Genomic DNA, 72,089 nt, shown 5'->3' on the forward strand with positions numbered 1-72,089 from the left:
AACTGCAGGAGACCAGATCTCACAGATCCACCTCAAGTGAGTTATAGGTTAATGGTAGCTAGTCCAAGTGGTCAAAATAGCTTTGATCCTTCACTTATACATGATGAATTTGTGGATAAAAAAAAAAAAAGCAAGACATTTTTTTTCAATATTATTATTTTTTTATGTTTAATTTAATGGAAAAAAAAGAGAGGAAATACTGCACCTGCCTCAACTCATGTCAGTATTATTACATATATTGACTTATTGACCTAATGTTGATATAAATACATAAGTTCCTTTTTTAAATTAAGTCCCATAGGAACCCGGGTGGTCTAGTTTCAGGATCCAATATGCTTCACGTAGGAGGATTTTATGCATGTAATCACCACCTCTAGGTAGTATAGACACTTTTTGAAAAGCATAGGTACGGAAACTATCCGTCCTCCTATTGTGCTTATTAATAAAATGATTCGCCGCATTAGAAACACCCGTAGCATGGGGGTTGGTAATATAATTCAATTGCTCACGAAGTCTAGCTTTAAATTTCCTGCTCGTACTGCCAACATACATAATATCAAGTGATGCATTTGATTACATAAACCATCCCCTCCATATTACAGTTAATATAAGTTTTAATAGAAAAACTTTCTGTGTGCATAGCATTATCAAAAACCTTAGTTGGTTGAGCAAAGTTACATGTCTTATAGGAATGCGTCCCACATCTGGTGAAACCCTGGTATTTTATCCAGGTATCAGACCTAGGGGTGTGGGTACGGGAAAACACTGAGGGGGACAACCTATTTCCTAGTGTGCTCGATCTCCTAGATACAATCCTGCATCCATTCCTGAGTAGCTCATTTAAAATACTGTCCTCATATAGAATCGGGACACATTTACGTATCACCCGTTCCATTTGGGGGAACTGTCTACTATAAGTAAGCACAAGTGTGGGTTTCTCCATATTCCCTGTTTCCATTGTGACTGGTATTTTCCCTTTCGATTTAAATAGTAAATCCCTTCTATCCTTCCTTTGTGCAATATTGCGGGCCCTGGATAACATCCAGTTGGCATAACCCCTATGCTTCAGGCCATCCCATATTATCCGACATTCATTATGGAATGCGTCCACAGTCCTGGAATTCCTGCGCGCCCGGATAAACTAACCCATTGGTATGGCTTTTATTGTGTGGATAGGATGGTGACTGGTTGCTTTCAAAATCGTATTCCCAGAGACTTCTTTGCGGTAAGTCTCGGTACATATATACTGATCTATAATTCCAGTCACCCTCAGATCTAGAAAACACACTGTTTTCATATCCATATGGTGGGTGAATTTCAAGCCGTATGGATTATTATTGGCGTAGTTCACAAAGTCCAGTATGGCAGATACATCACCGCTTCAAATGAGCAGCAAGTCATCGATATATCTGCCATACCAGACAATATCCCCTGAATAGTGGTTATTCTCTGAGAAGACAAACTGCTCCTCCCAGTATGCCATGGTTAAGTTAGCAAGGGAAGGCGAGAATTTTGCCCCCATAGACACGTATCGAATCAAAACAAAAATAATTGTGGTTTAGAAGGAATGACGTGACCTACACAATGTAGTCAATATACTGCATTGAATGTCGGCTGTACCTATGTATGATATTCCAGTGCTTCTAGGGCTCTATTATGGGGAATGGAAGGATATAGAGAGACCACATCCATGGTTAACCACTTGTAATCCCAGTCCAAGTTTTTTTTTTTTTTAAAAGCTCTGAGTAAATCAGATGTATCTTTTAGGTAACCAGGTAGTCTCTTGACTAAGCGCTGTATCAGAGCATCAAGCTGCTCCCCCATTCTTTCCAGTAAGTACCCAATTCCCAAAACTATTGGTCTAAGTGGGGGTGGGTAGATTTTTTTTAGTGTTTTTGGAAGCGCATGTATGATTGGTGTTACGGGTGCCTCCACAGCCAGGAAAGCATGCTCTTTATCACTCAGGAAACCTTTATTTCTACCTTTGTCAAGAATGACTAGGAATTCTCTTTGATAAACATCCAGAGGATTTCTATCCAGTTTCCTGTATGTGGAGGCATCCGACAACAAATCCATCACCTGCTGGAAATAAACCTCTTTGTCCAATACCACTACTGACCCCCCTTTATCGGCCATTTTTATCACTAGTTTAGACCAATCTTCCAATTGCTTGAGCGCTCCCCTTTGTAAGATTATAACGATCATTGAATTTACAGTTATTTATTGCAGTAAGTTCCCTTTTAAGTACTTTGAATTGTTTGGCGGTGTAGAAACTCCTAGTCTGAATGTGCCTTTATTTCCATCCACAAGCAGCATTCTGGTGCACATGTGAGGCCTGGACTATATCAGCCAGTCTTGGGTGGGGCTCAGAGCTCTCGCCCTCCTCCCATTGTAAGCATGGTTACATGCTGGAGGTAAATGGTAAGTTGTCTATAAGTCGGACCTTACGCTCCTGTAATTCGCCCACTGGCCCCTGGTATTGCCCATACGGCACAGGTAGGTGAGTGCTAGGACCCGAGCTACTTGAGAAACCTTGGCGCGGTGCTGAGGCATGTCCTCCACAGTAGGATATGTTGGCTAATCTATCAATTTTAACATCAGTATGAGGGTTAGTAATACCACAGAGTGCACCTCTCTTTGCAAATGTTATTATATTGCTATATTGGTTATAACATCCACATAATTGCTATCTTGTGTAGGATGATTATTGTGGTACTTGTGGTTCGCTGCGGGAATCCTCACTGTATGCATTTTTGCTGGGGATCGCCATTAGCAACGGACCACAAGTGCAGGATTTGCTCCCCTTTATATACATGCACAACTGCATGTGGGTTTCCGCACTTTCTACCTGTTTACCACCACACAATTTTGTTACTTGTTTGTATTCTGCTCTTGCCCTTTGGAGAATAACTTGCTTGCATGTGCTGCTGGTTCCTATCTGTGACATCAAGAAGGAAGTGTGTTGAACTTTAATTGATGCAACTTGAAGTCTTGCATTATAGTTGTTGCATTATATGCATGTTCTCTTTTATGTCTTTCGGGTCTTCAGACATCAAATCAAATTGCACTGTTGTTTATTTGCATTTGTATAACTACCGTTATGGTATAATAGTGACCAGATGGGGAGTATGCTGTTACACAGTTAATATTTACATTAATGTAGATTGGAATTTATATAGTTTATTCTTTTGTACCATTTTCTATGGATATTTCTATGGTTAGTTATATGCTAGTGGCCTCTTTTGGTAATGCACTTGTTTTTTCCATGTTCCCTCCCTGAGATCTATAACACATTTCCTTTGTGTGATGCTCCACCCTTCTTGAATACAGCACTTCCTGTGGCAGCTAACAAGCCGCATGTGCCAGGGACACATGTATTATTCATGGTATGCTAAAGAAAGTATTATCTTTTGACCACATAATCGTTAATTTCTAACGATAATTTGTTTTCCCTTAGTCCTAACAGCAGCACAGATGGGGTTAACTGCCCCCCGTGGACTGGTAGGACCGGCGGAATTTTAATGAGCCCAAAGATTTAAACCAATAAAAGAACTCCAGCTCCCTTAAAGGGAGGGGTTCATCCCCCAGCCCACCGTGTATGTTACAAGAAAAAAAGTACTTTAGGGCGGGAAATTTGTGTGCTGCTGTTAGGACTAAGGGAAAACAAATTATCGTTAGAAATTAACGATTCCCTTACGTCCTACCAGCAGCACAGATGGGGAGATAGCAAGAAGAATCCCCTAGGGAGGGTCCTCATGCTCGGCAGAAGTAAGGACTGTCTGCCCAAAGGCCGAGAACTCCGATATCCTAGCATCGATCCTATAATGGGAGATGAAGGTAGACTCAGAGCTCCAGGAGGCTGCCTTACAGATCAACTCTAGGGGGAGAAGATTTCTTTCCGCAACAGAGGTAGCTACGGCCCTTGTAGAATGGGCCCTCACAAACTCCGGAGGATCTAAGGCTTGGGAAATAAAGGCTTCCCTAATGGCCTCCTTAACCCAGCGACTAATAGTCGTTTTAGACGCTTTACGGCCTTTTGACTTACCGGCAAACAGGATAAAGAGATTTTCATCCATCCTGAACTCTTTAGATCTATCCACATAGATCTGAAGGCATCTAGCTATGTCCAGTGGATGTCGAACTGGAGCATCAGAGGAGGAGGCAGAGAGCAATACAGGTAGAGAGACTACCTGATTAATATTTTGAAAGGTAGAAACCTTAGGTCTAAAGTAAGGTAGAAATTTCAGAAGGACCCTGTCTTGTAGAAACATGGTATAAGGGTAAGATGCGGAGAAAGCTTGAAGCTCCGAAACTCTTTTGGCCGAAGTTATGGCCAGAAGAAAAACCATCTTAAGAGTTAAAAGTTTAAAACTTGCCTCCTCCAAGGGTTCAAAGGGGGGAGATGCTAGCCCCTTAAGAACAACTGACAAATCCCATTGAGGAACGGGTCTCAGTATTGTAGGCTTCAATCTTTCCGCTCCTTTAAGGAAGCGCTTGATGAGCGGGTCCCGAGAATATGGTCTGTTAAGACAGGCCGAGATGGCAAAAACTTGGACCTTCAGGGTAGAAGGGGAGAGACCTCTGTCTATCCCATCCTGAAGGAACTGTAAGATCGCTGCGAGGGGCGGATCTGCAGACGCCACCTGGTTGGAGCTACACCAAGAGGTGAAGATCCTCATAATCCGAGAGTAGGCCTTTCTGGTAGACTCTGCTCTGGAATGCGATAAAGTTCTCAGGACCGACTCAGAGAGCCCTTCCACTCTGGGAAGGGACTGGTCAACCTCCAGGCTGTCAGGTTGAATCTGTGCAGATCTGGGCAGAGATGCGTGTCCCACGACACCAGGGTCTGCTCCGGGGGGAGTCTCCAATATTGTCCCCGACTCATCTGAATGAGCTGGGTAAACCAGGATCTCCTGGGCCAGAACGGTATGATGGCTATTACCGAGGCCTGATCCTGACGGATTTTCATCAATACCCTCGGGATCATGGAAAAAGGAGGGAAGATGTACGCCAGCCTGAACCTCCACGGTATTGTCAGAGCATCTATCGCCAGGGGGTTGTCCTCCCTGTAAAGGGAACAGAACCTCTGTACCTTGGCGTTGAACTTGGTTGCCATGAGATCCACCTCTGGCATCCCCCACCTGAGGACTAATTGTTTGAAGATCTCCGGATGTAATGACCATTCCATGGTCGGTAGGCCGCGACTTAGGCGGTCCGCGATGACATTGAGGGAGCCTTTGATGTGAGTGGCGGATAGATGGGATAGGTTCAGCTCTGCCCACCGAAGAATTACCCCAATCTCTAAAAGAAGGGGTACGGATCTTGTGCCCCCCTGCTTGTTTATATAAAGCACTGGCAGTCATGTTGTCTGACTGGACTTTCACTGCTTTGCCCCGAATCTGAGGGGCGAAGTGAAGGAGGGCTAGCCGGATAGCACGCATCTCGCGGAGGTTTGAGGAAAGATGCCGCTCCTGAGGAGACCAGGACCCCCGAACTGGGGACCCGTCTAGATGAGCGCCCCAGCCTACAAGGGACGCGTCCGTGGTCAATATGAGCCAAGCTGGTTGGGTCATAGACCTCCCTTCTGGTAGATGAAACCACCATCTGAGGGAATTCCGGGATTGATTGGATAGGGAGCACAGGGAATCTAGCCCCCTGGGGCTGCCGTTCCACTTGCTTAAGACCTCCGATTGAAGAGGTCGGAGGTGCCATAAAGCCCAAGGGACTGCATCCGCAGCCGCTGACATGAGCCCCACCATCTTCATGAGGGTCCGTATGGAGACTCGTCGTGGTACATAACGGAACCTTGCTAGGTCCTGAATCCGCATTCTTCTTTCTGGTGTCAACTGGAGGGACATCTGTAAAGAGTCGACTATGAATCCCAGATAGTGGATAGAAGTCGAAGGGCTCACGTTCGACTTCGACCAGTTGACCATCCAGCCTAGGCGGAGCAGAAAGGATATTGCGACATGAAGTTGGTGGGAAAGTAGAGGGACTGAAGAGGCTAGAAGAAGCCAGTCGTCCAGGTAAGGGACAATGGTCAGACCTTGGAGTCTCAATGCTGCCACTACCGATACTACCACCTTGGTGAAGATCAGGGGGGCAGACGAGATTCCGAAGGGAAGGGCGGCAAACTGGAAATGTTTGCACACTCCTGATATCTGGACCGCGATCCTGAGAAACTTCCGGGAGGAAGGATGGATCGGGATGTGGAGGTAAGCGTCCTTGAGGTCCAGAGTAGCCATCACATCCCCAGGGTTGAGGAGGTGGCTGACTGACCTTATGGTTTCCATGCGGAACCTGGTCCTCTTTATGAAACGATTGAGAAATCTCAAATCTATAATCATCCGAAGATCTCCCGTTTTTTTGGGTACCAGAAATACCGGGGAATATATCCCTAAACCCCTCTCCCCTGCCGGTACCTCCTCCAGGGCTCCCTTGGAAAGGTAGTCTTGGATATAGGCCTCCAAGACCCTCTGCCTGGTTGGCAAAAAACTGCGTGTAGCAATGAATCTTCCTGGGGGGGGGAGAAATAAGGTCTATTAGATAGCCGGCGGTTACTATATTTTGGACCCAGGGGTCTCGAATTTCCTGGGCCCACACGTGACTGAAAAAGAAAAGACGCCCCCCCGAGGGGAGGTGGGGGAGGGGTACGGGATAATCGAGAGGCGTAACGGTAGGGACAGCAGGGTTTATCCAAGAGCCTCTGAGAGGCCCATAGTCAGGAGGGCTTTGCCTCCCTGGGTTTGCGGGAACGCCTAGAAAATTTTCTAGGCGGTCCCCCCCAATCCTTACGTCCCTGCTGTCCTGGTCGACCTCCGCGGGCTTGTCTTCCCCTGCCTCGAAAGGACTGCTGGGGAAGGCTCTTCCCCTTTTTGTCTGATAGACCCTCCATAATGGTGTCTAGCTCAGAACCGAAAAGACGGCTTGGTTCAAAGGGGAGCCCACAGAGGTTATATTTGGACGCGTTATCCGCATTCCAAGGTTTGAGCCACAGAGGTCTCCTGGCGGCAGACACTAAAGCCATAGTCTTGGCCACCAATTTTAATTGGAGTTGGGCTGTGTCACAGAGGAAATCCACCGCTAAGTTGACGGACTTGAAGGCAGCAAGAATATCGTCCCGAGAGACACTCTGGTCAACATCAGTCTGAATCTGGTTTAGCTTGCTTCTGAGGAAGGAGGAGACCTCTGTGGCAGCAATAGAAGTCGAGGCCGAGGCTGCGGCCGCTGAGTAACCTCTCCTGAGGGTGCACTCTGCCCTCCTATCTAGAGGGTCCTGCAGGCTAGACCCATCGTCTGCAGGGACCAGAGTGCGCCTGGACAACTTGGCAATCGCCATGTCCACCTTAGGAATGGAACCCCATGATTCCACTAAGGGTATAGCCATAGGAAACATAAGCTTAAACTTCCTGGTAAGGACTGGGCCTTTTTCAGGCTTTTTCCACTCCATGCGCATCATGGAGAGAAGGGTCTCATCTGCCTTAAAGACCCGCTGGGTCCGGCAGGCGGGATCGGAAGACTCCCCGACGTCAACATCATGGTCCCCCGACCTGATGGACCTTAGAAGCTTCTGGGTCTTTTCCGGTGGAAAGAAACCAGAAGACGTCTCTTCCTCATCCGAGGAAGATGACCCCACAGAAAGGGGCATAGGCCTATCGGTGGGGGCGGGCACCTCCATTGGTGTTTGGGAGGGAACAGGTAGTCTCTCGTTAAGGAGACTTACGACCCCTTTAATGGAGTCGTCGACATAAGTCTTAGCCCACTGGTACATATCCTGCATGGAAGGCTCGGTAGCAGTGGCGGAACGACAGCTGTTGCATCTAGAAAATGGGCAGCTGTCCTCAAGAGGCGTGTTGCAGTCATAGCAAGCCAAGTGTCTCCTCTTGGTGGCTGATTTCCGAAGCTGATCGGGCTCTCTGGGAGAGGCCATAGCTAAAAAAGGGAACAAAAAGGAGAGGAATTTAAAGCATCATTAAATGGAAATAAGAAAAAAAACCTCCAGTATTTTAAGCACGAACCAGAGGAGAGAACAAGATAGCTGAGCAAAAGAGAAAGAGCGGTCTGAAGGCAATGTCTCACAAATCAGGAGACTCTGGAGCTAGCTTGTTAAAGCAGCGCAACCAGAGACCGACTGAGGGAATCAGGGAGCTTAAATAGGATAGCTCCGCCCAGGGGAGTGGCAAAGTCCAAGCTAAAAACCTCCCCCTAAGCACAGCCACAAAACAAACTCCCCTTGGAAAAAAGGGGAAAGAAAAGGCCTAAGCCTATAAGGAAATGTCCCCACATATCACTCATCCCTGCTGCGCAAGAAAAGGAAAAGAACGGCTGGAAAAAATCCGGCCGGCCGACGCCGAGGAAACCGGAAGTGACGCCGAGGCAAGGGCCGCGTCACTTCCGGTCATGGCGGCGCCCAGCAACAGGAGCGCTGCCGGCTATCGCAGGGGAGATGGTAGGACCTGCGAGCATGGAAAAACCATGCTACAAGAGCGCAATATAAGCGCACGCAGATAAGTAAAAGAGGGACTAAGAAGACTAAGTCAGCATGATAGCGTCCCAAAAACCCCTGTCTAAAAAAATAAACCAGGGGAAAAACTCGCCAGTCCACCTGTCCGAAGGACAGAAAAAAACACGGTGGGCTGGGGGATGAACCCCTCCCTTTAAGGGAGCTGGAGTTCTTTTATTGGTTTAAATCTTTGGGCTCATTAAAATTCCGCCGGTCCTACCAGTCCACGGGGGGCAGTTAACCCCATCTGTGCTGCTGGTAGGACGTAAGGGAATAATGAGATCCATTCATTCTGCTGTATCCTGTTGTCTGAAGTACAGAATAATGCAACTTTGTGGATGTCTTTATATACACAGTCCCTTTTAGAGACCCTTAGGATATTATTTCATTATACTGTAATGGTCTATAGGGCCAAAAATCCCTTTAGGGGTCCCTAACCAACATTTAAAATCATGTCTTTATTTTTTTTTTATCTGACAAACATATAGGGGAGAAAACACAAAAAACTATTAAAACTTTCAGTTGCAGTGAGTTGTGAGACAATTATTATTACGCCTGGTTGCTGCTTTCACAACCTATTATAGCATATCTTTGTCTGTGGGTTACACAGAAAATATCTATTCATATAGAGGTAATGATGTATTTACTTGTTTGTGTGAGGAACACCGGTTGGTAAATTACAACCAACTTTTCTCTGGTCAATTATAAGTACTCTGCAGTTAGCCTTATTTCGGGATCAGTAATTTAACGGTGATTGCATGATTCATTCAGAATATCCCCACTATATAATTCCTGTACTGGGGGTTATGATTCATTGACAATGTTGCCACTACTAAAGTTGACGCTTTTATAGCAATACACCTTCCACTGAATTCGAGTGGCCACACAGTTGCCTCTATTTATCCTCATAGAGGTCAGTGTAAACACTACTCTGTATCTGATCCACTGCTAGACACTTGCTTTAACTTGCTGTGTTGGTTACATTACACCAGGGGTCGGTGTCACACCACCAAACAATTCTCTACCCCACTATACTCCTCTCTGTCTCTCTGTGTTATTAATGAACCACTCGACTCTTCTCACTCAAACTGCAAACTGCCTAAAATCGGATCACATTATACCACCCCTCCCGACATGTTTCGCCGCGTACTGCGGCTTCGTCAGGGGATGCGGGGCATATGTACGCGCGCGCTTGTATCGACCTCCCTTTATACTTTGCAGAGTCCCACCCTCCTAGATCTCCCAGCCAATCACCGACCGAAGATAACTTCGGTCAGTGCATGTGATCGCAAAACAGGAAGCGTCTGGTTAACGCGTATCCTGTGCGCTCGCTTATTCAGTCTCTCCGTCGGTGACGTCAGGTGATGTTTACATCGTAGGACTGTCATTCTGTCACTTGGAAAGAAGCACTGAACGGATCGCTCGATTCCAGCGGTAATAAACTCCTTATATAGTGATCGATACCTGCAGCCATTGTAATATAAGATATTATATTGCATCCTGTAATTGCCCTAAATTATATGTGGGTAAAACCACACAGGAGCTGAGGCGAAGAATATCTGGACATATCAGCGCAATAAATACAGGGAAAGATACGTCTCTCTATGGGCATATTACATACGTCCATGGGGGTAATCTTGAAGTCCTGAAATTCTGGGGACTGACGAAAAAAACTTTGGGACCCAGAAGTGGAAATTTAGATATCAAACTCCTACAGGAAGAGGCCAGATGGATACATAAGTTGCAGACCTTAAGTCCAGGAGGCCTAAATGAAGGCTTTTCATATACAGCCTTCATTTAATATGTGCATATGAAATAGTAAATATAAGGAAAATAAAATGACAATGAAAAATAATAAAAAGGAGGAAAGATAATGAACATCAACCCCAATAGATTGCCAGAAATAACCCACCCATAGATAAGGAATTTGGCCCACTCTAATATAAATTGATGGGTCCAGCCATAATGGTATCCCTGCTTCAATCATTTTTATAATAAAGTGAATAATGAATATTAAATATATAAAAAACAATAATAATCAAATATAAAAAAATGTCAAGCTTGACCTTTAATTCAAATATGAGGAAAACAAAGGGAAAAAAAATAAAAAAAAAATAAAAAAATAAAATAATTTTTTTTTGGAGCATCTCAGGATGGTGATAGGGTAATATCAGGATGGCGATATAGTAAAATATCTAGGAAAGACGGACTGGATACAGCGTGAATAATCTATATTATATCTATGGGCTATTCATGACCCTTGCAATTATATAGTATATATATGGTCCTTTATTACTAGTTGGCGCCTGATTAACAAGTTTAAAAGTAAGTTAGTATTGATGGATGGAATATACACTTTAAATAAGTGGATCCAAATTATCAATACATTTCCCTTAATTCTCCCTTGATAATGGAGACAAATCTTGGTGGCACCCCTTGATCATATATCTTATATTACAATGGCTGCAGGTATCGATCACTATATAAGGAGTTTATTACCGCTGGAATCGAGCGATCCGTTCAGTGCTTCTTTCCAAGTGACAGAATGACAGTCCTACGATGTAAACATCACCTGACGTCACCGACGGAGAGACTGAATAAGCGAGCGCACAGGATACGCGTTAACCAGACGCTTCCTGTTTTGCGATCACATGCACTGACCGAAGTTATCTTCGGTCGGTGATTGGCTGGGAGATCTAGGAGGGTGGGACTCTGCAAAGTATAAAGGGAGGTCGATACAAGCGCGCGCGTACATATGCCCCGCATCCCCTGACGAAGCCGCAGTACGCGGCGAAACATGTCGGGAGGGGTGGTATAATGTGATCCGATTTTAGGCAGTTTGCAGTTTGAGTGAGAAGAGTCGAGTGGTTCATTAATAACACAGAGAGACAGAGAGGAGTATAGTGGGGTAGAGAATTGTTTGGTGGTGTGACACCGACCCCCTGGTGTAATGTAACCAACACAGCAAGTTAAAGCAAGTGTCTAGCAGTGGATCAGATACAGAGTAGTGTTTACACTGACCTCTATGAGGATAAATAGAGGCAACTGTGTGGCCACTCGAATTCAGTGGAAGGTGTATTGCTATAAAAGCGTCAACTTTAGTAGTGGCAACATTGTCAATGAATCATAACCCCCAGTACAGGAATTATATAGTGGGGATATTCTGAATGAATCATGCAATCACCGTTAAATTACTGATCCCGAAATAAGGCTAACTGCAGAATACTTATAATTGACCAGAGAAAAGTTGGTCTTAATTTACCAACCGGTGTTCCTCACACAAACAAGTAAATACATCATTACCTCTATATGAATAGATATTTTCTGTGTAACCCACAGACAAAGATATGCTATAATAGGTTGTGAAAGCAGCAACCAGGCGTAATAATAATTGTCTCACAACTCACTGCAACTGAAAGTTTTAATAGTTTTTTGTGTTTTCTCCCCTATATGTTTGTAAGTCAAATTAAAAATAATAAAGACATGATTTTAAATGTTGGTTAGGGACCCCTAAAGGGATTTTTGGCCCTATAGACCATTACAGTATAATGAACTTTGTGGATGAACACGGTATTGTTGAGTTCAGCTATCTGATGAGGATTGTCCGCAGTGATTATATCTGCTGATACAGGCCAGGCATAGAGGTCTTACAAGGGCTAGATCGCTATCACAACAATCGGAGTCAGAATAGTGATGTCACAGCTAATAGCTAAGGACCACAGTGATGTCACAGTGGGTGGATGATATGTAGAGTGATGTCACAGCTAATAGCTAAGGACCACAGTGATGTCACAGTAGGTGGATGATATGTAGATTGATGTCACAGCTAATAGCTAAGGACCACAGTGATGTCACAGTGGGTGGATGATATGTAGTGTGATGTCACAGCTAATAGCTAAGGACCACAGTGATGTCACAGTGGATGGATGATATGTAGTGTGATGTCACAGCTAATAGCTAAGGACCACAGTGATGTCACAGTGGATGGATGATATGTAGTGTGATGTCACAGCTAATAGCTAAGGACCACAGTGATGTCACAGTGGATGGATGATATGTAGTGCGATGTCACAGCTGATAGCTAAGGACCACAGTGATGTCACGGTGGATGGATGATATGTAGTGTGATGTCACAGCTAATAGCTAAGGACCACAGTGATGTCACGGTGGATGGATGATATGTAGTGTGATGTCACAGCTGATAGCTAAGGACCACAGTGATGTCACAGTGGATGAATGATATATAGGGTGATATCACAGCTAATAGCTAAGGACCACAGTGATGTCACAGTGGATGGATAATATATAGGGTGATATCACAGCTAATAGCTAAGGACCACAGTGATGTCACAGTGGATGAATGATATATAGGGTGATATCACAGCTAATAGCTAAGGACCACAGTGATGTCACAGTGGATGAATGATATGTAGTGTGATGTCACAGCTGATAGCTAAGGACCACAGTGATGTCACAGTGGATAGATAATATATAGGGTGATATCACAGCTAATAGCTAAGGACCACAGTGATGTCACAGTGGATGAATGATATGTAGTGTGATGTCACAGCTGATAGCTAAGGACCACAGTGATGTCACAGTGGATGGATAATATATAGGGTGATATCACAGCTAATAGCTAAGGACCACAGTGATGTCACGGTGGATGAATGATATATAGGGTGATATCACAGCTAATAGCTAAGGACCACAATGATGTTACAGTGGATGGATAATATATAGCAGAAAAATGAAAGAAAACGGGCACTCCCAAAAATCTTTGCTGGTGATAGATTTATTGGTCACTCATATTAGGGTGACGCGCGGCGTTTCGGCACTCACAGGTGCCTTTTTCAGACAAGAAGTGAGCAGCAATATGAGTGGAAGAACATACAAACAAAACAGGTTTAAATAACCCGCCCCTGGTCATGTGATGATGACATCACGTTGCCGGGGAGACACATAAACAACAATGTGAGTGGACGCCTCCTGTTGAGTCTTCACAGAGGTCACACCCTGGAAAGTAAATTTCAGCATCCCATTACACTGGTGTTTTACACCTTGCCTAAAGTGCACAAGTCGATGGAACGTCCCCCAGGTAGACCTATAGTGGCAGCATCAGATTCCATTGTCTCTCCCCCAGCCATGTTACTAGACACGGTATTGACCCCTCTTACACAAAGAACCCCTCGTACCTTAAGGACACACAGCATTTCATGTAGGTGAAGAATGCCTACTGGTCACATATGATGTATCCAGTTTATACACATCTATAACCCATGCAAAGGGGATAGCGGCAGTTAAATCCTTACTAAACAACAGTCATTACAATACCGACCAGAAAAATTTCTTCACCTCATTGCTTACCATTGTGCTAGAAAAAAACTACGTATTATTTCAGGACACATACTACCAACAATGCTGCGGGACCGCCGTATGCAAATATGTATATGTCACAGCTGGAGAATGATTATCTATATCCAAATCCCATTTTTCATCAAAATTGCACATTTTGGAAAAGATTTAGAGTTTACATATTTGGCATATGGCGGGGCGGCGTAGAAACCTTACAGGAATTCACTGACATCAATAATATTTGGCCTGAACTAAATTTCACACTCCACTGGGATCCCTACAGCAGCGGTCCCCAACCGCCGGGCCGCGGCCCAGGACCGGGCCCTGGAGGATGTTTTGCCGGGCCGCGGCGATCAGGGGAGTCTTTAACGCTGTGCTAATGAAGCGCTTCCATTATGGAAGCGCTTCATTAGTACAGAAGGACCAGGAAGTGGTGAAGGATCTGTACTCACCACTTCCTGGTCCTCGGCTCGGCTATCGGCTGTGCAGGGCTGCGCACAGCGTGAGGTCGCTCTGTGACCTCACACCGTGCGCCGCGATACACAGCCGACAGCAGAATGAATGAATGAATGAAAAGGATCGCGATGGTGAGCAGGAGAGGTAAGTGTTTTTTTTTATTTTATTTGCACTGGGGGCTGATGGCTGACCTGGGGGACATTGGGCAGACCTGAGGGGCTAATGGGGGACATTGGGCAGACCTGAGGAGCTAATGGGGGACATTGGGCAGACCTGAGGAGCTAATGGGGGACATTGGGCAGACCTGAGGAGCTAATGGGGGACATTGGGCAGACCTGAGGGGCTAATGGGGGGACATTGGGCAGACCTGAGGGGCTAATGGGGGACATTGGGCAGACCTGAGGGGCTAATGGGGGCTTATGGCTGACATGAGGGGCTAATGGGGGACATTGGGCAGACATGAGGGGCTAATGGGGGGCTTATGGCTGACATGAGGGGCTAATGGGGGGCTTATGGCTGACATGAGGGGCTAATGGGGGCTTATGGCTGACATGAGGGGCTAATGGGGGCTTTATGGCTGACATGAGGGGCTAATGGGGGCTTATGGCTGACATGAGGGGCTAATGGGGGCTTATGGCTGACATGAGGGGCTAATGGGGGGTTTATGGCTGACATTGGGGGGGTTTATGGCTGACATTGGGGGGGTTTATGGCTGACATTGGGGGGGGGGTTATGGCTGACATTTGGGGCTAATAGATGGCTAAAGGTTTGGGGGTCTGATCTGAGGTCTGATTAACATTGGGGGTCTGATTGCTGGTCTAACCTGAGGTGTAATGAAAAAAATGTTTTTCTTATTGTTCTCCTCTAAAACTAGGTGCATCTTATAGGGCGAAAAATACGGTACAGTGCAGCAGAGACCAGTGCAGCAGAGACCATAGTCAGTTTATATAGTCGTTATATAGTGTTATATATTTTAATATGCACCTTGTGTTTTGTTATGCGCGTGAATCGGTCAGCCCCGCCCACCCCCTAAGCCCCCCCCTCCCCCCCACCCGGTCCCTGGGAAAATTGTCTTGCATGAAACCGGTCCTTGGTGCAAAAAAGGTTGGGGACCACTGCCCTACAGAATATCCTTCTTGGACACTTGGGTTATAAAGGGGACTGACAGTAAGTGTATAACAGACCTCTACACCAAAGAGACTCACCGTAATAGTTTACTCAATTATGATAGCAACCATCCCCCTGCAGTAAAAAAAAATCCTTACCCTACTCCCAGTACAAAAGAGTCCACAGAATTGTCAGTGATCCCACAACTCGTGACACACGATTGAGTGAGATAACTGACAAATTCAAACAAAGAGGATATCCCAGTTCTGTTTTATTACAACGAAGGGCTAAAATCAACAGCACTGACGCAACACCAAAAAAATCCAACCCCAAAAGAATTCCATTTGTGGTCAAATATCATCCGTGGATTAATCGCATCAGATCTGTCATGTATAAACTTTGGAATATAGTTAAATCCTCTTACCCTACTGTTACAGAACTCCAAAGCCCTCCCATGATCTGCTACAAAAGGGCAAGAAACATCAGGGACATGGTGATTAGGGCCGACATAGGTAGCAATAAACTAAACATTAGACAAAGGACATTTGCCACTGGCAGAAAGGGCACCTTCCCTTGTCTCAATTGCGTCCACTGCTCAAGTGTCATTAAAGGGGCCTGTATCTCACATCCCCACACAGGTGAGCAGATCCCAGTGAAGGGACACTTCACATGTGACAGCTCCTTTGTTGTCTACCTGTTGAAGTGCCCCTGCGGTCTTTGTTATGTGGGTGAGACCAGTATGCGCATGAAGGAACGCTTTGGTAAACACAAATCTACCATACGCAATGAGAATTTATTACTCCCCATTCCTCAACACTTTCACCAGCAGCGACACAATGCCTCCGTATGCCACCGTATAGAAATGTTACTCAGACGCGAGGCTTTCTGGATCCATTGGCTACAGACACTGTCTTCTAAAGGGTTAAACCAGGATTTTTTATAAGACCGCTTAGTCCTCTTTTTTGCCTCTCTTTCTCTGTTGGTTGCACACTGTTGCAATATATAGCAATTAATGAATGCTGCTACCAGGATATGTTCATATGCACAATTTGTGCACTTTAGGCAAAGTGTAAAACACCAGTGTAATGGGATGCTGAAATTTACTTTCCAGGGTGTGACCTCTGTGAAGACTCAACAGGAGGCGTCCACTCACATTGTTGTTTATGTGTCTCCCCGGCAACGTGAGGTCATCATCACATGACCAGGGGTGGGGTATTTAAACCTGTTTTGTTTGTATGTTCTTCCACTCATATTGCTGCTCACTTCTTGTCTGAAAAAGGCACCTGTGAGTGCCGAAACGCCGCGCGTCACCCTAATATGAGTGACCAATAAATCTATCACCAGCAAAGATTTTTGGGAGTGCCGGTTTTCTTTCATTTTTCTGATTTTGGGATTACGTCCACCAAACCGAGCACCCCTTAACCAGTACGCTGTGCCGCCTGACTTCATCACACAGGATAATATGTAGCATGATGTCACAGCTAATAGCTAAGGACCACAGTGATGTCACAGTGGGTGGATGATATGTAGTGTGATGTCACAGATAATAGCTAAGGACCACAGTGATGTCACAGTGAATTGATAATATGTAGCGTGATGTCACAGCTAATAGCTAAGGACCACAGTGATGTCACAGTGGGTGGATGATATGTAGTGTGATGTCACAGCTAATAGCTAAGGACCACAGTGATGTCACAGTGGATGGATGATATGTAGTGTGATGTCACAGCTGATAGCTAAGGACCACAGTGGATGAATGATCTATAGCGTGATGTCACAGCTAATAGCTAAGGACCACAGTGTTGTCACAGTGGATGGATGATATGTAGTGTGATGTCACAGATAATAGCTAAGGACCACAGTGATGTCACAGTGAATTGATAATATGTAGCATGATGTCACAGCTAATAGCTAAGGACCACAGTGATGTCACAGTGGGTGGATGATATGTAGTGTGATGTCACAGATAATAGCTAAGGACCACAGTGATGTCACAGTGAATTGATAATATGTAGCGTGATGTCACAGCTAATAGCTAAGGACCACAGTGATGTCACAGTGGGTGGATGATATGTAGTGTGATGTCACAGCTAATAGCTAAGGACCACAGTGATGTCACAGTGGATGGATGATATGTAGTGTGATGTCACAGCTGATAGCTAAGGACCACAGTGGATGAATGATCTATAGCGTGATGTCACAGCTAATAGCTAAGGACCACAGTGATGTCACAGTGGATGGATGATATGTAGTGTGATGTCACAGCTAATAGCTAAGGACCACAGTGGATGAATGATCTATAGCGTGATGTCACAGCTAATAGCTAAGGACCACAGTGTTGTCACAGTGGGTGGATGATATGTAGTGTGATGTCACAGATAATAGCTAAGGACCACAGTGATGTCACAGTGAATTGATAATATGTAGCGTGATGTCACAGCTAATAGCTAAGGACCACAGTGACGTCACAGTGGGTGGATGATATGTAGTGTGATGTCACAGCTAATAGCTAAGGACCACAGTGATGTCACAGTAGATGGATGATATGTAGTGTGATGTCACAGCTAATAGCTAAGGACCACAGTGTTGTCACAGTGGATGAATGATCTATAGCGTGATGTCACAGATAATAGCTAAGGACCACAGTGATGTCACAGTGGATTGATAATATGTAGTGTGATGTCACAGCTAATAGCTAAGGACCACAGTGATGTCACAGTAAGTAGATGATATGTAGCATGATGTCATAGCTAATAGCTAAGTCCACAGTGATGTCACAGCACAGGGACAATAACAATAAACACATCATCATATAAAGATAATACATACAGTGATGTCACAGTATCGGGATGAATCAAAGTGATGTCACAATACAGGAAGCACTGATGCAGTAATAAGATACTGAGACACTATAGGAAAGGGTTATTTTTAATAGTGATATCAAAGTATGGGAATAATACACACAGTCATGTATAATATGCAGCACTTCAGCCACCTGTAGCAAATACAAGTCCACTGCAGCTCTGACAGTCTTTCAAACACGCAGACAGTGTTTTCTTTTTACCTCATTGTGCCCATATTGTATGTGAGTGAGCAATAGAAGTCATACTCACAAGTAGGGATGAGCGAATCGACTTCGGATGAAACATCCGAAGGCGATTCGCATAAAACTTTGAATACTGTACGGAGGGAGTGCTCTGTACAGTATTAGAAAGGTACCGGGAAGCGAATCCGAGTTTCTAAAGTTATTACCCGAAGTCTCACGAGACTTTGCGAAGTAATAACTTTGAGTCAATATGTTCTAATAGTGTACAGAGCGCTTGCGCTGTACAGTCTTCTAACAAAGTTCTATGCGAATCAACTTCGGATGTTTCATCCGAAGTCGATTCACTTATCCCTAGTCATAACCATAGAAACAAGAAGTGTATAATGTGATGGAAAAATGAATCCAGTGTTGTATTAACTTTCTCTATATAATAAATGACACTTGCTGAAGTGACACAACCCCTTGAAGGCCAAGTTCACACTTCAGTTTTTTGATCAGTTATTTCCATCAGTTAGGGCTCATGCACACGACCGTTATTGTTTTGTGGTCCGTTTTTTCACAGATCCGTTGTTCCGTATCTGAGGTTTTTTCTCTCTGCTTTCAGTCCTCTTCCGTTCCGTTATTCCATAAAACATCCGTATGGTTTCCGTATGCTTTCTATTTTTTATGGATCGGAACAGTTACTTATTAATCACCAAACACATGAGCAATATCGGCTTGGCATAGCATTTCTACAGTATGGATCTGCAAAATATGGATGAAATACGGATGTGTTCCGTGTTTTTTGCGGACTCATTGACTTGAATGGGGCAGATGACATACGGATGTGTTCCGTGTGCTTACTGTGATTGGCAGACAATATTAGGACATGCACATACTTTTTTGTGGAACGGAAACAGAATGCACACGGAGTACCTTCCGTTGTTTTTGCGGACCCATTTAAGTGAATAGTTCCGCATACGATCCGCAAAAAAAAAAAAAACGGAACGGAAGCAGAAAGAAAATAAGTTTGTGTGAATGAGCCCTTATTGTGAGCCAAAACCAGGTGCGGGTCAAAAACACAGAACAGGTGCAGATCTTTCCATTATACCTGATCTCTGAGTAGGCTTCATTACTGGTTTTGGCTCGCAATAACTGACGTGTGAATAACGCCTGAATGTTTCATAATCACAGCGAAACCATAACATTTTCTTTAAAAAATCCAGTGCAACCAAAACAGCTGTATACACTACTTATGTAAACCCCATAATGTGTGCCCTTCCCTATTGGGACCACCATGGCCCCGGATTTGCTAGTGTCAGTGGCCAGCTGTAATTTTTGCCCATCTGGGCACTTATGCCATGCTGCACTATGGCTACTCATGGTACGGGCTTTTGACCAGCCCACAATTATGTACATGAATGGAAATCCCAACAGGACATACAACCCTCCGCCATGGTCCACTGGGACCCTCCATGTGAACACATAGTTTTAGGTCTACTGTCCTCTCCATACAAGCTTGTCAGTAAGTAGCAGGTTTATTGTCTGCACTTTCCCCTTAAAATGGCGGAAACCGTAGGTTCCTGACAACAGCGAGCTGAGCTAATCTGCGTGTCCCAACCGTCAGAAGATAAACTGGGGGAGGGGAACTGTTTCTGCATCAATAAAGTTTTCAAATAGCCAGGGACTTCCGGTTGCCGCGCAAAGCATGATGGACCTTGTAGTTGGTTTCCTCGGCAGCGCTAGCTCACTTGCTGGCCGGTGATCGGAAGCCTGGGGAGCGCTGCAGGAGGTCAGTACGCCTGTTTACCGCTGCGATGCTTCGGGTTATGGGTGCGCTGCGGTTAGAGAGCCGTCCATGGAGGACCCGCCATGTTTCTCAGGGCGGCCCAGCTGTCTGCCCACTATGCTGTCATCCTGTCAGGCACCCGTACGGCTGCTGTGCAGGCAGTGTGATGCGGCATCGGTGTAGAGAGTAGTGTATGATCTCCCGGGACAAGTACTCGGGAGGGTCGCCCCCCTGTCACAGCGGGCACAGGTATGAAGGAGCGGGGCATTGTACTGCGTGTGGTGACCTCTGTCCTGCCCCCAGCAGTGCCATCTGTGTGCCACCTTTCTGTAATATGTGGACTTGGCAACCCATCAGGTTTCGCCTTCTATTTTGCAGCTGAGGTTAAAAAAAAATGAAACCGGTGATGTGATTGAAAAAAGCCGTTGAGATGGCTCACCCCCGACCAGCAAGGAAAGGGTGCACCTGCAGCAGGATCCACCCAGCGTTAGTGCTAATGGTAGGGCACACCTACACCTGTACACCTACAAATGTATTTTGTGTTCCGCATACCGTCCGTATACGGAACCATTCATTTCAATGGGTCCGCAAAAGATGCAGATAGCACTCTGCGTGCTGTCCGCATCCGTTGCTCCGTTCCGTGGCCCCACAAAAATGGAGTCCTCCTTAGATTGAGGAGTGTCGTATAACACAGTCGCCTGTATATCAAGGTTTATGCTGTTGATATCTTACGATAAATCCGCTTTGTAGGGTCAATATCTTGCGATGTCTATAGATAGATCTCTACTCGTCCCAGATTTGTAGTATGCAGGTAAATGACTCACTCTTTCGGAGATCGCAGCTCGGAGTCCTGCACTTCCCGTGGCCTCCCACGTGTTGCGCTAAAAAGGCTCTTACCCCCGGCTTCTTCCTATGGTGATTGCTTAGATGGACACTTGTTGGTCTGCGCCGAGGTCTCCCAACATCGGGCACGGTCTGTGTGTCGGCGTTCCACGTGTCTCAATACATTCAAACACAACAAAATTTCGCATGCACTTTAACTCGCAGGAGCGCTCCGGAACTTTGTAGCTTTTTTGTGCAGGAGGTTTTCAAGCTCAGTTGGTCAGGAGACGTATTCACACCATACGCGTTTCGGAGTTAACACGGTAAGCCAGAGGCATCAATAGGAACAGAAATAAAAATGAATCTACATATTAATGAGTTTGACTTTTTGACTTAAATTACTGAAAAACATAAATTTTTCGACGATCTTCTAATTTATTGAGGCGCACGTGTATGTGCTTCCTGCATTGCTGTCTGTATGCCTGTGACAGGAGCCTGACTTTAAACAATGACCTGCATGAACGCCTCTAACAGAAACCAGTTTTACGGATTTAGATTTCTGTTACTTTGATTGTTGTAGCGTGCCTTTACAGGTAAAACTCGAGAAATATCGTGCAAAGTTCATTTATTTCAGTAATGCAACTTAAAAGGTGAAACTAACATATGAGAGACTCATTACATGCAAAGCGAGATATTTCAAGCCTTTATTTGGTATAATTTGGATGATTATGGCTTACAGCTTATGAAAACCCCAAAGTCACAATCTCAGAAAATAAGAATATTACATGAAATCAATAAAAAAAAAAAGGATGTTAAATAGAAAAATGTAGGACCTCTGAAAAGTATGATCATGCCTATGTACTCAGTACTTGGTTTGGGCCCCTCAATGCAGCGTGGCATGGATGCTATCAGCCTATGGCACTGCTGAGGTGTTATGGAAGACCAGCTTCAGCTCTTCTGCATTGTTCGGTCTCATGTCTCTCATGTTTCTCTTGGCAATGCCCCATTAATTCTCTATAGGGTTCAGGTCATGTGAGTTTGCTGGCCAATCAAGCACAGTAATCCCATGGTCATTACACCAGGTTTTGGTACTTTTGACAGTGTGGGCAGGTGCCAAGTCCTGCTGGAAAATGAAGTCACCATCTCCATAAAGCTCGACTGCAGAAGGAAGCATGAAGTGCTCCAAAATCTCCTGGTAGACGGCTGCGTTGACTCTGGACTTATTGAAGCACTGTGGACCAACACCAGCAGATGACATGGCTCCCCAAATCAACACGGACTGTGGAAACTTCACACTGGACTTCAAACATCTTGCATTGTGTGCCTCTCCATTCTTCCTCCAGACGCTGGGTCCTTGGTTTCCAAATGAGATGCAAAAGTTGCTCTCATAAGAATAGAGGACTTTGGACCACTGAACAACAGACCAGTTCTTTATTCTTTAGCCCAGGTAAGATGCTTCTGACATTTGTTGTTCAGGAGAGGCTTGACAAGAGGAATACGACATTTGAAGCCCATGTCCAGGATCCGTCTGTGTGTGGTGGCTCTTGATGCACTAACTCCAGCCTCAGTCCACTCCTTGTGAAAGTCCCCAACACTTTTGAATGGCCTTTTCCTGACAATCCTCTCCAGGCTGCGGTCATCCCTGCTGCTTGTGCACCTTTTTCTTTCACACTTGTCCCTTCCACATAACTTTCTATTAATGTGCTTTGATACTGCACTTTGGGAACATTTAAGGCCTCTTTCACACTTGCGTTGTCCGGATCCGGCGTGTACTCCACTTGCCGGAATTACACGCCGGATCCGGAAAAACGCAAGTGTACTGAAAGCATTTGAAGACGAAAAAATGCCTGATCAGTCAGAAAAATGAATTGAAATGCCGGATTCGTCTTTCTGGTGTCATCTGGAAAAAACGGATCCGGCATTTTTTTTTCGGTCTGCACATGCGCAGACTGGAAGGATGGATTCGGCATTCCGGTATTTTGAATGCCGGATCCGGCACGAATACATTACTATGAAAAAGTGTTCAGGCAAGTATTCCGTTTTTTTGGCCGGAGATAAAACCATAGCATGCTGCGTTTTTATCTTTTGCCGGATCAGTCAAAACGACTGAACTGAAGACATCCTGATGCATCCTGAACGGATTACTCTCCATTCAGAATGCATGGGGATATGCCTGATCAGTTCTTTTCCGGTATTGAGCCCCTAGGACTGAACTCGATGCCGGAAAAAAAAAACTCTAATGGGAAAGTACCCTATGTTGCATTACTGAAGTAAATGAACTTTTGCACAATATTCAAATTTTTCGAGTTTAACCTGTATATCTGGCTGATGGTCTCTGCAGACTGTATGGAAATCCACTGTGCGTGTGTCTGCTGTGGACGGCACGGTGCAGACTCGGGTCTTTAATGACATGAAAGATGACCTAAGGGAACACAGGAGCCATAAATGAAAGGGTACGGTTTGGGAGGGATTATTGCCAGAAAGCCAGTATCCTTCCCTGGCAAAGCAGTGACCGGTGAACTCTAATTTACCTACTGGAGAAGATGGAATCAAACTGCGTCTTGTTTATGGCGCGGCAGCATCGGTATGTCTAGGCTTGATTTTATGTCACCTGTCCAGTGGTGGTAGCTGATCTGAGGCTGGGCGGGGGGGTCTGAGTCTGAGAAAGGGACAAAAGTAGGGACAGTTGCGAAGAAAGAGGCAGGGAGAGTTGCTGGGTGAACCCCTCTGGATTGAGCCTGGCTGCCATTAATGCCTTTCACACTGGCGTTTTGGTTTCAGTTTGTAAGATCCGTTCAGGGCTCTCACAAGCGGTCCAAAACGGATCAGTTTTGCCCTAATGCATTCTGTATGGAAAAGGATCCGCTCAGAATCCATCAGTTTGCCTCCGGAGGCGGACACCAAAACGCTGCTTGCAAGTCAATATGGCACAATAGAAAACTGATCCGTCCCCCATTGACTTTTAATGGTGTTCAAGACGGATCCGTTTTGGCTATGTTACAGATAACACAAACGGATCTGTTCTGAACGGATGCAGACGGTTGTATTATTTGAACTAAAGTGTTTGTGCACCAAACTTGAGTGTGAAAGTAGCCTGCCTGTTTTTTTTTATTTTTTTTTATTTTTTTTTATCTCTCTCCTACGCCCCACTGTGCCCCCTGTAGTTTTCACGACATACTGAGTGGTACAGGGAGGAGGAGACGCCAGGGTTTCTCAATGGGTGTCTCCTTCTCCCTGGCTGTGCCGCGATCCAATCACAGCGGAGAGCGTCACAGCCAGGGAGAAGGTGAGCTTTTTTTTCTCCCTGGCTGTGATGCTCTCCGCTGTGATTGGATCGCGGCACAGCCAGGGAGAAGGAGACGCCCATTGAGAAACCCTGGCGTCTCCTCCTCCCGGGACCGCTGCCTGTCAGCTGTTTGAGAAGGCAGCGGCGCTCCAGCAGCGCCGCAGCCTTCTCACTGTTTACTCCCGGCCCAGTGACGTCACGACTAGTATCACTGGCCTGGGCAGGGCTAAGGTCCGTTCAAGTGAACAGAGCTCAGCCCTGCCCATGCCATGCTAGTTGATACTAGTCGTCACGTCACTCGTCCAGCGGTAAAAGTGAGAAGGCTGCGGCGCTGCTGGAGCACCGCTGCCTTCTCAAACAGCTGATCGGCGGGGGTCTTAAGTGTCGGACCCCCGCCGATCAGAAGCTGATGATCTATCCAGAGGATAGCTCATCAGTTTAAACAAAGTGCAGAACCCCTTTAAATATTAGACTATGTGTGGTCAAAATGACACCTGTACTATTTGTAATATATAGTGCAGGCACCATTTTGAGCTGCAAAAATACAGCGCTCTAGATTTTTTTTTAACTGAAGCGCAATTTCTGTAAGTCAGTTATATGTTTGACCAATTATAGCCGTTAAATTTTTACGTTGAGAATTTTGTATGTTACAAATATCCAAATGGCCCTTGGCAGCAAAAAGGTTCCCCACCCCTGCTATAGATAGTGGAAGCTTAGGGCCCTATTACACATATAGATTCTGCAAGCGATTGTTGGGAGGGAAGGAAGCTTTCCTGTTGTGTAGCACAGGAGACCGCCGCTATTACATGCAGCAATCTCCTCTACAGTATGAGGATGAGTAAGCGTTCATAGAACGCTTGTTAGCGATTATCAGCAGGTGTAATAGTGCCTTAAGACCACCTGTCTACACCTGCACCATGTTTATCACAGGGGCTCCGGCTGGATGATAAATCTGGTGCAGGGAAACACTTTTCTTTGACTCTATACTAACTATTGGTTCACTCTAAGACAAATTTTTATGCCAGAATTGTGGTGCAGAAAGGGCAGGGCCTCCGATGCGCCATTCTCGTGAAGCTCTGTCTCTTTCTGCTAAACCCCACTCGGTTTACGAGCATGTCAGGAAAAAAGTGTAGAAACCCTAGATGCGCCAATTAGTAAATCTGGGCCAGCGAGTGGTGAGGTCATACTAAGGCCTCTACTCCTTCCCGGTCCTTGATAGCGGTTTGTTCTGCACACATGGGTGTGGTGCCTAAATATTCTAGTAGAATATATCCGTTATTCAGCCGCTCCTGTGCCCAGGGTTATAGTTCTGGTATTGTCCAGTAGGCTCGTGCTCTTTGTTTGTCTGCGCCCTTCCCCTTTCAGTCTTGGCAGTATCCATGTGCTTCTTGGTAATATACGGCTTCTTTTAGGGTATGGGTCACACATGGTCAATTGGTTGCAGAATCTGAATGGCGCTGGCAGAGATCCAAGTACGCAGCCCCTTCCCTTTTGCCACGTGTGAAGGAACCTTTCTAGTAATTGTTATTCTTTGCTGATTCATGTCTTTCTTCACAGCGTCTGAAGTGAAAAGTTCGTTTCCTGCGGGTGGCGTTTTAGTCGTTACTGTCGTGGTTTTGAGTTTATGACCATAACCAGGTAAGGAGGTTTGGAGAACACTTTACAGTCAACATATATTTCTGTAAATACCTTACTTTACATAGATTGACCCTCAGTCACGCTTTAGAATTATTATCCATTCTCTGTATACACTCTCAGGTCTAGAAGGTTGTGCCAGGCACCCTATGGCTAGCATGCCAGTATAGTAGATGTGGCTTTTAGCTAGAATATGCCATCAATGTCAAATAGGTGCGGGTCACACCTAGGACACACTCCTATCTTCTTTTTTGGCGCACGGAGAGCATTCTATCGTAAATCTGGTACTCTAATTTTACAAGATCCATGTGCCAGAATAGTAAACTTGTCTAATATTAAAGGGGTTATCCAATAACCCCCCCCCCCCCCCCCCACAATGCCTGGGCTTCTCATATATGTTATAACTTACCCCTCTCCCGTCACCCGCATCTCTTCTGATCTCCGTATGGCCACAGCTGCATCTTCCCGTTGAGCGGGTTAAAACATCCGGCAACGGGGACGAGCCTCCCTAGCGTCACCCCGCGATGCTAGGCAGGCTCATCCCCTCTCGGTCTGCCATTGGCTGATCCCACCCCTGTTGTCGCCGGATATTTTGATCCGCGCGATGGGATATGCAGCAGCGGCCATGCCGGGATCAGAAGCGACTTGGTTGCTGGGGAGCGGAGTAAGTATAATCTATATGAGGGGCCCGGGCATTAGGGGGGGTCATTATAGGTGTTGGCTAACCCCTGTAAGACCCCTTTAAGGCCTAGTTCACACGAACGTATGGCTTTTATAGTTTTTTGCGGTCCGTTTTTCACTGATCCGTTGTTCCGTTTTTGAGTTCCGTTGTGTTTCCGTTCCGTTGTTCCGTTCCGTTTTTCCGTATGCCATGTACAGTTTACAGTAATTACATAGGAAAAATTGGGCTGGCCATAACATTTTCAATAGATGGTTCAGAAAGAACGGAAACGGAAGACATACGGATGCATTTCCGTATGTTTTCCGTTTTTTTTTGCGGATCCATTGACTTGAATGGAGCCACGACCCGTGATTTACAGCCAAATATAGGACAAGCTCTATCTTTCAACGGAACGGAAAAACGGAAACGGAAGGCATACGGAACACATTCAGTTTTTTTTGCGGAACCATTGAAATGAATGGTTCCGTATACGGACCGTATACGGAACACAAAAAAACGGCCCGTACACCCGCAAAAAAAACGTTCGTGTGAACTAGGCCTAAGACTGGGATTTGTATTCTTAGACATGGTAAAGTGTGACTCTTGGTAAATCTGCCCCTATGTGCCTTGGGAATAGGAGACATTACTTCTGAAAATCAGAGTGACTCAGCATTAAGAATGCATTCATGCTGTAATCCTTTCTTGAAAGTGTAAATCTCATTTTGGATTATTTTTAATAGTGTAAGAACAGGGATGTGAAGTTTTTGTAATATAATTAGGGGAAGATGGTTGTTTTTACTAGAAAACAGGGTGTAAATAAATGTAAAACAATCATTTAGGATGGCTGTCAATGGCCGAGTCTTCCATCCATAAAAGATATATTCTATTTCTCTGTAGTGATACCGTTATCACGATTATTGTAGTACAGCCTCTGGATGGGGGTCAGACTCTCGGCACTCCTGTGAGTGCTGTGGCCTCCTCGCTGGTTACCAAGCACAGCGCCGTCCATTGTATTGTTGTGCTCGGTATCGCAGTTCGGTCCTGTTCACTTGAATGGGACTGAACTGCACTTGGGCCACTTGACTGATGTACGAGGACTACACTGTCCTAGGAAGAGGACTAAGTGCTCACCGGAACACTGCAGTCTCTTCAGCTGATTGTGGGGGTACTAGGATTCAGACCCCCACCGATCAGATACTGATGACTTATCATGAGGATAAACCATCAGTATAAAACGCTCAGAAAACTCCTTTGAAGGGAACCTGTCACCGGGATTGCATGTATAGAGCTGAGGACATGGGTTGCTAGATGGTCGCTAGCACATCCGCAATACCCAGTCCCCATAGCTCTGTGTGCTTTTATTGTGGAAAAAAAACTGATTTGATCCATATGCAAAGTACCCCAAGATGTGTCCTGTACATGAGATGAGTCCAGTGTGAAGGAGCACAGCACCGCCCTGCATCTTCAGAATCTCCTCCTTGCTCCCCGATGTCAGACAGCCAGAGCGCCGTAATCTCGCTATGCATGAGCTAGCGCATGTGCAGTGTCCTCATAGTGTTCCTTCCTTGTGCTGGCTTCACACTGGACACTGGTAATTTGCATATGGATCAAATTGTTTTTTTCCCCACAATAAAAGCACAGAGGACTATGGGGACTGGGTATTGCGGATGTGCTATCAACCATCTAGCAACCCATGACCTCAACTCTATGCACAAAATCCCGGTGATGGGTTCCCTTTAAGGCTGGTTTCACACGGGCGTTGCGTGAAAAGGTGCGGGTGCGTTGCGGGAACATGTGCAATTTTTTCTTCACAGGAGTTTGGGATCGGGGTTGTGTAGATTGTATTATTTTCCCTTATAAAATGGTTATAAGGGAAATGATAGCATTCTTATTACAGAATGCATAGTACAATAGCGCTGGAGGGGTAAAATAAATAAATAAATAAAAAATATATATAATATTTATATTTTAACTCCCCTTAATCCACTTGCTCGTGCAGCCCGGCTTCTCTTCTGTCTTCTTTGCTGTGTACAGGAAAATGACCTATGGTGACGTCACTCCGGTCATCACATGGTCCGTCACATGATCTTTTACCATGTGATGACCGGAGTGACGTCACCATAGGTCCTTTTCCTGTACACAGCAAAGAAGACAGAAGAGAAGCCGGGCTGCACGAGCAAGTGGATTAAGGGGAGTTTTTACCCCTCCAGCGCTATTGTACTATGCATTCTGTATTAAGAATGCTATGATTTTCCCTTATAACCATGTTATAAAAGAAAATAATAATGATCGGGTCTCCATCCCGATCGTCTCCTAGCAAGCATGCGTGAAAATCGCACCGCATCCGCACTTGCTTGCGATTTTCACGCAGCCCCATTCACTTCTATGAGGCCTGCGTTGCGTGATAAACGCACAATGTAGAGCATGCTGCGATTTTCACGCAACGCATAAGTGATGCGTGAAAATCACCGCTCATGTGCACAGCCCCATAGAAATTTAATGCATCCTGATTTAGTGCGGGTGCAATGCGTTGACCTTGCACATTGCACCCGCGCGGGAAAACTCGCCCGTGTGAAAGGGGCCTAAAAGTTTAACTATCGTTTCAGATAATTTAAAAAATATAAGCTGTTGTACATGAGGAATAACACTATTTCTGGCCGTTATTTATAGCAGTTTTTCTTCTGCAATCTGTCTGTAATTCTAGTGGGTTGTCTACCCATACACAGGACATGGATCTGAACAGATTATCTGACCAATCATTGGTTGGATGGCCATTTACACACAGATCTTTTGTTGTACACACCAGCTATTGGTCTGATTGGACAGAAAATGATCAGATAATCTGTTGGTGTAATACAGCCCTTAGTGAAGGGGAGGGGGGGGACAGGAGAAGCTCTTGCTAAGAAGAAGCATCTTTCTCTGATAAGATATATTACAAAACTTCTTATATTTGCCTGTACTACTCCTTTATGAAAAAGAAATGAAATTACAGCCTTAGGCCTCTTTCACACGGGCGTTGCGGATGACGTGCGGGAAAATGCACAATTTTTCCCTGCGAGTGCAAAGCGTTTTAATGTGTTTTGCACGCGCGTGAGAATAATCGGCATGTTTGGTACCCAGACTTCACAGAAGTTCGGGTTTGGGTTAGGTGTTGTGAAGATTTTATTATTTTCCCTGCCCGATTCAGCAAAAACGCTAGTGTGAAAGTAGCCCAAGTCTGTCAGCTGGGCAAAATGTCTTCAAGTGCATCGTAGAGGCATGTCTAGCAAACAACGATCTGATCTCTCACCAAGAGGTACACTACCCAAAGGTAGTCTCTGAGAGCCTTTTTATAGGGCAGCAGGGGAAGACAGTGTCATATCAGTCCATACCTGTAATCATTTATATTTCTGCCTGAGACATAACTGCATGCTGAGTTATGCAGAAATCCAACATTTCTATCTGGGTGTAATTTTTTGTATTTTATATTTTTTGTCAATGAGTGTATTTAATCTTCAGCTATTGTGTTGTGTATAGGGACCTGTACTGTTTGTTATCTCTGTGTTTATGGAGGGCCATTAGCTACTGGAACACTTTTTACAGTATATCTTATCTACATTTACTGTACCTATAGAAACCTGTTTTTCTAGATTACTTGCTTGAAAGCAGTGTGTTAGGCTGGGTTCACTTCTGTGCAGAGGAACAAACTGCCAGAGTTCATTGTATCCAGCACTTCTGGTTTCCCATTCACTGTAATAGGATCCAGCGGTAATCTGGCCACTTTCCAGCATATATGACTACTTTCGGCCGGTCAAAAAATTGAAGCCGGCCTTACAGAGTGATTATGTACATGTACACATTGGTCATGTTTACAATTGTAAAGCTCTGACATTGAAAGACACTTAATTTCTTCACTTATTTATAAGTACATTTTCTAGAAGTCATGTTCTATATAAAGGCTAAAGAGGTTATCCAGTCCTTAAAATTGATGGCCTATTGTTAGGGGGGTTCGACCGTCAGCACCTCCACCTGTCACCTCTTGATGGGTCTGCAGCATTCCTTTAAATAGGACCCCCTTGAATTATAAAAATCTGTAATAATAAGGGGCTGAGCGTCAGATCCCCTTCAAACAGCTAATGGTAGGCTACCTAAGTTAACCACTTCCAGACCGGACCAGGTTTAATTTCCAAATCTGATGTGGTAATAACTTTGGAACGTTTTCTTATCCAAGCCATTCAGAGATTTTCTCATGACACATTGTACTTCATGTTAAAGGGGATGTCCGGGATTGGGAAGATTGGTGTGTGTGGACAACAGTGCCCTACATTTTACACTCATGCCTCTCCTACCTTTACCAGACAATTCTTATACCACTTTTGCCATTGAGAAAATCCCAGTCGGAAGTGCAGTTCTTTTTGCAGCCAGTGACGTACCGGGTCCCTTTATGCCGAGCGAAGCCTCTTCTTCCGCCCAGCAGTGAGCCCGGTGATGTCACCGGCACTGATGGGAGGGCCAGTAAAACGGCTAGGGCAGCGCTAAAGCACGCCCATATGTGCCAGTGACGTCACCGAACACTGCCGGGCTGAAGCCTCCACCCGGCAGTGTGTTGTAAACAAAAGAGCCTGTGCCCTGCGCGATCTAGTGCAGGGCAAGGGAGCGCATTGGAGCATGGGATGCTCCGATGCTAGCATCAGGGGGGCTGCCTGGGTGAAAATATGGGTATGTTCGGGTTCAGCTCTGAACCCGGACACCCTCTTTAATGGAGTTCTAAATTCGAATCTCTCTGCTTTTAAGACAGATAGCGATGCCTCATAAAATATTTGTTAATTAACATTTCCCAGATGTCTACTTTGTTGCCATCATTATGGTAATGTAATTTTATTTTCTTAGGACGCTAGAAGGTTTAGAAGTTAAGAAAATTTCCAAAGTCAACTTTTTTAAGGGCCACATAGTGGAAACCCCCATAAATGACCCCATTGTAGGAACTACACCCCTCAAGTTACTCAAAACTGATTTTGCTAACTTTGTTAATCTTTGTTCCACAAGAAATGAAGGAAAATGGGGATTCAATTTCAAAATTTTACTTTTTTGGCAGGTCTTCTATTTTTTAATCCATTTATTATTTTTTTTTTTAACACATCGAGGGTTAACAGTCAAACAAAACGTAACATTTATTACCCTGATTCTGCAGTTTACATAAACACCCCACATGTGGCCGTAAACTGATGTAAGGGTGCACGGCAGGGCGCAGAAGAAAAGGAGCGCTGTATGGTTTATGGAAGGCAGATTTTGCTAAACTGGTTTTAGATGCCATGTCCCATTTTGAAGCCCCCCTGATGCACCCTTCCAGTAGACACATTCAATAAGTGACCCCATTTTGGAAACTAGGGGATAAGGTGTCAGTTTTATTGGTACTATTTTGGGGTACATATGATTTTTAATTGCTCTATATTAAATTTTTTTTAAGGCAAGGTAACAAAAAAATAGCTTTTTTGGCACGGTTTTTATTTTTTACAACATTCATCTGACAGGGTAGATCATGGTTACAGATGCTGTGATATCAAATATGTCTACTTTCTTTGTGTCAGTTTTTTTTTAAGAATTATGTTTTTGTCTCCACTTTCTAAATGCCATATTTTATTTTTATTTTTCTGCTTATCTTCTTGTGCAGGGGCTAGTTTTTTGCAGGAAGAGTTGACGTTTATATTGGTACCATTTTTGGGTATTACACTTTATGGGGCAAGGTGACTAAAATATTGGTTGTTTTAGCCAGTTTTTTTTTTTTTTTTTTTTTTACCTGAGGGGTAAGGTCATGTGACATTTTTATAGAGCAGATCGTTACGGATGTGGCAATACCCATTGTGTATACTTATATTTTTTTTTACCATACTCTTGAATGTAAACCTAGCAGATCCTATTATATGTAATGGGATCTGTTAGGCCCCACTCCTGTCAGTTATGTTCTCAGTCTGACACTTCTGTTATTTTCATTCTTCTTTTCCAGAGCTGTAGAATGGAAATAAATAGCGGTGATGTACAGAAACCACAGGGGCTTCAACTTTGTTCTAGCTTCCCTGTTAGAAATGTCTTTGCCGCTCCTGATAGAAAGCAGCCTGTACTCTGCTTATACTTGCTTGTTTATGAAGCAAGCTTTTATACTGAGCGTACATTTGAGAAATATTATTTTTGCAACTTTCAAACTTATTACTATAACTTCAACAAAAGTGGTTCTTACAGCCTCAAGAGAAGCAGCAGAAGCGTCCGGGGTGATGGAGAAGCTTTTCTTGGGTGTGGAACACGAGGCCTACACTCTGGTTTCCATATAAATAACTCCCTGCTCTTTTTTTATGTTGCAGACAAGTGCAGAGAACGTTACATCGTCATCATCAAACATGAGGATAGCAGGTTGGTAGCTTTGTGGACCATGTAGGACAGATGCCAATAAGCAAGTACTGCGACCCGTTAAATGGACTGTGATGCTTTCTGCCTTGGATTTCTGTTACACGGGCTCTGTAATTATAGTAAATGTCTTCTCCCCGAAGCCTCTCGTAGCTGGACACTTGGCCTGTCCAATGGCAGGAGCATAGTATTTACACTAGGGCTGCACGATATGGGAATTTTGTGCGATTGCGATTAGGGCCCTAAAAATGGCGATAACGATATGCGATGCGATATTTTAAAGGAATTGTGCTAGAGGTCTATTTGCTTGGATTTTCCCATATGAGCCGCTGACGCGGCTGGGTATGACATAGTTATGGGGATCTGTGGATGACGCTGAGTTGTGGGGGATCTGTGGAGGGTGCTGTTATATGGGGGATCTGTGGAGGGTGCTGTTATATGGGGGATCTGTGGAGGGTGCTGTTATATGGGGGATCTGTGGATGACACTGTGTTGTGGGGGGGATCTGTGGATGACGCTGTGTTGTGGGGGATCTGTGGATGACGCTGTGTTGTGGGGGATCTGTGGAGGGTGCTGTTATATGGGGGATCTGTGGAGGGTGCTGTTATGGGGGACCTGTGGAGGACACTTATGGGGGATCTGTGGAGGACGCTGTTATATGGGGGATCTGTGGAGGACGCTGTTATATGGGGGATCTGTGGAGGACGCTGTTATATGGGGGATCTGTGGAGGGCGCTGTTATGGGGGACCTGTGGAGGACACTTATGGGGGATCTGTGGAGGACGCTGTTATATGGGGGATCTGTGGAGGACGCTGTTATATGGGGGATCTGTGGAGGACGCTGTTATATGGGGGATCTGTGGAGGACGCTGTTATATGGGGGATCTGTGGAGGGCGCTGTTATATGGGGGATCTGTGGAGGGCGCTGTTATATGGGGGATCTGTGGAGGGCGCTGTTATATGGGGGATCTGTGGAGGGCGCTGTTATATGGGGGATCTGTGGAGGCCGCTTGCTGCAGAGCATTGCATTCATAGTGAGTACAGAGGCCGGACCTGTTAGGAGAGAGATTGTTTCACCCACACACACACACTAGTAAAACACTTTACATTCAAAAGGCAGTTATGTGCTCGGGGCCCCTTTTATATATAATCGCGGCATTTTCGGGTCGGCCAAATCGCCATATCGCATTTGGCGATTATCGCGATTCGATTATTTTTTCGATTTATCGTGCAGCCCTAATTTACACCCGTGCCAGCGTGCCTAGGACCATGTGGCACCTGGTCATCGGTAGGGTAGCACTCCTTCATTAACCGCAATGCGCTCTGAAAAAAATATTGTTATAAAATATTGTTCTGAAATTTAGTTTTCCACTTGAAGGGAGTCTGTCAGCAGTTTTGACCATGCTAAACTGCTGACAGCACTACATAGGGGCTAGGGAGAGCTTTTATTATCCGATGTAATGGGAATATGAAGTTTTATTTAGTTTCTTAAAGGGAATCTGTCACTTCCAGCAAGCCGTACAGCAATACATGTACATGAAAAACTGGTATTTCTGGTTTACTGGGTCTTCAGTGGTAGAGTCTGCGGTAAAGAGAAACTGGCAGTGCCCTCTGCTGGCTGCAGACGTGTACCATCTGACCTGTCATTGCATTACATGAAGAGCACCAGGGCTGTGGAGTCGGAGTCGGAGTCAATTTTGGATACCTGGAGTCGGAGTCGGCAAAAAATGAACCGACTCCGACTCCTACTAAATTTAAATTGGAATAAAAAAAAAAGCAAGTTTAAATGTCCGAATTCATAAACAGTTATAATTAATGACTTCTCTACTGTAAGAATAAAGGCCAATGCATGCAGTGCCTCACGTAACCGCAAAACAAACTCGTTCAGTGATATGAAAAGCATGCTTCTTCACATGCTTCACTATATGGCACGCAATGCACAATTAGGAGTGGCAATACATATACTTTCCATTGTGTTGTGTTCTGATGTTACAGGGAACACAATGCCCATGGTTTACCTAGCCTCTCACTGATAAGGGATTAAGTAAATATGTGTTTTGCAGGACTAGAGACACTTGTATAAGTGAAGGGAATGGAGGGTCAATAGTTTAAGACTGAAGCTGTAAACCATTGGAAAAACTGCTGTCATTCAGCTAAGGCTATAAAACGTGTAAACTCAGAATGTTATCTTAAACTTTAAACATGACTATGGGATTCTTCTAGGGAGATCATGTTTTAAAATAAATGTCCCTTCCTGGATCCTCCCACTGCCCTATCTTCAGCAGAAGATCAGCACACAAAGGAGAAGGCAGCAGCTTCTGCCCAACTACCTCTCTGCTAGAAGAGCTTAGAAGAACTTCTTTCTTTCCTTCAAGGAATGTATAAAATACATTTGCATATTAAATACAGAGGAGTCGGAGTCGGGGAGTCGGAGTCGGAAGTACAAAAAACTGAGGAGTCGGAGTCGGAGCATTTATCTACCGACTCCACAGCCCTGAAGAGCACGTCCACTTAAATAGATGGACACAATCATACAGGCAAATACACAATTCAGCGTCTTAGTCCAGATTCACCAGTTGTCTTGATATTCTCCTCCATTAAACTTCTGCTAATCGCCAACCCTGTTCATTGATGCAGTCTGGTTGTATCACAAGCATATTGGGTTTACTCCTTTTAGGTGCAGTGAAGTATGTTTTGGCCGTGGCAGCAGTTTTATTGACCTTTTACATCATCTCTCAAGTATTCGAAATAAAGATGGATTCTAATTTAGGCCAACTTTTAGGTGAGTACTAGGTATACTTGACTTGTCAGCTTGGTGTATGGCGGATGCATCTTTATGTGGTTTCTCTTTTATCTCTTGCATTTCTGATGTTTTCCTATTGAATGTGCAGTAACGGTCATTCCACCAAAAACTGCCGCCGTACCTCAATCATGCTCAGATTAGCTGTATAGCCCCCCCCCCCCCCCCCCCCCAACATCTACCACCAGCCCCCATACATGTTGTGCACATACCGGATCCACTGGCAATAAAAGCATATGCAGAATAGGTGATAAATGTATGATTGCTGAACCCCAACTGGTAACGAGAATGGGCGTCCCCAAGTCCCTTGTGTGAATGGAGTAGTATTGCACCTGAGCCACCCCACTCCGTTCACTGTTGGAGCCCCCGCGATTATCCATCATCTTCTGCATAGGTGACATTAGTGGGCCAATCCACCTAATCTGCTTTGTATACACTGGATCGAGACACAAGGCAGAACTAAAGCTGATTTGTATGCAGCGCATAGAGGACTCATCAGACAGGTTATTCCTAGGTGTCAGACCCCCTGTAATCTATGCCTTTCATTCCTCTTCTGTATTCCTAATGGTTGGCATTGTGTTTTCTCCCGTCTTTCAGCCAGGTCACAGCTGGACATTGTCGCACATCCCAGTAAGTAAACACTGTAAATCATACTTCATCTTCAGTGCATGCAAAGAATTCTCCTGCGTTGCTGCTATTCTGCTAGAAAGCCGCCATGCTGTGAACTGCATTTAGTATACCATCAGGACTGATCGCTGGGGCTGATCTACTAAGCGTCTGTTCACAGTCTTTTGCTATCAGAATTTTGGCGTGCATTCTGCGCCAAATTTTTGTCGACGGCCAAGTTTGCGGTTACCCGGTCCTATTACAGCTACACGTGAGACTTATTTGAAATCATACCACTACATGAAAGGGGTTGTCTGGCCTACAGATATTGATCCTCTGGATAGGTCATCCATATCAGATCGTTGGGGGTCCAACACCCAGGACCTCCACTGGTCAGCAGTTATGGGCAGCCGCGGTGCCAGAAGCAGAAGACTCCATATATTGCAGTGCAGCTCACATTCATGAAAGGTAGCGCCTAACGTGGCCACCACACTGTCTATGGAGCTGGGCGCCATACCCTGTATAGTTTCCTGGGCCGTAGCTGCCCAAAAACAGCTGATCGTTGGGGGTGCTGGGTGTCAGACCCTCATTGATCTGATATTGATGACGTATTCTGACAATAGATCATCAATTTCTGTAGCCCGGACAACCCCTGTAAGCACAGGCGTAATTGTGAATTATTCTTTTAAAAATACTAGTATACCATGCTTCATAACTAGTCTGCGGAGGAATTTGGCGTGAGAAGGTTAAAAGAAACTCAAACGACCGACACTCTATTTGATGAACTCATTCAAAACCACCTTCATTTAATACGTGCCATATCTAGCGGTTATATAGTCAGAAGAAGTTAACGCCATATTGTCTTCTTTTTTGCGCACAGCTACTAAGGCACCAAGATACAGATGTGGCATCTCAAAGATTTGTCCAGAGAAGCACTTTCCTTTCAAGATTTCAAGCGGAGCAGCTAATGTTGTCGGGCCCAAGATTTGTGTGGATGATGTTGTGTAAGGATAACTTTCCTGCCTTTTCCGCGTGTCCCCTGACTGTTTAAAGTGTCACTTGTTCCCTGTGATAACTAGGGAAAGCATGGCTGGTTTTACTGCCTCTCCTGATGCATTTGTTTGTTCTTTCTAGTTTGATGAGTGGCGTGAAGAACAATGTCGGACGTGGAATTAACACGGTTTTGTTGAACGGTAGCTTTTTTTATTTGTTAATCTTTTTGCTATTACGAAATGGTTGCCAATGAGCAGCCAGACTTTTCCAGTATGTGATCCCGTGCACATGGAGTCTAAAGGTCCCTTTACACGAGACCTTTACCAGTAATGAGCCTTTGTACAGACACTTCCTGGTAACTGGCCCAATGAGCGAACAAATGCTTCTTCATTAGTCTACTTTCACACTCGCGTTTTGGGTGTATCCGTCATGGATCTGCAAGAACTGATCCGTTACAATAATACAACCGCATGCATCCGTCATGAACGGATCCGGTTGTATTATCTGTAACATAGCCAAGACGGATCCGTCATGAACTCCATTGAAAGTCAGTGGAGGACGGATCCATTTTCTATTGTGTCAGAGAAAACAAATCCGTCCCTATTGACTTGCATTGTGTGTCAGTACGGATCCGTTTGGCTCAGTTTCATCAGACGCAAGCAGTGTTTTGGTGTACGTCTCCAAAGCGGATTGGAGACAGAACGGAGGCAAACTGATGCATTCTGAGCGGATCCTTTTCCATTCAGAATGCATTAGGGCTAAACCGTTTTGGACCGCTTGTGAGAGCTCTGAACGGATCTCTCAAACGGAAACCAAAACGCCAGTGTGAAAGTAGACTTAGTGTAAGTGTTGATGCTGACACCAAAATTATCCTTTCTTGGCAGCAGATGGGTTTGGTCACAACTGGCCTGCATATAAATTCTACATCTATGCCCTCCCTGAATTTGGCAGTATAACGCTGAGGCCATTTAAACAATACACTATACAAATTTAAAGGGTCGGCTTCCCTTGGCATTTCTCAAAATGAATGCCCTATCCAAGCATACATGACTGTATACTGCTCGCAGCTGCCCTGGTATGAGTGGAGTAACCCTACTCGCCTGCCATCCCCTATGTCCATGGGCTGTAAGATGACCGTGCCGCTTCCTCTTGCTGTTCTTGGGTACCTGTAATTCTGGTGCCTGTATCTGTGCGCGAGTCAAACGGGTCCATTTGCAGTTCAGGGCCTGCTTAGAATCATGCCTGAGGAAAAGGCAACGCCATATTGCATCTGACAGATGACCGCTCAGTATGTTTATCCAATCCCTTTAATGTATAAAAAAAAATTTTTTTTTTTTTTTATCTCGACTTTTTGAAAATGCAAGCATTTAATATGACCTTTTTATGATTTCATTTTTTTTTAAGGTAAAACTGGAGAATTAATTGAAACAAAGTACTACGACTTGTGGGGTGGAGGTAAGGATTTGATCTTCCAAAAAAACCCCAGAAACTTGTGTTTCAGTAACTTGATACTAAGAAGCAGTTATTCTGTCTTGAGTAATAATCCTGTTAGGCTGTGTACCCTCTGGATTAGACATGCACACCATTATGTCGCTGGAGGTGGTGGGACACAAGTGGTGTCTGCTGTAATGGAAACCACAAAGCCTGTGTGTACAGAGCCTTAGGCTCCATTCACACGTCCGCAAAGGAGTCCACATCCGTTCCGCAATATCGGGAACGGGTGCGGACCCATTCATTCTCAATGGGGCAGAACGGGATGCGGAGAGGACACTATGTGCGGCCCTGCAAAAAAAAATAGAACATGTCCTATTCTTGTCCGCAATTGCAGGCCGTTCTATGGGGGGTGCCGGCCGGGTGTATTGCGGATCCGCAATACACTACGGACGTGTGAATGGACCCTTAGTGTGTGCATATTCTCTATATATTGATAGCAGTCCTAGCTAGAGAGATGTTTTCTAGTGCAATAACTGTCTTGATGAATCTTGTTGTTCAGTATGTTATAGAAATCGATCCAGTTATTATATCTTTTTGGTCTTGCCTGTTACTTCTCGAGCAAGGTCAGGAAGACACAGCAGGTGTTTCTCCTGCAAACTGTACAACATCTAAAAAGAAGTCCCCATTTTAAAGGTTTATTCCCATTTGGAATTATTGACGTGTCCTTAGCCACGTTTGGGACCTATACCTCTCTTGAGAATGAGGCCCTATCCTGTACCACTGGGGATGGAGTGGTGGCTGCACATCATGCAGGGCTCTCTCCATTTACATCTGGGAATCTGGTCAATTGCAAAGTAAGCGCGCTCAGCCATTTTAAAAACTCCTTTAGAAGCAAATGGACAGAGCCATGCATACACTGTCCATTCGCGATAGGGATCGGTATGAGCACCTGCACGTATTGGATAGATATGTCATAAATATCCACATGGTAATAACCCTTTTGAGATCTCACGCACGTCACTGTATGTATTTTGTGGCCCGAAAAATACAGATGCCGTACTTGTTACATCAGCATTTTTTGCGGACCCATTGACTACTATGGGGTCTATGGTCCACATTTTGCAACCAAGTCATTTGTATTCTTTCCGCATCCGTATGTCCGTTCCACAGAAAGACAGAATGGGGGATATTTATCTATAATGGTGTATTTTGCCCCAGAATAATCCTCACATCATTAGGCCGAATGCACACGGCCGTGGAACACGAGTGTATTACTGTAGTGCAGGGGCGGTATGAAGCGCACGGCGTCATAGCAACCAATAACGCCATGCGCTCCTGCTGTCAGCAGGATGCCAGGCCGGGATACCACGGACCGCTCACGGCCGTGTGCATTCGGCCTTAGTGTGGTGGTTTAATTCACCTCATTTATCAAAAGGAGTGTGCTATCTTTAAAATGTCTTTTGTAATTGTACGTTAATAATTATCTTTTTACGGCAAAGTGTAAAATTTGTGACACTGCATCTGTTCTCAACTGATTTTGAATGTGCGGCTTCTTCCAATGCCCTGGGCCCCTCATATAGGTTATACTTACCCCGTTCCACGACAGCTGCATCGCTCCTGATCCTTGCACAGCCGCCTCTACATCTCCCCTCCACGCAGACCAAAACATCTGTGCAAGGTGGGGGGTGGAGGGGGTGACCACCGCCATAGGCCCAGCCCCCCGTTGACGGGTCTTTTGATCCACGCGACGGGGTTCTGAAAGGAGCGCTCTGTATGCACGATTGTACCGGCGTTTGCAATCGCGCATACAGAGACAAGCGAACGCCCATTGTCGCGCGTTTCCGAAAATCTATGTACGGGAACGCGCGACAAGACGCCCCAAAGAAGCTCATGTACTTCTTGGGGCGTCGGGCGTTTTACAGCGCGATCGTACATGCTGTAAAACGCCCAGGTGAGAACCATGCCGATAGAGAAGCATTGGTTTCTCCTTGTTGAGCGTTTTACAGCGAGTAGGAACGCGCTGTAAAACGCTCAGGTGTGAACCCAGCCTTAGCGTTTTTTTGTGGATCTGTCATGGATCTGCAAAAACGCTTCCGTTACAATAATACAACCGCACACATCCGTCATGAACGGATCCGGTTGTATTATGTCTTTTTATAGCCAAGACGGATCCATCATGAACACCATTGAAGGTCAGTGGGGAACGGATCCGTTTTCTATTGTGTCAGAGAAAACTGATCCGTCCCCATTGACTTACATTGTGTGCCAGGACAGATCCGTCTTGCTCCGCATCACATTGGCTAACCCCTTTAAGGTTGATATGCAACATTTTAATCATTAAAGTTTAATTTTTTTTTATTTTTAACAATTTACACAACCACAGAAGCCAGTTTTATCTACCAAAACATTTTGCGCCTTTTAAGCTGATAAGTTGATAAATGAGGTGTGATATACGCCAATTTGGTAGCCTCACCCACTTTGACATTCAAAGAGTTTTTCTGGTGTGTTTCTTTCTTTCTGATAAGAAATAAGCAAACAACAGTTTATATATTTGGTGCAAATCAAAACTCCATTATTTTTAGTGCATTTTGCATCATGATTAGTAAATGTCCCCCAATATGCCCGTAAAATGCAGACCACAATCCATTAAATCAAAAAGAAAGGATGGGCACTCTAATATCCGGAACCAAAAAGTTTAATATAATCACAATATTAGTACATATATAAAATAAAGATATGTAAGATTGTTCCAATCAGAAATGTATACGTGGACAATCTGTTAAATATCTTCAATAAGTATATAGGAAACAGGCCTGTCACCATAAAATAGACTACACAATAAAATCTTACAAATGATAAATTAAAATACTGATAGTAGCCGCTGGAAATCCGTAATAAGCTAGTGCAGGTTAAATGGAAATGGAACCGCTGGTGGTTGCCCAGTCAGATCCACTCAATCTGCAGACAAGTAGAGACTCCTAAGGTAGTGGAGTGTTGACCGAGCAATTATATTCAGTATACCTATTGTCTGTAGAATAAATAAATGTGAACAATCACAAAATCCCAATGTGCTAATAATAAAGAAACAATCCTAATAGTAATGTGAATAATAGAAAAAATTTGAGAAAGGAATCCAAGAAAAATCCGAAGTGCAATCTCATGTGCTTAATCCAAATCCATCTGTATAAATGAATATTCAGCATGCATAAAAATGTTGAAGCATTAAATCTGGTGTGTTGAATTACTGTGCTTGAAATGATAAGTGAATGTTCAATTGCTACAGTCTTTCTTAAATTGCCCACAAATCGCAGAGGTTCAACAGTTTTAGCGATACAATACTGTAATATCTGTGGCCGCTTGCATATGGATGTAACTTTGTGTTCCAATGTTACAGTCTCGGTGGTTTCAGTTTGCCACTGTAGGCACAATTACCTAGCAGAGGACTATAATGCCGGATGTTCGGTGATATTCGCTACTATCTAAGGTGTCATGCGATGCAATGGTACTCACGCTTGGTCGTGTCCGGTCTGTGGCATGAGTACAAGGCACGCTTACCTTGCAGGCGCAGATTACGAGATTGCCTTACTAGTATATCCCGGATCTGTATAGTCCACTTTGGCTGTTTATAGAGGTCCGGTAGCAGGTCACAAGTCTCTCTCTGTTTTCGCCGTAGTTGGTTCCCAGTTTGCACTTTTCTTTGCAATGGGCGTTTCTCCTATCCTTCACATCGCCCGAGCAGCTAGTTTGATAGCACCGGCTGTGTTATATTAACCGTAGGTTACCAGACTATGGCCAATAGATCTGGAGTTAGTTTTTTCCGGTGAAAGCGCTTTCTCTAGATAACAGTTCTATTGTTCATCTAGTTTTGCCGGTATATTGCCAGGGTCCAATACTTTATCTTTCCACGCCAGACGCGTTTCGAAGGTTAGGCTACCTTCTTCCTCAGTGGCTTTAGTAAGAACTGTCTGGCTTTCCGGCTTTTATTCCTCTGGCTATCAGAAGGGCTCTCTGTTAACCCTGAAATGGATCTTGTGGATCTGGAACCTTTTTTATCATGTTGCATTTTCATTATATTTCCTTTGCGGTATTTAAGGGTTCATGCGTTTTTTGCTCCACATTTATTTCAGCTTATCTCCAATAATTTTGATAGGTTACTTTTGTGAAAGCTAATTATATTCTCACATTTGTTGGGTTCTTATTTCCAATATATATTGGAGAGTCATGCATCCCAGCAGCAAATATATATTTGTTATTATATCAATAGTCATGTACAGAATGATCACATAACCATGTTCTAACATATCATTTAAGGTGACCAAGGGAGTATAAGGTCGCTGATAGCACTTGCTTATGTGGTATATATAAGTAATCATAGTATACATCACTCGATAATTTTTATACAAAAAGTCAAAAATAACTACATATTATGTAAGATAAAAACCAATAAAATTTATTCAATTTTTATAAAATATAAAATATTAAATCTTATTAAAAGACATATATAGGTATTCATGTGAATGAATTAGGGAGATATATGAAGGACTGAACGGATGGTGCCCTTAGTGTAAAATCTGGGATACAATCACTAACCCCATATATTTCATTAGTCCTGAGGAGTGCAGTTTCTAATAGGTCGCTGACCTTTCATGATGTAATTGGGCTGGGAGCCCATCGGCCAGGAGGGGTCACAGTGCTGATAATCAGCCAGACTGGTACCCCCCATGATCCAAGGGCACCCAACCCATTAAAGGAATCCGAAGATTTCGAGTTCGGCGTTGAGTCCGGCTGGTGCCAGGCTGCCGAACTCGAAAATTCTCCTTGATTCCGCCCTGGACATTCGGGCGATATGGTTCCCTCCCCTCCAGTGCCGATCTAACTGTTCGAAGGCTGCAAATTTCATGGTTTTTGGGTCCTGGTTGTGGACCAGTTTAAAGTGTCTGGACAATACGTGCTTATCATATCCCTTTTTAATATTATTTATATGTTCCGCTATTCTTACTTTTAGTGGTCTTTTAGTTCTTCCTATGTATTGTTTGCCACACGTGCATTCAATTACATATATAACGTTTGAGCTATTACATGTCAAGAGTTTTTTAATTTCAACGGAGAAGGTGTTTTGAGTTGAGTTCACTCGTGTAGTTTTCCTCGCCAAAAGATGTAATTTTGCAGTTCGCACAGCATCCACATCTGTGGAATCCGCTTCTTTTGAGCCAGTTGTTAATAGATCCGTTGGCTCCTATTTTCTGTTTAATAGATGGCGCTATTTTTAAGCCCAGATTGGGTGCTTTAGTATATACTATCTCCGGTACTAGCGGAACTAAAGGGCCTATGATTTTGTCCTTCTGGATCAGATGCCAGTGGTTTTTAATGATCCGCTCGATTTTTTTATGTTGTATGTTATAAGGTAATATTATACGGAACTTTTCTTCACTGGTTTTTGTCTCAATATCAATCTGATTGGGCACAAAGAACTGGTTTCTGTCCATTTCCCTGACTTTTTGTAAAGCTTTATCCACCACTGTATCTGGATAATTTTTAGCCAGGAATTGTTCCCTCATGTTGGTAGCTTCCTCTTCAAATTTATCCTCATTAGTGCAGTTCCTCTTAATCCTCCGAAATTGTCCTTTAGGTATGTTCATCAACCATGAAGGCAGATGACAACTGGAATAGAGGATAAAGCTGTTTTTTGCCACTTTTTTCTGGTAAGTGGTACACACATAGTGATCCACTTGAGTGGTAATCAATAGATCAAGGAACTCTGTATGCTCTTGGTTGATATTTGAAGTAAATTTGAGGTTATAATCATTATTATTGATCTCTTCTAAGAAGGAAGATAAGTCCCCTTCATCGCCCTGCCAGATAAAGATGACATCATCGATAAAGCGCTGCCAGAGCACCAGATCCGACCCCAGCTTGGGTGATATGGTCTCTAGTTCCCACTGTGCCATAAATAGGTTGGCATAGCTGGGGGCGAATCTGGTGCCCATGGCAGTGCCCCGAATCTGGAGGTAATATGCCCCCTCAAAGAAAAAATAATTGTGTGTGAGTATGTGTTCAACACCCTCGGCCAAATATTCTATTTGTTTAGTATTTAGATTTCCGTAATTTTTAAGTTGCGATTTCATATTATTTATGCCCTGTTCATGGTTAATAACGGTATAGAGCGATTGTACATCCAAGGTTCCTATACGCCAAGCTTGGCGTATAGGAACCTTGGATGTACAATCGCTCTATACCGTTATTAACCATGAACAGGGCATAAATAATATGAAATCGCAACTTAAAAATTACGGAAATCTAAATACTAAACAAATAGAATATTTGGCCGAGGGTGTTGAACACATACTCACACACAATTATTTTTTCTTTGAGGGGGCATATTACCTCCAGATTCGGGGCACTGCCATGGGCACCAGATTCGCCCCCAGCTATGCCAACCTATTTATGGCACAGTGGGAACTAGAGACCATATCACCCAAGCTGGGGTCGGATCTGGTGCTCTGGCAGCGCTTTATCGATGATGTCATCTTTATCTGGCAGGGCGATGAAGGGGACTTATCTTCCTTCTTAGAAGAGATCAATAATAATGATTATAACCTCAAATTTACTTCAAATATCAACCAAGAGCATACAGAGTTCCTTGATCTATTGATTACCACTCAAGTGGATCACTATGTGTGTACCACTTACCAGAAAAAAGTGGCAAAAAACAGCTTTATCCTCTATTCCAGTTGTCATCTGCCTTCATGGTTGATGAACATACCTAAAGGACAATTTCGGAGGATTAAGAGGAACTGCACTAATGAGGATAAATTTGAAGAGGAAGCTACCAACATGAGGGAACAATTCCTGGCTAAAAATTATCCAGATACAGTGGTGGATAAAGCTTTACAAAAAGTCAGGGAAATGGACAGAAACCAGTTCTTTGTGCCCAATCAGATTGATATTGAGACAAAAACCAGTGAAGAAAAGTTCCGTATAATATTACCTTATAACATACAACATAAAAAAATCGAGCGGATCATTAAAAACCACTGGCATCTGATCCAGAAGGACAAAATCATAGGCCCTTTAGTTCCGCTAGTACCGGAGATAGTATATACTAAAGCACCCAATCTGGGCTTAAAAATAGCGCCATCTATTAAACAGAAAATAGGAGCCAACGGATCTATTAACAACTGGCTCAAAAGAAGCGGATTCCACAGATGTGGATGCTGTGCGAACTGCAAAATTACATCTTTTGGCGAGGAAAACTACACGAGTGAACTCAACTCAAAACACCTTCTCCGTTGAAATTAAAAAACTCTTGACATGTAATAGCTCAAACGTTATATATGTAATTGAATGCACGTGTGGCAAACAATACATAGGAAGAACTAAAAGACCACTAAAAGTAAGAATAGCGGAACATATAAATAATATTAAAAAGGGATATGATAAGCACGTATTGTCCAGACACTTTAAACTGGTCCACAACCAGGACCCAAAAACCATGAAATTTGCAGCCTTCGAACAGTTAGATCGGCACTGGAGGGGAGGGAACCATATCGCCCGAATGTCCAGGGCGGAATCAAGGAGAATTTTCGAGTTCGGCAGCCTGGCACCAGCCGGACTCAACGCCGAACTCGAAATCTTCGGATTCCTTTAATGGGTTGGGTGCCCTTGGATCATGGGGGGTACCAGTCTGGCTGATTATCAGCACTGTGACCCCTCCTGGCCGATGGGCTCCCAGCCCAATTACATCATGAAAGGTCAGCGACCTATTAGAAACTGCACTCCTCAGGACTAATGAAATATATGGGGTTAGTGATTGTATCCCAGATTTTACACTAAGGGCACCATCCGTTCAGTCCTTCATATATCTCCCTAATTCATTCACATGAATACCTATATATGTCTTTTAATAAGATTTAATATTTTATATTTTATAAAAATTGAATAAATTTTATTGGTTTTTATCTTACATAATATGTAGTTATTTTTGACTTTTTGTATAAAAATTATCGAGTGATGTATACTATGATTACTTATATATACCACATAAGCAAGTGCTATCAGCGACCTTATACTCCCTTGGTCACCTTAAATGATATGTTAGAACATGGTTATGTGATCATTCTGTACATGACTATTGATATAATAACAAATATATATTTGCTGCTGGGATGCATGACTCTCCAATATATATTGGAAATAAGAACCCAACAAATGTGAGAATATAATTAGCTTTCACAAAAGTAACCTATCAAAATTATTGGAGATAAGCTGAAATAAATGTGGAGCAAAAAACGCATGAACCCTTAAATACCGCAAAGGAAATATAATGAAAATGCAACATGATAAAAAAGGTTCCAGATCCACAAGATCCATTTCAGGGTTAACAGAGAGCCCTTCTGATAGCCAGAGGAATAAAAGCCGGAAAGCCAGACAGTTCTTACTAAAGCCACTGAGGAAGAAGGTAGCCTAACCTTCGAAACGCGTCTGGCGTGGAAAGATAAAGTATTGGACCCTGGCAATATACCGGCAAAACTAGATGAACAATAGAACTGTTATCTAGAGAAAGCGCTTTCACCGGAAAAAACTAACTCCAGATCTATTGGCCATAGTCTGGTAACCTACGGTTAATATAACACAGCCGGTGCTATCAAACTAGCTGCTCGGGCGATGTGAAGGATAGGAGAAACGCCCATTGCAAAGAAAAGTGCAAACTGGGAACCAACTACGGCGAAAACAGAGAGAGACTTGTGACCTGCTACCGGACCTCTATAAACAGCCAAAGTGGACTATACAGATCCGGGATATACTAGTAAGGCAATCTCGTAATCTGCGCCTGCAAGGTAAGCGTGCCTTGTACTCATGCCACAGACCGGACACGACCAAGCGTGAGTACCATTGCATCGCATGACACCTTAGATAGTAGCGAATATCACCGAACATCCGGCATTATAGTCCTCTGCTAGGTAATTGTGCCTACAGTGGCAAACTGAAACCACCGAGACTGTAACATTGGAACACAAAGTTACATCCATATGCAAGCGGCCACAGATATTACAGTATTGTATCGCTAAAACTGTTGAACCTCTGCGATTTGTGGGCAATTTAAGAAAGACTGTAGCAATTGAACATTCACTTATCATTTCAAGCACAGTAATTCAACACACCAGATTTAATGCTTCAACATTTTTATGCATGCTGAATATTCATTTATACAGATGGATTTGGATTAAGCACATGAGATTGCACTTCGGATTTTTCTTGGATTTTTCTTGGATTCCTTTCTCAGATTTTTTCTATTATTCACATTACTATTAGGATTGTTTCTTTATTATTAGCACATTGGGATTTTGTGATTGTTCACATTTATTTATTCTACAGACAATAGGTATACTGAATATAATTGCTCGGTCAACACTCCACTACCTTAGGAGTCTCTACTTGTCTGCAGATTGAGTGGATCTGACTGGGCAACCACCAGCGGTTCCATTTCCATTTAACCTGCACTAGCTTATTACGGATTTCCAGCGGCTACTATCAGTATTTTAATTTATCATTTGTAAGATTTTATTGTGTAGTCTATTTTATGGTGACAGGCCTGTTTCCTATATACTTATTGAAGATATTTAACAGATTGTCCACGTATACATTTCTGATTGGAACAATCTTACATATCTTTATTTTATATATGTACTAATATTGTGATTATATTAAACTTTTTGGTTCCGGATATTAGAGTGCCCATCCTTTCTTTTTGATTTACTACTTAGGTGCCTTGAGTGCGACATCAGATAGGTGCACCTGGCCATCCCAAACCAGGAGGTAGAGCCGTCCTATACTTGATACACAATCCATTAAAGTCAGTGGGTCCGCAAAACGTATATGGTTTTGTGAATAAAGATCTAAACATAAAATGAAGAAAAAACTACGTGGACATCTGCCCTGACTGTCCAAACAGGCGACAAGCATTCTACATGCCACTATCCATCACGCCATTGTTTCGTCTACAGCACCTGACTCCTGTCCGCGCTTGTGAAGAAATGCATGTTTAGATGAGACATTCAAGCTAGTGAGGGAAATTGTGTTATCGATAATATTAACTTTATGAATGTAGTCCTAAAAGATGAAGATAAACCTTAACCATTAGTGTTTCTCTTCTACAATTTCTAGATGTAGCCCCCTTCATTGAATTCCTTAAGAAGATTCCAGATGGAACAATAGTTTGTATGGCAACCTATGATGACGGAGCATCAAAGTAAGTGCCAAAGATGTATAGGGCTCTCCACAGGACTGCAAGGATATACTGTAGCATAGCTATAGCTTTCTGCGGGGTCCACGAAAAAAAAGTCTGTTCACATTGGACTATGCCCATGGTATGCTCCGATTATTAAGCCTGAATGTATACCCCACATATGTCCGCACTAGAGGTGGCGTGAACAGAGCCTGTGGCTTGGATATTGGATACATGAATGTAAATGTGCAGCTGTTTTATCTAACCCCTTGTCATTTTTAGCCCCAATGGTCAGATACCAATCTACGGCTGAGTCAGTTTGGTGAAAAACCACAACCACCTAGCTGTTTTTTTTTTTTAGAACTTCTTCCCTGTTCCCCTACGACAGGCTTGCCCAACCTGCAGCCCTCCAGCTGTTGCAAATCTACAACTGCCAGCATGCCCAGACAGCCTACAGCAGGGCACGGTGGGAGTTGTAGTTTTACAACAGCCGGAGAGCCGCACTTTAAGCACCCCTGCCCTATGTGGAGGAAGACCCGTTACAACAGAAGCAATGTAGCCAAGAAACTTGGCTCGTCTCGCTGACCCCATGTTATGAAGCAACAGAGGCGTTGTAATACGTGTGTTAATATAGGGATCTTTTACTTTGTAATTATTGGTGCTACAGGCTGTCATCTTTTTGGGGGGTGGTCATGGATTCACAAGGATGGTAGAAAATCGGTGGAACTTTTGAGTGCGATTTCTTTCTAAAGCACTTTGAAGCATTTCTGTATAATGTTTGTTGCCCTCACGACCCCTTTATTAACTCTTTACCCAGATTTCCTTCCTGACTTTAGAAGATCTCTCTGCGCATGTGTATATTTACCGTATAACTATGTATAGCATGTGCTGTATGCTAGTAGCAGTCCCTATGGCAGCGTACTGTGTTTGGAGAGATTCTCCTTCCAGCTGCAGAGGGTGACCTTGTTGTCTTGATGATCCTTCCTTGGCCGCACACTGATGGCCCAAAGATATATCAAAAGCACTTGGCACATAAGTTCCTATTGATATCTTCATCTGTCCAAGTCTGGTGGTTACTAGAAGACAGATTGCAGTGTTCCTCACCACCTTTCAGACCATTTTAGGGCTCTTTCACACCTGCGTTCTTGTCTTCCGGCATAGAGTTCCGTCGTCGGTGCTCTATGCCGGAAGAATCCTGATCAGTTTTATCCTAATGCATTCTGAATGGAGAGAAATCCGTTCAGGATGCATCAGGATGTCTTCAGTTCCGGACTGGAACGTTTTTTTGGCCGGAGAAAATACCGCAGCATGCTGCGCTTTTTGCTCCGGCCAAAAAAACTGAAGACTTGCCTCAAGGCCGGATCCGGAATGAATGCCCATTAATTTGTCGTTTCGGCGCATTACCGGATCCGACGTTTAGCTTTTTCTGAATAGTTACCATGGCTGCCAGGACGCTAAAGTCCTGGCAGCCATGGTAAAGTGTAGTGGGGAGCGGGGGAGCAGCATACTTACCGTCCGTGCGGCTCCTGGGGCGCTCCAGAGTGACGTCAGGGCGCCCCACGCGCATGGATCACGTGATCGCATGGAACGCTCTGACGTCATTCTGGAGCGTATACCGCTCCCCCGCTCCCCACTACTACTATGGGAACCAGGACTTTAATAGCGTCCTGGCTGCCATAGTAACACTGAACGCATTTTGAAGACTTATCCGTCTTCAAATGCTTTCAGTTCACTTGCGTTTTTCTGGATCCGGCGTGTAATTCCGGCAAGTGGAGTACACGCCGGATCCGGACAACGCAAGTGTGAAAGAGGCCTTGGTGTCTAGCCAGTTTTTCCTGCACAGATGCACATTGCCGCCATATTTATGGTGCACATGACAGAAGTCTGAGCCGCAGTTTTCATTACCGGTTTGTCCTGGGGCGGTAGGCTTTTAATGTAGGCAAACAAAGAGAAACCTGGAGGCTGTGGACAAAGCTGCCCTGTGCTCTTACTCAAATTTTTTTTGCTTTGTTTTATTTTTTGCAGAATTTTTTGTTTCTTGTTTTTTTTTTTCTGCAAGCTTTTCTGAGAATGACCCATTTATTTCAAACAGTTATTTTTTACCATTGATGAAGTTGTGTGTGCTGTCACTCCAATTTCGCACCAGTAGCTGGCACATGCACACGGCATATCTCTGTGCCTCTGCCCACAGAGGATTTGGGCTACAAGGAAAATTGATGTCCCATGCTGGCGCGAGTAAGGCAGGGGGACATGGGCATTTGCAACTCTCTGCCCCTGGGCACTTCCGATGGCTCATTAGCATATCATAAAACCATTTTTTGGTCAGTTTGGAGGATCTGAAAAACTGAACACAGGTAAAATCTGTGTCATGTCTTTGTGTCCCACTAAACTATGCGATTGGTTTCAAACTGGTGAAGTAGGTCACGGACTTTAAGGTGCTTTCTGGATATAGGTTGATCTTAAACCTACATTTCTGTGCTGAGAATCATCAGAGCTTCCAATATTCTGACAGCAGTCATCTAATGATAGGACAGGAAGGCTGCTGAGGAGTTCTCCATGGCTTCTACAGACATGCTGTCCTATCGGTAGATCTGTGCTTTTCCCCTTTGTCCGAATTGACTACATGTAAGCTATTTGACCCCACTGTACACGGAGTTTACAGGTTAAAGGGGTAAAACTAGACATTCCCTTAAAGTTTCCATTTTTTATAATCTTGTGTTTCACTAATTTACAGATTGAATGATGAAGCCCGAAAACTGATTTCAGAGCTTGGAAGTACAGTCATCACATCTCTGAGCTTCAGAGACAACTGGGTCTTTGTTGGTGGAAAAGGCATAAAGACTAAAAGTCCATTTGAACAGGTACAAGACTTTTTGCAGATGTACATTATTCCGAGGAGCGGAGGCGCACGAGCAGCTAACAAAACCGATGTTTCATTTAATCAGCCGGGTCAACCCTACCAGCCAGTAAAACCGGTTTAATAGAGTTGATTCTGCTGAAGTGTACGTCATGGCTACACCTCACTTCAATTCGGAATTTGTGGTTGGACTAAATAGCTGTGTACTTACAATTTACATGTAACTTTAACAGCTTTGCAAAGACGTATAAGGAAAAATTGTCCGTATGTGCAAAACCGATACGGATCTACCCTGACAGGGTCCAGGCTTTTACCTCTGCCTGCGCAGTCACTTACCTTGTGTCAGTAAGGACAATGACTGCAGAATAAAGGTGGGTTTAGACTGATGGAGCGGCCGATTGGCTGCTCGTTCAGTGAAGGAGACCACAGAAATCACCTCCACAGCATGAGGACGAGGGATTGCAACCCCATACAGAACCATTGTGTCTGTGCACCAGATCGCTGTTTAGACGGCACCATCTGCTGCCCAGAACCGATGATTGGTGGTGCCTGCATGAAGAACAGGATCACCCGATGAATGTGCGTTTTGCTCGTTCATTGGGTGATCGGCGGCACATTTTGATGGCCAGATTAACCGGAACATGTGTTTTATCAGGAACGGTAATCTGGACAACTATTGGTTTGTCTAAACCCACCTTATTTGTATGAACATATCACTTACATGGGTCACAGTACTGTGCACTAATCTATTACCTAAGACTAGTTCTTGTAGTGCTTGCAGTATTTAAAGAGTAACTCAACTTTTGAATAAAATTTTAGTAAGATGTTCTTAATGCCATAGTAAAACCCCTCTAAAGCGCACCATTCCCTTTGCTCTTAAAACTGACATTTCTGTACAGAGACCTGCATTTTATGAATGGGGCTGCAGCACACTAAGTACGGGCAGGAGCGCATAATGCTGCTCCTGCCCGTGCACCTTGGAGGGTTACCAACTCCTGGCATAGCACATGAGTACCCTGTCCCAGGGTTAGCTGAGCATAGCGGGCTCTTGCCTGTGCCTGCTTCACTAAGCTAAGAGCTGAAATGCAGGACTCTTAGTTTAGCGAAGCAGGAGCCCGCTCCGCTCAGCTAATCCTGGCATAGCACATGGGCACCCATGTGCTATGCCAGGAGTTAGTAAACATCCAGGGGGCACAGGCAGGAGCAGCAATATGCACTCCTGCACGTACTCGCTGCTCTGCAGCCCCATTCATAAAATAAATACAAAATTTCTTTAAGGTATATTAGAAAAAGTTTTACTTTGGCATTAGGAACATCTTATCAATATTTTATTCAAAAGTTTAGTTACTCTTTAACTGTATCACTGCCCTGAGTACGGTGATAGTTAAATTCAGGAGGGCACTTGCAGCCGCTGGCCAGGCGCTTAAGTACCTGATGCCCCTAGCATTAATTACTACTGAAGGCATCATATCATTAGGTATACAGCTGTCAGCCATGAGGAGGTCTCGGGCAGCCCCCTATGCATTGGCCTATCTGTAAATCGTCCTGTAGGGTCTATAGCTAGTCTGCCCCTGGCTGTCTGGTTCCTTCAGATTTTTCCAATGAATAATGTATAATACGAAAAGCATATATAATCTAGTACATGGCATCCCCATTCATTGCTCCAGTTGTTCTGATAGATTTATTTCAAGCTGTCAACTTAAGGGGTCCTTTGTCATGGGTGTGTCCCTTCTGCTGCAGTTGGTGGCAGCTGAAGGAAGGAACTAAGCATATTCTTTCATCTCAGTGAGCAGGATAGGGAAATTAGAAAAAGAGCAAAAAGCGGGTGGCGCTATACAGACAGGTTTTATTGAATAACTCAGTAGCTATAATACATTTTTAATTACATGCAATTCCAAAAATATTCAGATCCAGGTTTTGGTTTGGAAACTATAGACTATTTTTATTGGGACAACGCCTTTAAGTATATTTCTGCTAAATATTCATTTTTATTTTTTTATCTATATTTTAAATGACCACATCATGTTCTGCTTTCAGCATATAAAGAACAATAAAGATACAAACAAATATGAAGGGTGGCCGGAAGTGGTGGAAATAGAAGGCTGCATCCCTCAGAAGCAAGAGTGACTGGATAGATGAAGCAAGAACTCTACAATGGACTGGGATAGGGAATGCCTTTTACAACAGCCAACGAAGTAGAATATACTGAAGTCTCATCCATCTTGTTGACATGAGCATAGTCCTACATGAAATTTATTTATTACTTCTACAAATGGGTATTTTTTATATATATAAAAAAGAGCAGATTGATGAATAATGAATATTGTGGAACCTGTGCTGGGACCGCGATAACGCATCTCTGAAAACGCCCCTGGAATAACATGGGAACATCTGGACTCTTGTAGTGATTCTTTTTTATGGTCTTTTTCTCAAGAAAAGAGCTTTTTTTTTTTTTTTTTTTTTTTTTTTTTTTTTCTCCCCATTGTACTTTCTTTATTCCACCAAAGATTTTTTGTTTCAAAATGATTTACTTTGGCTCTACATCTATGGACCGTTTTTAAATCTGGGATAAAGTTTTGCACTATTGTTGTCGGATACAGTGCAGTCGCCATTGTCTTTTTTTTTTTTTTTCCTCTATTAAAATTTAAAGGGTACCTAAACCATCATGAGAGGCGCGGCGGCACTTGTCAGAACGATCCGCACCTTCCTCTTGCAGAGTACAGATCCTATATACCTTCTATGGATCCATACTCCACGTGCTGCAAATGCAGAGCCGACGCAAGAGGAAGGTGCGGATCGCCTGAGAAGCCCCGCCGCGCCTCACATGATGGTTTAGGTACCCAACTGTTTGTGTGTTTATTCTCTTATGTCTATAGCGGATCAGTCTATTAATTCTTTTAGTATTTTCAGGACGGCCTCGCCGTCAATAGGCAGCAATCCTTACCCACTCTGCAATGTGAAAGCATTAACATAGGAGCTTTTCTTTTATTAACTGCGGGAATGGCTGTGTGTGTACAGTATTGGTCATTAGTTTTACACAGTTGTATTGGACGTAGTCATAGTTAACATCTGACAGCTATTCTAGAATCTTAGCAAATGTCATTCTATGTGTTTGTCATTGGTACTTTTCAGTGTCACCATTCAAAGTCTAAGAAAATGTTCATATTTTTAGAATAAAGATGCAAATACATTCCACAGTGTACCCATCAAGTTTGATGTTGCATTCATTTTTGTCCAATAGGAATCCACAGCATGAAGGATATGGACTGTTATGCAATTTATATATTATGTGACCGGATTAGGAATAGTTAAGCTTGCCTTCACACGCCGCAGATTTTGTGGCAAAACTGAAAATCTGTGACTCGCGGAAACCCTTGGGGATTTTCAGTCACGGAAGTTCTGCAACAAAATCCACAGCGTGTTAAGGAACCTGGTGGTGCAGCCATGTAAATGCTGAAAAAATCCACTTCGGAGTTACATGCGGATTTGCTGCAGATTATGTTTTGCAAAATGCTGAAATCCGCAATATAAATTGACGTGCTACAGATTTAAAATCTGCATCATAGCTCAATTTCAATGCTGATTTTGCAGTTTTTTTCCTGCAGCATGTGGACGCAGTTTGGTACAAAATGTCATCTACTTTGCTGCTACTGTAATACATTGCAGATTTCCCGGCTGCAAAATTAGGACTCCGCAGCGTATACACCTTGTGTGAACATTCCCTTTGACAATTGTGTATATCATGACTCCAGCATTAATGAACATATTGCCTCATGTCTATTAAAACACCCTCTGTAATAGTGTATCCTCACTGTCCGTAGCGGCAGTCTGAGATCTGGACTAGGTCAGTTTTGATACTTGAGGCCCATGCGTATGGACCAAAAAAAGAGAAATAAGGCTGCTTTCACACTCGCGTTGTGTGGATCCGTCATGGACGGATCCGTTCAGATAATACAACCGTCTGGATCCGTTCAGAACAGATCCGTTTGTATTATCTGTAACATAGCCAAGACGGATCCGTCTTTAACACCATTGAAAGTCAATGGGGGACGGATCAGTTTTCTATTGTGCCAGATTGTGTCGGTGAAAACGGATCCGTCCCCATTGACTTACATTGTGTGTCAGGACGGATCCGTTTCGCTCAGTTTTGTTAAACGGACACCAAAACGCTGCAAGCAGTGTGTTGGTGTCCGCCTCCAAAGCAGAGTGGAGACTAAACTGATGTATTCTGAGCGGATCCTTTTTCATTTAGAATACAAACTGATCCGTTTTGGACCGCTTGTGAGAGCCCGTGAGTGTGAAAGTAGGCTAAGTGGGTAAGAGCTTAATATCTGGACATGCCCTGTGACATAGTGGATCATATTGTAATGCTCTTACACTGAAAAGATTGATAAAGCAATACTGCTTGCCTTGTTCGTATACACTGCGATACCTTTGTACACATTTGTCTAAATTGTTTTTTTGTTTTTTTTCAAACTGCACTCTGTTAGACAAGATTTTAATTAAAATATTGTAATGTAAATTTAAAAATAACTGTGCTTGTGTTAGTATACATTAATGGCATATCTGGGACTGCATGTATCTTTTTCCTTTAATTTTAAAGAGGGCACAAGATGGCTGCTGCCATCGCTCATCCTCATACAGATTGTTTCTGAGGAGCAGATCACTGTTCATACAGCACATTCTGCTGCCCAGAAAAAATGATTTAGTGTTCTCGCCCAATGAACTAGCGTTTTGCTCGTTCATTAATTGGTCGGCAGCACATTTATATGGGCAGTTTATCGGGCCGAGCGTTTGTAGTAACTTTTGTTCTCGATTACTGGCCCCGCAATTGTGCGGTGTAAATCTGCCATAAGGCTCCTATTTATCACAATCTGTGATAAACAGGGTGTTCAAGTGGTGATAATCATTTCTCACCTCTCCTGTCCTTATATTATAATCGGTGATAAGCAGGGTGTTCTAGTGATGATAGATAATCAGTTTTTACCTCTCCTGTGTTCTCTGTTAGTTACAATGCCTGAATCTGTGCTGCACATGCTCAGTAGTTCAGACCAGAGAAGGAAGTTCATTTTTGGGTATGCCTGTAGTCCTTTTAGAACTGCAGGACAGAACAGGAACACTGTATTAAAGGGGTTGTCCATCAATAAGTAACTTTTGACAGGAGCCCGCAGCTTGCCTACTATGGAAGGAATCATACTTACCTGCAATCCACAGCTCTGATTTTGTGCGTGAGCCCCCATGTGTCTTGTGGCAAATGTATACTTCTTGCCCTGCATGGTCACCTGGTCTGCTGCAGCCAATAACTGGCTTAAAGGGTTTCTACCACTTCAGTTTGACCAAATTAGCTTTCAGACACTAGCGATCTGCTCGTGTCTGATCTCCATAACCATGCAATTCTTAGAGCTATGTGTGGAGCCGTTTCATTAAAAAACTTAACTTTTATTCCTATGCAAATGAGCCTCTAGGTGCTATGGGGGCATCTTTTCAGCACCTAGAGCAGGGGTGCACAACCCGCGGCCCGCACAGCCAGTTTTTGCGGCCCCCGTACTCCTGCACAGAGACACAGCTGATCTTCTGCCTCTGCGATCAGCGCGTCTCTGTGAAAAATAAAGCCGGCTCTGAAGGCCCCGCCCCCTGAAACTGCCCTCACCTAGATTCGGCTCCAGCTCGGAATGCCCCGCCCCCTGCAGCTGCGCTCACTACTCACCGCCTCCCGGAGCCAACACACAGGTCCTCCGCCTCCCCCCGACGTCTCACTGACTGGGCGCTCCCTCGTGCGCCTGCACCGCATCACATACTGGGCCAATCAGCTTTAGCAGTGTGCAAATATCCTGCTGCTGATTGGCCCAGTGTATTGCTGGCAGGCAGCACCGCAGCAGGCGCGCATCCCAGGCTGGAAGAAGTCATTGAGTTGTACTGCCTCACGTCTCACCAGTGCCACCCAAAACATTAATACCACAGCCAGTCCGGACCTTTGCCACTGCCAGCCCGTCCACACAGTAAGACACCGTCCCAGTCACAATCTTTACATACAGGGATTCTATAAAAAAAAACTTAAAGGAGTGTTCCCATCATGGACAATGGGGGCACATCGCTAGCAGCATATGCCCCCATTGTCTGATAGGTGCGGGTCCCACCACTGTGACCCGCACCTATATTGAGAATGGAGCGGGGAGCGCTGTGTCTGGAGGACCCTAGATTTCCCGGGGTCCATCCACCACCAAGCGCTTCTCCCATAGAAGTCAATTGGAGCGTACCGCGCATGCGCGGCCCATGCTCCCATTCATTTCTATGAGGCCGACGGAAATAGCTTAGCCACCACTCGGCTATTTTCGGCGACCTCATAGAAATGAATGGAGGGAGGCTGCGCATGCGCAGTGCGCCCTCCTTCACTTTTAGGGCTCCATTCTCTATATAGGTGTGGGTTCCAGCGGTGGGACCAGCACCTATAAGACAATGGGGGCATATGCTGCTAGCGATATGCCCCCATTGTCTATGATGGGAATACCCCAAGTCATTAAAAAACCTTACCCCACGTGACTTCCAGGGGTGTGCACCTCCGCAAGTGCAGTACCAGGGCATGGGTAAGCTAAAATTACAGTGAACATTGACTCATGGATGCACCCACTGACACCGCGCATGCGCTCTCAGGGGTAAGGAGATCTGACGGTATTTTTATCTCCTCACCCTCACACTGCGCACACGCGGATTGTAAAATCTTCTTATTCTTACTACACAGCGTGCTTCAGATTCATTGCTGGCTGGTTAGATCAGGGTCAGGTCGGTCTCTATGTGCAGTGAGGGTAAGGAGATTTTACAATCTGCACGTGCGCAGTGTGAGGGTAAGGAGAATTAACAAGACAAAAGACCGTCAGATCTCCTTACCCCTGAGAGCGCACGTGCAGTGTCCATGTGCGCATCCATAAGTCAACGCTCACTGTAATTTTAGCTTATCCATGCCCTGGTACAGTGCTTGCATGGAGGCGCAAACCCCCGGAAGTCACGTTGGGTAGGGTTTTTTAACAACGTAAGGTTTTTTGATAGATCACTGTATCATTAATGAAAAAAAATTCTGTACTAATAAGTCTCTCTTAGCACTTGCGTAATAATTTTTTTTTGAATGGACCCCCCAGCTGTCTGGCACCTCTGACACTTGACTTCTTCCATAATACAGTCCAAATTCAAATTATTGTCCAATAGACAAGTCATGGAAATATATGTACACTGTACATATGAATAGAAATTAAGGTTATGGCTATTGTAAAGTGGCGAGAAAAAAAATCAAAAATGAAAATGGGCTGGTACTTAAAGGGGCTATCCAGGAAAAGATATTAATGAATTATCCTCAGGATGGGTCATCAGTATCAGATCTGTAGGGGTGCGACACCACAGACCCCCGCCTATCAGCTGTTAGAAAAGGCATTTAAAGTGGTTTTGCCATCTCAGACAATGGGGGCATATTGCTAGGATATGCCCCATTGTCTGATAGGTGAGGGTCCCACCTTTAAAACCTGCATCTACAATGAGACCGGAGGGGTAAATGAACGGAGGGAGCACCGCGCATGTGCAGCCACCCTCCATTAATTTCTATGGGGCCACCAAAAACAGCAGAGCACTGGCTCAGCTATTTCCTTCTGCCCCATAGAAATGAATGGAAACAGGGGCCGCGCGTGCGCGGTACGCTCCCATTCACTTCTATGGGAGCAGCGGAGAGCAGCACTTGGTGGTGGATGGACCCGGGAAATCTGGGGTCCTCTAGCCATAGCTCTCCCCGCTCCGTTCTCGTTGAAGGTGCGGGTCCCAATGGTGGGACCCACACCTATCAGAAAATGGCATTGTATCATACAAGTGATGTCACATTACCTAGGAAGAGGCTGCGGCGCTTGAAAGGGGTACATACAATTTGTATGTAATGGGAATACCCCTTTTAAGCGCCGCAGCCTCTTCCTAGGTAATGTGACATCACTGTACATCAGTCGCATGGATTAGTAGCGTCTCAGCCCCATTCAAATCAATAAAGGCTGAGCTGCAATACCAAGTACTGCCACTATAAGATTTTACAGGTTTTAGAAAAGGGAAAAAAAATAAAATAAAATATATTTTTAATTAGACTGCAGATCAGACCCGTATATCAAAGACCCCCCATGTCAGACCTCAGCTCAGACCCCCATACCAGATCAGACCTCCGATCAGAACCCCCATATCAGAGGCCCATCAGAAATAAAATAAATACATTCACTTACCTCTCCTCCTCCGCTGCTACTCTCCAGGTCCAGCGATCTCTCCGCTGCTACTCTCCAGGTCCAGCGATCTCTCCGCTGCTACTCTCCAGGTCCAGCGATCTCTCCGCTGCTACTCTCCAGGTCCAGCGATCTCTCCGCTGCTACTCTCCAGGTCCAGCGATCTCTCCGCTGCTACTCTCCAGGTCCAGCGATCTCTCCGCTGCTACTCTCCAGGTCCAGCGATCTCTCCGCTGCTACTCTCCAGGTCCAGCGATCTCTCCGCTGCTACTCTCCAGGTCCAGCGATCTCTCCGCTGCTACTCTCCAGGTCCAGCGATCTCTCCGCTGCTACTCTCCAGGTCCAGCGATCTCTCCGCTGCTACTCTCCAGGTCCAGCGATCTCTCCGCTGCTACTCTCCAGGTCCAGCGATCTCTCCGCTGCTACTCTCCAGGTCCAGCGATCTCTCCGCTGCTACTCTCCAGGTCCAGCGATCTCTCCGCTGCTACTCAGAGATCTCTCCGCTGCTACTCTCCAGGTCCAGCGATCTCTCCGCTGCTACTCTCCAGGTCCAGCGATCTCTCCGCTGCTACTCTCCAGGTCCAGCGATCTCTCCGCTGCTACTCTCCAGGTCCAGCGATCTCTCCGCTGCTACTCTCCAGGTCCAGCGATCTCTCCGCTGCTACTCTCCAGGTCCAGCGATCTCTCCGCTGCTACTCTCCAGGTCCAGCGATCTCTCCGCTGCTACTCTCCAGGTCCAGCGATCTCTCCGCTGCTACTCTCCAGGTCCAGCGATCTCTCCGCTGCTACTCTCCAGGTCCAGCGATCTCTCCGCTGCTACTCTCCAGGTCCAGCGATCTCTCCGCTGCTACTCTCCAGGTCCAGCGATCTCTCCGCTGCTACTCTCCAGGTCCAGCGATCTCTCCGCTGCTACTCTCCAGGTCCAGCGATCTCTCCGCTGCTACTCTCCAGGTCAGGTCCAGCGATCTCTCCGCTGCTACTCTCCAGGTCCAGCGATCTCTCCGCTGCTACTCTCCAGGTCCAGCGATCTCTCCGCTGCTACTCTCCAGGTCCAGCGATCTCTCCGCTGCTACTCTCCAGGTCCAGCGATCTCTCCGCTGCTACTCTCCAGGTCCAGCGATCTCTCCGCTGCTACTCTCCAGGTCCAGCGATCTCTCCGCTGCTACTCTCCAGGTCCAGCGATCTCTCCGCTGCTACTCTCCAGGTCCAGCGATCTCTCCGCTGCTACTCTCCAGGTCCAGCGATCTCTCCGCTGCTACTCTCCAGGTCCAGCGATCTCTCCTGCAGTCACACTCCCTGATCTTCTCTGGGCTCACGCTGCATGCAGCCTCAGGTCATAGCGCGAACACTACTTTCTGGCAATGTACGCAGTCAGGACACAGCAGCGCAGCCCAGAAAAGACCAAGGAGGAGGGGGGAGTACAGCACTTCATTGACTGCTCCCCGCGACTCCTGCATACTAGTGAGCTCTTCTATAATGAAGCACTCACTAGTATTCGCTTTATAAGATGCCATTTTCACTGACAAGTTGGGTGAAAAAAGTGCATCTTATAAAGCAGAAAATATGCTATAAATTTGGTATCGCCAAGATTGTACTGACCCGAATAAGGCTACTTTCACACAAGCATTTTTGCTGGATCCGTCATGGATCAGTAAAAACACTTTTGTCATGATAATACAACCATCTGCATCTGTTATGAACGGATCCGGTTGTATTATCTTTAACATAGCCAAGACGGCTCCGTCATGAACTCCATTTAAAGTCAATGGGGGATGGATCAATTTTCTATTGTCTCTGAGAAAACAGATCCATCCCCATTGACTTACATCCGTCTTGCTTTGCATCCCAAGACGCTGAACGCAATGAAACAGAACGGAATGCATTCTGGTGCACTCAAATCCCTTCAATTCAGTTTTGTCCCCATTAACAATGAATGGGGACAAAACTGAAGTGTTTTCCTCCGGTATTGAGATGTGCGAAAGTAAGCTATTAAAGGGAATCTGTCACCTAGTTTGAGCATATTAAACTGTTAACATAGCAATCTTCAATAAACTACCTTCATTCCAGCATGGGTCTTCTTTCTTTTATTCAAGTTGTCATTTTGATAAAAAAGCGATTTTTCAAATATGCTAATTAACCTTCAAGGTGCCCAGAGGGGCGTTATTCCTCTCCTCTAGTGCCCAGTAAGGCCCCCCTGCAGTGCCCAGCCGGCCTTTATTTCAAGCCCAGCACGCCTCCTCATAAATAAATGTACTCCCACAGCCGAGCCGAACGGCGCCGCCCCCTCGCTACATCATATAATTTATTCACCTCACGATCATTGCATCCTCCTTCCATGCCCATGAAATCTCGCGCAGCCGCAGAGGCAAGAGCGCTCTGATTATGTCACTGGGCTCTGCGCATGCCCAGTGACACTATTGAGGCTGTTGCCCTCACGGACAGGCGGGGATACTGTGGCTGCGCGAGATTTCATGGGCATGGAAGGAGGATGCAAGGATCGTGAGGTGAATAAATTATATGATGTAGCGGAGGGGGCGGCGCCGTTCGGCTCGGCTGTGGGAGTACATTTATTTATGAGGAGGCGTGCTGGGCTTGAAATAAAGGCCGGCTGGGCACTGCAGGGGGGCCTTACTGGGCACTAGAGGAGAGGAATAACGCCCCTCTGGACACCTTGAAGGTTAATTAGCATATTTGAAAAATTGCTTTTTTATCAAAATGACAACTTGAATAAAAGAAAGAAGACCCATGCTGGAATGAAGGTAGTTTATTGAAGATTGCTATGTTAACAGTTTAATATGCTCAAACTAGGTGACAGATTCCCTAGTTTAAGGTTATCATGTCATTAATTAGTGCACAGTTAAACCTTATCTGAAAGTTTAAAATGTAACTGTCATTTTATTTTTGTAATGTATCGGGGCAGTGATACTGACCATTTTTGTTATAAACTTTAAATTGTACATTTCTATTAGAAAATTAGCTCTAAAGTGGCCCTTTCTCAGCCTTAGCAACACTCCTCTGTCTTCTGCTTACATAACACAGTCAGTGTTGAGCGCGTCTCCACTGCTTATGTAAACAGAAGACAGAGGAGCGCTGCTAAGGCTCAAAATGGGCCACTTTAGAGCTATTTTTCTAATAGACAATTTCAGTAATTAAAGTATATTATAAAAATGGTCAATATCACTGCCCTGATACAGTACAAAAAAAAAAAAAATGAGTTACATTATAAATTTTCCTGTTCCTCAACCTATGTGATATGTTTTTCACAGATCTGAGACAGCTAAGGGTCTTTGCTGCACATACCTAAAATGGATGCTGCAGGCAGTGCAAAGAAGAGAAAAATTGCAGATGAGAACAGGAAATTTAATGAGACCTGGACAGAAAAATTCTTCTTTATTGAAGAAAGAGGAAAGCTAGTTTGCTTAATTTGCAAAAGTGTAGTTGCAGTGCCGAAGGAATTCAATGTTCAGCGGCACTACGAAACCAAACATTCCAATTTTGAGCAATGTAAGGGAGAATTGCGCAAACAAAAGATCTTATCTTTACAGCGCAGCCTAACTGTACAGCAGACTATGTTCACCAAGATATCTAAAGAAAGTGAAATGGCTATGGAAGTTAGTTATGAAATATCAGAATTGATTGCAAAGTCTTCTAGACCATTCACAGATGGTGACTTTGTAAAAAAGTGCCTCATTGTTTCTTCACAGAAACTATGCCCAGAGTCTGTTAAAAAATTTGAATCTATTAGCCTCAGTCGTATGACTGTTCAACGCAGGATTGCTGATATGGCTGCAGATGTTTCAGGACAGACAGAAGAAAAGGCAAAAAAATGTATTTTCTTTTCTCTGGCGGCAGATGAGTCAACAGATATCAGTTCCACTGCTCAACTACTGGTTTTTATTCGGGGGATCACCACAGATTTTTATATTTTTGAGGGATTACTTGGAATGATCTCATTTCAAGGGCAAACAAAGGGAAGTGATTTGTTAAGCGGTATATTGGAATTATGTGCCAAGATGGATCTAGATTTAAGTAAGCTAGTTGGAATTGTTACTGATGGAGCTCCAGCCATGATAGGCTCCAAAAGTGGTATGGTTTCTCTGTTAAGGCAGCACCTTGGCGAGCACAAGCACCAACTGATTCAGTTTCATTGCATCATCCACCAACAATCCCTGTGTGGAAAAGAGCTTGGATTTGAAAATGTAATGAAAGTTGTTGTCAGTGTTGTCAACTTCATAAAATCGCGAGGACTTAACCATCGGCAGTTTAAATCTTTTCTAGAAGAGATTGATGCTGAATATCAGGACCTAGTTTTTTATACAGAAGTAAGGTGGATGAGCCGGGGGAAAACCTTGCAACGTTTTTTTGAATTGTTGGAAGAAATAAAATTATTTCTTGTTCGGAAGGATAAAATAGTTGAAGAACTACAAGATGACAAGTGGCTGTGTGACCTTGCTTTCTTGGTAGATATCACACAACATCTGAATGCACTGAATGCAAAATTACAAGGGAAAAATCAGTTTGTTAGTAATCTTTGTAACTATATCTTTGCATTTCAATCCAAACTAAAATTGTTCCAATCTCACCTTGAAAATGGCAATCTTGTGCATTTCCCAGCATGCAGACAAAAATTTGTCAGTGGCGCAAACATGTCTGAGTATGTTGCAAAACTTGCACATCTCCAGTCTATATTTGAGCACCGCTTCACTGATTTTAAAAATGAGAAAAAGGGTTTTGAAATGTTTGCAGACCCATTTTCAGTTATTCCTGATGAAGCACCCCCAGAATTCCAACTGGAACTCATTGATCTTCAGTCATGTGACAGTCTACGAAACAAGTTTAAGGAAGGGGATTTACTTAACTTCTATAAATGTGTGCCAGGAGATGAATATCCCAAATTGTGTGAAAGAGCAGCTATTTATGCCTGCCTGTTTGGGTCAACATACTCTTGCGAGCAGGCATTTTCTATTATGAACATTAGCAAATCAAAATTTAGGAGCAGACTTACTAATGAGAATCTTCAGTCAATTCTGCAACTAGCCACATCTGAGCTGAGACCCAACATCCAAAAACTTGCAAAAAATATGCAACCCCAGAAATCACACTAACTCCTCTTTCACAAACTAAAAATTTGCTGAAATCAACACCCAGTTGCTTTTATATTTACAGTCCTAAAGTTTATTTTACTAATCATTTATGTAGTACTGTACTGTGCAGTATGTGTTATTTAACTGTTACTGGTAGGTAAACCTTGTTCTGTTTATTGTGAGCAGGATACATAAATAAACTGCATAACACAGCATATATTTGTACTCCCAATCCTGTTATGAGGAATTTTCTCATATTTTTCATGGCTTTTTAGTAGGCCTCTGTGCCAAATTGTAGTATGAATTAATTGGCAATCCAATGGCGGGTTTACACAGCCTGATTGTAGGTTATCAGATACAAATGTTACTAAAAATGCTTGTTCCTGATAATCGGCCTATAAGTGTGCTGCCGATTGGGTGAATTGATCTGTCATGCAGCACATTAAATCTGCGAACAAAGTTCTGCTGTCCAGAAACAATGAATCTGTATGAGGATGAGAGATGGTAGTAGCAATGTAAATTAAGCTTTTCACCTCAACTGATGAGCAGGCAGTTATTGGGAAGGAACCGTTCATAATCAACTGCTCCATCTGCTCCTGTGTGGTATTGCTATTTGAATGCATCAATGTATACTAAATATTAATGATGCAAAACAAGTTATAGTTTTCATGCAGTAAACTTTTACAGTTTAAGCAGCTCAATTTTTTTTTTGTGGCCCCAGGAGACAGAACAATGCGACAATGCGGCCCTCAGACCAAAATAGGTTGTGCACCCCTGACCTAGAGGCTCGGTCTACTCACACTGTATGCCCGCCCATCTCGTCTTGAATGCCTGCCTCCATCACAGTCATCGGACGAATTCACGCGCCTGCGCCATTCACTTCTTTCATCGGCGCAGGCGCAGTGAGTAAATTATTTGCTCCTGGCGCCCGATTCCTCACTGCGCCTGCGCAGACTATGTCACAGTGAGGAAGCCGGCATCAGGAGAGCGGCCTTTACTTACTGCGCCTGTGCCAAAGACAGAAGTGAACGGCGCAGGCGCGTGAATTCGTCCGATGGCTGTGATGGAGGCAGGCATTCAAGACGAGATGGGTGGGCATACAGTGTGAGTAGACCGAGCCTCTAGGTGCTGAAAAGACGCCCCCATAGTTTTTTAATGAAACGGCTCCACACAAAGATCTGAGAATTGCATGGTTATGGAGATCAGACACTAGCAGATCGCTCGTGTCTGAAAGCTAATTTGGTCAAACTGAAGTGGTAGAAACCCTTTAAGCGGTGATATATCTTTTGTGGACACATCACCACTGAATCCAGTCAATAGCTGCAGAAGAACAGATGATTATGCCCATGCTAGGGAGCGGGACTAGATTAGGGCCAGGTCACAGGGAGGGGTTCCGGACGGGGTCGCCCTTATAAGGACAAGTGCCCTGTGGTTAGGCTGCTACCCCTAATTAGTTTTTAGGGCAAGCCTTAGACCACTTTATAGGGTCAAATTAGGGTTGATTTGGACCCCGCCATCTCTAGCAGCTGAGCGTCCGGCTTGGAGCTAATCACTTCAGTGTCATTTGGACGCATCTTCGATGTTGACGACAGAGCGGTAGGAGTACAGGTTTCATTTCTGGGTGCCGCAGAGTACCCTTTTTTTCACATATTGTTTGGCTGCCGCTGTGCACATTGACCGGTTATACCGCCACTCTGATTATTTAGTTTATTATATTTATATTTTGGGCCTATTTTCTTAATTTTAGAAGTAAAAGTTATGTTTTAAATAACCAATAAATCACTATTTTTGGAGCAATTGTAAATGAAATATAGTGACGTCTATCCAGAGGATTAAATCAATTTTTTTTGTCTACCATGCCAGAGAGGAAGTAAACAAGCTGCAGACTGGAAGGTAGACACATGGCAGCCATTGCACAGGACTGGAGTTGCGGGTAACAGGCAAGTGTTAAAGATGCCCTCAATCGGGGCTGATTGCTCTACTAGTCAGTATTCTAGTTGGCAACACACAAGGTCAGATTCCCGGTCCACACAGACATAACATTCAATGTTGAACAGACATATAGAACACTTTCTCATACTTTTACACATACAAGTGTTTGAATTTATTAACAATTAACATTCAAATAACATACATATGCTCTATACACACACACACACACACACTCAGTATTTCACGCACATTTTCTTTTGATTATATCCAATATATCTTAGTATTGCAGTGTTCTTACTATTATACATTCCCATCTTATGACGTCACTCCGCCCTTTCAGCTGCGGCCCCAGTCTCTCCCTCTATATTCACCGGGCAACAGAGACACACACGGTGCGGGGCACACAAGATACAATGCTTCCCATACTTCCACGCACTAAATTCTCCATTTAAAATCACATCCTGTAATCTTCAACTTCTTCACATCCATGATCCTTTATAACATACACACTAAGTGTCTTTTGTAAGATCCTCACCTGCTTTGCACTCCAGGGGAACCAAGAGGGGTCCTCGTGGCATTGCGGGACAGGTTATGCGTGTCTCTGATGCACCAGCGCTGACCCCTTTGCGAGCCAGTGCGGAGATGCGTTCGCGTGGACATCGGAGGGGAGGACCGTCGGAGTCCCGGGGACAGAGTGGCCGGGCGAGTGACAAGACGCCGCGGCCAGGGTTGTCTCCGGTGTCTCCTGCGACTTCCGTTTCCGCATCTGGGTCCACGCGCTCGCATACTCGCGCTGAGTCAATCATGCGTCCGTGCGTACGCACGAGGGCAGGTTCGCAAAGGGATACACGGTCGATAGTACGCGCTTCTTATGCACTTCGTCGACCAGTGGCGCATATTATACTGACTCACAAGAGCAAAGTGGATTAGGGAGCCAGCCATGGGTTAATCAACTTGTGATTGCCTTAGGCCTTGTACTCAGGTGCAGGGCAATTTGTTCACCTATGGTAGTGGACACTTGGCACCCTGGGATTGGTCAGCAGGCATTTAAAAGGAGGTCTCTCAGGGTGATCAGTGCCCACTGTTATTTTCCCTCAACCAGGTATAGGTACTCCTAGTGACTAAAGACTGCCAGGAACTTTGTCCTTACAGCGGACCCAAGATCTGGAGTGACTCGACTGCCAAGTGCACAGCATCATTCAGCACTGGTTGGGACTATTCCTGGAATCTCCTTGCCTGGTTTTTTGTTATTATTCCTTGTTACCAGCAAGTGTCCTGGACATTTATGTTTCTGGTGAATAAACACCTTTTTGCTTTCATCACTGGTCTGTTTGTTGGTGCCTTGCATTACAGAACAGTGGGCCCAACTAACAGTTGCCATGGACAAGATCCAGCAGCAGCTGAATGAATTAACGGGAGCCGTTAACCTGCTGTTCCAACGACGCCCAAATATACCAGCAGCCGCTGCAGCGCAAATCCAAGAGCAACTGACAACTGTGATGGAGGAGGTTCAGCAGCTTATCCAGGGAGCCTCAGCACTACCCGTCACTATCGCAAGGCATCAAACAGAACCTAAGATCCCTCTGCCTGACCCCTTCACAGGAGAGCGACAGGAGTTCTTAAACTTCAGGGACTCCTGTCTCCTTTATTTCCAGTTACGACCGATGGCTTCTGGCAGTCTCAGGCAGAGAATTGGGATTGTAATGTCACTACGTGGAGACCCCCAACGTTGGGCATTTAACTTGCCTCAAGACCATACAGCTTTTTCGTCAGTGGATGCCTTCTTCGAGGCTATGGCTGTGATTTACGATGACCCGGATCGTACTCGCACCGCAGAGACCAATCTTGAGCATATTCAACAAGGCCGCCGCCCAGCTGAAGAATACGCTGCAGAATTCAGGCGATGGGCAGCTTTCACCACCTGGGGCGACGCAGCCCTACGCCATCGCTTCCGTTTGGGACTTTCGGATGCGGTCCGGGATCTTCTTTTGGCCTTGCCTACCCCCTTCTCGTTGGAAATGGCTATCTCTCAGGCAATCGATGCCGACAGGCGAATCCGTGAGAGGCGAGTGGAACGGTCGTCTCGGTTTTCATCCCCTCGACCACATCCAGGGCCTCTAAAATCGGCCGAAGAGCCAATGGAGGTTGGATCCTCCCATCTCACACAGGCAGAACGAGCTCGTCGCCAACAGAAAGGCCTGTGCCTATTTTGCGGGAAGTCTGGACACCTCGTTAAAACCTGTCCCCTCCTGCCGGCGGGAAACGAATGAACCTAGGGGGCATAGAGGAGAACCCCCTAGTTTGCTATTATCCCTCCTCCAAGCCGGGTGATGGTATCCATATCCTTACGGTGGCAAGACAAGGTCCATGAGTTGTCAGCACTAATCGATTCTGGGGCCGCTGGGAATTTTGTGGACTCAACCTTGGTTCGTCAACTTGGCATCCCGTTGATCCAGCCGAAAACCACCATGTCAGTGACCGCGATTGATGGTTCCCCAAGATGGTCGTGCAGTGTGGATGACTCCGGGAATACAGGTAACGGTGGGGGCTGATCATCTGGAGACCTTAAGCCTTTTTGTCCTTGACATGTCATCCACTCCCGTGATTTTGGGTCTCCCTTGGTTAAGGCTCCATAATCCAGTAGTGGACTGGCGCTCGGGTCTTATCTGTCAGTGGAGTACGGAATGCCTTACTAAGTGCATTCGTCCCGACCTGTCACTAGCCTCCATGGAAGTATTAAGTACTTTACCACAGCAGTATCATAATTTCCGAGATGTGTTCAGTCCTCAGGGGGCTGATGTATTACCTCCCCACAGGTCATATGATTGTCCTATAGACCTGTTGCCAGGCACCATGCCACCACGAGGGCATCTTTATAATCTCACTGGGCCTGAGGTTCAGGCTCAGCGGGAGTATATTAAAGAGAACCTTGAGAAGAATTTCATTCAGCCATCCACTTCCCCTGCGGGAGCTGGATTCTTCTTTGTGGAGAAGAAGGATGGAGGCTTGAGACCTTGCATCGATTATCGTGCCCTTAATCGGATTACGGTGAAGAATCGGTATCCACTGCCTCTGATTGATGATCTGTTTTCTCAGGTGGCAGGGGCCCGAGTCTTCACCAAACTCGATTTAAGGGGTGCTTATAATTTAGTTCGCATTAGAGAGGGTGACGAATGGAAGACTGCATTTAATACCAGAGACGGGCATTACGAGTATCTCGTGATGCCTTTCGGTCTCTGTAATGCTCCCGCGGTCTTCCAGGAGTTCATCAACGAATGTTCTCAGAGATTTCTTGGATAGATGTGTTGTTGTCTATCTAGATGACATACTAATCTACTCCTCGGATCTGGTCTCTCATCGGAGACACGTGTGTCAGGTTTTCCAGAAGCTGAGGGAGAACCGCCTCTATGCCAAACTTGAGAAGTGTCTGTTTGAGGTGAAGGAGTTGCCTTTCCTGGGGTACATTATCTCAGAAAAGGGATTGGCTATGGACCCATCCAAACTTTCTGCTGTCTTGGATTGGCCTCAACCTAAGGATCTTAAGGGGTTGCAGCGTTTCTTAGGCTTTGCCAACTTCTACCGCAAGTTTATTAAGAATTTTTCTGCGATAGTAGTACCTCTCACCAACCTCACTAAGAAGGGAGCTAATCCTTCTAAGTGGACGAGAGAGGCAGTCAGAGCCTTTGAGACGCTGAAACAGGCCTTTTGCACGGCACCAATTCTTACTCATCCAGACACCTCCAGACCTTTTGTTCTCGAGGTCGATGCCTCAGAGGTCGGTGTAGGGGCAGTTCTCTCACAGTATTCTGGGGACCCCGAGAGGTTACATCCCTGTGCCTTCTTCTCTCGGAAGCTCTCTCCAGCCGAGTGTAATTATGATATCGGCAATAGAGAGCTTCTGGGAGTAAGATTGGCTTTTCAAGAGTGGAGACATTGGCTAGAGGGTGCAGAACATCCCATCACGGTTTACACTGACCACAAAAATTTGGAGTATCTAGAGAGTGCCAAAAGACTCAACTCCCGACAAGCCAGGTGGGCATTGTTTTTCACCCGCTTCAATTTCCGCCTCACTTATAAACCAGGTTCCAAAAACGTGAAGGCAGATGCCCTGTCCCGCTGCTTCCCTGAGGCTGCTTCCGTCCTGGACTCTGAGCCAGAAACCATTCTCCCAACTAAATGTTTTCTTGCTGCCCTGGGGGCCGCAGAAGTAATGGAGGACTTGTCCTCTCTTCTTGAGCCCTCACAGGCAGAGAGTCCACCTGACAAACCCGAGGGTCGATGGTTCGTACCCATTAACCTTCGATTGGAGGTCATCCGACAGCTTCATGACTCAAAGTCTGCCGGGCATTTGGGTGTTAAAAAAACACTTGCCCTTGTTAAACGTCACGTGTGGTGGCCCAACATGTCCGTGGATGTTAAGGCCTATATCCAGGCATGTACTGTTTGCGCCAGATGTAAACCGTCCCGGTCTGCCCCTTCTGGGACTTTACTCCCACTGCCTATTCCCCAGGCTCCATGGACTCACATTTCCATGGATTTCATCACAGATTTGCCAAGGTCCTCTGGAAGTACGGTAATCTGGGTAGTGGTGGACCGTTTTAGTAAAATGGCCCATTTTATCCCACTCCCTGGATTGCCCTCGGCCAGAGAATTGGCAGATCTGTTCTTGAATCATGTCTTTCGATTACACGGAGCGCCGGATGACATTGTTTCAGACAGAGGAGTGCAATTCATCTCCCGCTTCTGGCGTTCTTTCTGCTCCCGATTGGGTATTAATTTGTCTTTTTCTTCTGGTTTTCACCCAGAGACCAACGGTCAGACGGAAAGGACTAACCAGACCCTGGAGCAATATCTCCGGTGCTTCGTGTCAGACTGCCAGGAGGAATGGGCAGCGTATCTAC

General features: G+C 44.7%; 1 protein-coding gene across 1 annotated transcript; it reads left to right on the forward strand.

Annotated features, from left to right (window-relative positions):
• The first annotated feature begins 19,651 nt into the window (after window positions 1-19,651).
• FAM3C (FAM3 metabolism regulating signaling molecule C) lies at window positions 19,652-55,129 on the forward strand. Its single transcript, XM_044276976.1, has 11 exons — window positions 19,652-20,238; window positions 25,901-25,981; window positions 32,975-33,023; window positions 35,695-35,799; window positions 36,415-36,447; window positions 37,304-37,427; window positions 37,558-37,616; window positions 38,821-38,871; window positions 49,015-49,099; window positions 51,810-51,936; window positions 53,970-55,129. Exons 3-11 carry the CDS (start codon window positions 33,011-33,013, stop codon window positions 54,057-54,059), a joined length of 687 nt encoding a protein of 228 aa, XP_044132911.1. The 5' UTR covers window positions 19,652-20,238; window positions 25,901-25,981; window positions 32,975-33,010; the 3' UTR covers window positions 54,060-55,129.
• Window positions 55,130-72,089: the final 16,960 nt, after the last annotated feature.

This window comes from Bufo gargarizans, chromosome 2 (genome assembly GCF_014858855.1).
Source record: "Bufo gargarizans isolate SCDJY-AF-19 chromosome 2, ASM1485885v1, whole genome shotgun sequence".
In the NCBI taxonomy this organism is placed as follows: domain Eukaryota; kingdom Metazoa; phylum Chordata; class Amphibia; order Anura; family Bufonidae; genus Bufo; species Bufo gargarizans.

Bases quoted from the DNA above. Each gene is read 5' to 3' on its own strand.
- FAM3C (XM_044276976.1), top strand. The intron at 36,448-37,303 runs GTAAGTAAACAC...TTTTGCGCACAG, and splicing joins GGACATTGTCGCACATCCCA to CTACTAAGGCACCAAGATAC. The intron at 37,428-37,557 runs GTAAGGATAACT...TGTTCTTTCTAG, and splicing joins ATTTGTGTGGATGATGTTGT to TTTGATGAGTGGCGTGAAGA.